Here is a 72,089-nt window from a genome sequence, read left to right on the forward strand (position 1 = left end):
TTTGATACAGGGTACAAATTGCAAATTCGATTTTATTATTACAGAAGAATATCGAGAATAGCAATTATATTTATGCTCTTAAAAGTCATTGTTAATGGCATAGTCCCCGTTGGAATTAGGGAAATGTTATTCATGCCAAAAATAAAGTAACGTGGACCAAAAGTTAGGAATTGAGAGTGAATAATTGGCTAGAGTCAGCAAAAATTAGATGTATTAAATGACTCCAGAATCGAAATATATGGTCAGAAATTAAACAGATATGCTAATCATGCATTTTTCATACATAAACAAAATCTCAAACAAACATGATATTAAATGTATTCCATCTAAGTGTGATATGATGTCTAGTCACTTATTGCTGGTGCTTTGAGAATGTCTCGGTTGAAGTTTTCTTACAGTCGTAATCGTAATTTGTTGTATAAGCTAATATCATTATCTCAGGTAGAAGTCATGTTATTATGAACAGCACAGCATACAAATGACCTGACAGTCAAACAAGCTCGACCCAACCGTGAAACTAATTGTCATGTCACACGTAAACGATACATTTTGAAGAAAACAAGATGGCTGTCATGTAATATTACCTCCATGGTTGGTCATTGTGGATTTAAACACGAAACGAATGAACATACAGTATTGTAGAAGGGTAATTATTCACTGGGTTTTAATTTTGCTTATTTCGCTGACTAAAAAATGCGCTAAATTAAAAACCAGTGAATATATATAATTTAGCATAGAACACATTATCTAAATGATACAACTGTGAATTTAAAACCCAATGAATATGCCTGAAATGGTAAATCAGCGAAATTTTAACCCAGTGAAAATTAGTCATTTTACAGTAAGCCCATTTGAAACAAGTCCTGTCCAAGATAACACATTTTCTAAAAAGCAAGATGGATGCCAGTCGGCCATCTTTGGTCTGATTATGGAACTAACTGACACGAACATGTATTCCTATATGTATGATGTAAAGTTTAGCGAACGAGGAGTCGCTGTGTCATCACACTCCAAACACTGGCGGCGCTCTCATTCCCGTTCATTCTGGCTTGGGCTTTCACCACTGCCACACCGTAGTTTGCTTATGTTCCGTAATTTGCGTAAATGGGTGGCGATTCACCACCACCTTTATAACTTTTTACGACATAAATATAGTGATGTTCATAAATATGGAATCATGCAACGAAAATCGTCTTTAGGTGTGTGCATTATCAGTTTTGTACGTGACCCATTTTCACCAAAGCGAAAGTATCCTTATGTTTATATGTTCGGCGAAAGGAAACCTCCTACTTTCCTGTCTGTCTTAGAAAAAAACTCCTTGCATTAATGTCGCGAACTCGTGAGATTCAGATGAAGGTGGAATGTGTGTGATAGCGGATATTCTAAGTTCTTACAGACAGCTGCTGGATAAAAACGTAATTATAGCGTTATAAGATTATAGATAAGATTTTGAATTTACGTTTTTAAAAAAACAAACTATCATAACAAAACAAATGAGTACAACTGTATAACATTATTAAATAATGCATTTATAAAGTAAATAATTATGTTATAATAATTATATTTGCTAAAAACACTGGAATTGCATTTTTAAATATCACAATTAGTATCATTTTCAAAAACGTATTTCATAACAGAAATATACAGTTCCTTTCATGTGATTTATTTGCGTAAATTGTCATAATGCCATAATTGCGTTTTTCAGTGACGCATAAAACACGTTGTATAAAGTTATTAAATTGAAGCCAAATACAAAAAAATACAAATTGTGTACTTGCGTAATTAAAAAAAAAAATCTTGATTTTCCAGCAACACCACTCGGACATATTTTCATTTAATTTCCCATTTCCAACACATATTAAAGATAAGAACATTTCTGTTTGAAGTTCGAAATTTCAGGTTTCAACTAGCTTGAAATAAAACGCCCATGAACGCAATAAAATCACGCGTTGAACACACTTCGCACAAAGATCGAGTTGCGTAACTGGTTGTAGTTTTACACAATTTTTGGGCCAGTTTATTTCTACAATATTTCTAGTTTCATTGATCATTAATTAGTAGAGAAATCACTGAAACGATTCATCATATCCGTAAAATACGTGTCGGCCGACGATCTGATTGTCTACGAACATTTCGAGTTTCGAACAAACTCCTGGCACTTGTGTGACATGCGTAAAATCGATGTTGATGCCGACCTGCAGCGTTAATGGACACAATGACTACATTTACAAAGAAATATTATTTCCGGGTTAACTTTAAAGAATTTGTGGGCAATATTTAGCTTCCTAGAACATTTCTATCACCATTGATTTTGTAGCGCTACAATTTTTTTAGCGCTCTCGAACCCAAGCTGAGGCATGTTTTACTTTATAAAACTCATACTATAAAAAGTAGCGTGTCTAATGAGTTTTATCGTGCACAAAAAATAGCGTACTCGATTTAATCTAGCAATTTTTTAAAGACTTGGACGACACCATGACAGTGAACCACTAAATAATAGAATTCTGATCTCAGAGTCAAAGGTACTCTCGATGTTCAATAACCGGTAAGTTGACAGATATCCCAGACTTGATAAAATTCACCCACTTGTTCTAAACTGGATATCACCTTTACTTTGTAAAACGTTAAGTATAATCTTTCAGTCTAGCGAAGATAATGCTGAACATCAAAGACAGTGAAAAATGTCGTTATAACTCCGACACGCCAAGTCACTAGTTTTGGTGACACAGACAAAGCTCTGTCATGGATCAGATCCTTTCTTAATGGGCGAAATCAGGAATTGAGGATCATCAACAGTTTTTTTTATCCTGGAAGGCAGTTCCACAAGGCACAATTTTAGGCCATGTTCTCTTCACATTGTTTGTTAATGATGTCCTAAAAAACATTTTCAAAAGCGTTATCGTAATAAGTATTTCATAACAGAAATATACAGTTCCTTTCATGTGATTTATTTGCGTAAATTGTCATAATGCCATAATTAAGTTTTTCAGTAATGCATAAAAAACGTTGTATAAAGTTATTAAAAAATAATAAACTAATATGTATAACGTACTTATTTCACAATATAAAATCGCCATTTGCATAAAAAATTACATTGTAATCGAGTTGGAACCGAATAGAAAAAAATACAAATTGTGTACTTGCATAATTTTAAAAAAAACAAAAAAATATTGATTTTCCAGCAACAGCACTCGGACATATTGTCATTTAATTTCCCTTTCCAACACATAATAAAGATAAAAACGTTCGAAATTTCAGGTTTCAACTAGCCTTTAAACTCAATAAAATCACGCGTTGAACACACTCCGCACAAAGATCGAGTTGCGTAACTGATTGTAGTTTTACACAATTTTTGGGCCAGTTTATTTCTACAATATTTCTAGTTTCATTGATCATTAATTAGTAGAGAAATCACTGAAACGATTCATCATATCCGTAAAATACGTGTCGGCCGACGATCTGATTGTCTGACGAACATTTCGAGTTTCGAACAAACTCCTGGCACTTGTGTGACATGCGTAAAATCGGTGTTGATGCCGACCTGCAGCGTCAATGGACACAATGACTACATTTACAAACAAATATTATCTCCGGGTTTAAAGAATAAGACTACTTTAATCTGTGGGCAATATTTAGCTTCCTAGAACATTTCTATCACCATCGATTTTGTAGCGCTATAATTTTTTTAGCGCTCTCGAATCCAAGCTGAGGCATGTTTTACTTTATAAAACTCATACTATAAAAAGTAGCGTGTCTAATGAGTTTTATCGTGCACAAAAAATAGCGTACTCGATTTAATCTAGCAATTTTTTAAAGACTTGGACGACACCATGACAGTGAACCACTAAATAATAGAATTCTGATCTCAGAGTCAAAGGTACTCTCGATGTTCAATAACCGGTAAGTTGACAGATCTCCCAGACTTGATAAAATTCACCCACTTGTTCTAAACTGGATATCACCTTTACTTTGTAAAACGTTAAGTATAATCTTTCAGTCTAGCGAAGATAATGCTGAACATCAAAGACAGTGAAAAATGTCGTTATAACTCCGATACGCCAAGTCACTAGTTTTGGTGACACAGACAAAGCTGTCATGGATCAGATCCTTTCTTAATGGGCGAAATCAGGAATTGAGGATCATCAACAGTTTTTTTTATCCTGGAAGGCAGTTCCACAAGGCACAATTTTAGGCCATGTTCTCTTCACATTGTTTGTTAATGATGTCCTAAAAACCATTTTCAAAAGTGTTATCGTAATAAGTATTTCATAACAGAAATATACAGTTCCTTTCATGTGATTTATTTGCGTAAATTGTCATAATGTCATAATTAAGTTTTTCAGTGATGCATAAAAAACGTTGTATAAAGTTATTAAAAAATAATAAACTAATATGTATAACGTACTTATTTCACAATATAAAATCGCCATTTGCATAAAAAATTACATTGTAATCGAGTTGGAACCGAATAGAAAAAAATACAAATTGTGTACTTGCATAATTTTAAAAAAAACAAAAAAATATTGATTTTCCAGCAACAGCACTCGGACATATTGTCATTTAATTTCCCTTTCCAACACATAATAAAGATAAAAACGTTCGAAATTTCAGGTTTCAACTAGCCTTTAAACTCAATAAAATCACGCGTTGAACACACTCCGCACAAAGATCGAGTTGCGTAACTGATTGTAGTTTTACACAATTTTTGGGCCAGTTTATTTCTACAATATTTCTAGTTTCATTGATCATTAATTAGTGGAGAAATCACTGAAACGATTCATCATATCCGTAAAATACGTGTCGGCCGACGATCTGATTGTCTACGAACATTTCGAGTTTCGAACAAACTCCTGGCACGTGTGTGACATGCGTAAAATCGATGTTGATGCCGACCTGCAGCGTTAATGAACACAATGACTACATTTACAAAGAAATATTATTTCCGGGTTAACTTTAAAGAATTTGTGGGCAATATTTAGCTTCCTAGAACATTTCTATCGCCATCGATTTTGTAGCGCTATAATTTTTTTAGCGCTCTCGAATCCAAGCTGAGGCATGTTTTACTTTATAAAACTCATACTATAAAAAGTAGCGTGTCTAATGAGTTTTATCGTGCACAAAAAATAGCGTACTCGATTTAATTTAGCCATTTTTTAAAGACTTGGACGACACCATGACAGTGAACCACTAAATGATAGAATTCTGATCTCAGAGTCAAAGGTACTCTGGATGCTCAATAACCGGTAAGTTGACAGATCTCCCAGACTTGATAAAATTCACCCACTTGTTCTAAACTGGATATCTCCTTTACTTTGTAAAACGTTAAGTAAAAATTTTCAGTCTAGCGAAGATAATTCTGAACATCCAAGACAGTGAAACATTCTGTTATAACTCCGATACGCCAAGTCACTAGTTTTGGTGACACAGACAAAGCTCTGTCATGGATCAGATCCTTTCTTAATGGGCGAAATCAGAAATTGAGGATCATCAACAGTTTTTTTTTATCCTGGAAGGCAGTTCCACAAGACACAATTTTAGGCCATGTTCTCTTCACATTGTTTGTTAATGATGTCATAAAAACAGTAATTTTGTATCGCGTTTTCCGATGATACAAAAACATATATTCAGCTCAATTTATGCATTAAGAATATGCAAATGTGTTCCCATTCTGAAACTTGTAAGGTTCTCCACTTTACAAATACAATGAGCGCACTGTATAAACAAAACTTATTCTATACCGAGAAACTGGGAAGGCTAAAACTGCAAACTCTGCATTATCAACGCAAACGTGCTAATTCAATTCAAACCAATAAAATGGAAAGAACGACAGACATGATCATATTAATCAGAATACTCGTTGTCTCGTTTGTCTGTTCAGTCTCGTGGTAAAACTACAGGGGACTACAGTCTAAAGTCGCAGAGAGATGGAGCTATTGGACAAAGAGCCAATTCTTCTCGGTCCGAATGACTTTTCATAATAACTTTTACAATTAATAACACCTTCTTGCAGTATTTCATGTGACGTATGACTAGATAGTCTGTGCCAGTCTCAACATTCCTATAGGGTAATTATTGTCTGGTAAATTATCATACGAATACAAAAAAATCAAACATTGCATATTTATAATTTTATTTTACATATTCTATGATTTAATTGTTCATTCATAACTGAAATGGTGTGATATTAAACAGTAAAGCGGCCAAATTATCTATGTAAATCTTATGTGATTACCCAGTCACGTGAACAAATGTGTGCGAGAGAGAAATTACATCAGCGAAATGTCACACCTTATAGATCGGGGGAATCGAAGCGACCAATTGTAAACTGAAAATATTTCTAGTACTAGTATTACCAAAGAGGGCGCACTTAAATACACATTGGCACAATAGATTATGTAAAAGCATGGACTTTGGTAAGGCTTGACTTTGGTTAAAGTATAGTGGTGAGTCGATGGTCAAATAAACGAATCTTGGCTGGAGATGATAATTCAGTTGCCAATTTATATTCGTTTGTCGGCTATCGCAATCAAGGTTTATGTATTTGTAGATCTTACACTGACAGAATAATGTGGTTGACTACCCGTCCACCCCTTCATACACATTGTTTTGTGTTTCGGCCACAAATTTGCATGTTAGCTGACAGGTGTACATGTGATAGTAAATGAAACCAAGATTTCTCTTCTTCATTACGCCGCCGGGAAGTCAGTGTGTGTGTGCAAGGACTTTTTCGTTTTGGATCCAAAGAATTCCCAGCGCTGAGCTGAGAAAATTGTGGCGTAAACCATGCATGTATGCACGTGCCACTGGTGCATATTTGGTCTACTTTTCCTGTTTTGTTCCGCGAATATTACGAACGATAAAAGGGACGTTGTCGACAGAAATGAATATGAAGAAGACAAACTGAATCATGGAAATAGAATTTTGACTGCCCTGGAACAATATAAAAAGGTAAATACAAATTAAATTATGTTCTGCTAAATATAAATGCCTTTTTATTTATTTTGTTTTTTACACTAAAAGAACTGTTATTTAATGCCACGGTAAACTTATTCGCAGATACCACATGAACCCAGAAGACTACGAAACGATTACCGCATGAACTCGACTAACCTTGTTAATGACAGACTGTCACTACAGTACACTTTAATCACTTCGTGGGGGTGTGGTGTCGGAGAATACAGCTGTCCCGGTACCAACGAATGTTTCTCGTGCCATAAACTATGTGACGGAGATTCGGATTGTCCAGACGCTTTCGATGAATCTTCAGCAATCTGCAATTTTGATGGTAAGACCACGAGTTTAATGATGTACGATACGCCAGATTTATTACGCATGTCATATATTCTATTTTCAAATGTATCGTCCTCTAAATGAAAATGACAATTCTGTGCGTGTTTAAGTTATTTTACAATCAACACGGCCGATTTAGTATCATCTTCAAAATGGTAGACTCGTTCAATTTGAAAAATCTTTGTACATTATTGCATGCCTAATGTGTACAGGGACATTGTCAACAGTTTGTCCCAATCACAGACTAGAGATAGGGTTCGGTATTATCCATGGAGTTTTCTTGATATTCTAAAGACAATGTGGGTAACCAATGGTTGTTTCTTTTTAAAAAAATAATGGCTCTAGATTTTCTCTCCACGTTGATCACACTAGGAATACAATAATTGACAGAATTACTTTACTCATTTTGTTATTTACCAAAACTTGTTTACGATCGGATGAAATATTCTTTCAGGAGAGTGAATCTAAATTTAAACGCCTATACACTAAGATAATGTCTTGTAATAATACATTCCCATATTACTGAATTGCAAGATCTGTTCGTTCAATCTCAACATAATATACAACTTCAAGCGCAACCTGCCGCAGAATTGAAGCTTTGAAAACTAGTGTAGAGAACAGATGCTAATCAGTTGGCGTTGTAAACATTTAAACAAATTGCATATTGTATTCTGGAATGTGCTGAAATGTATTGCATTTGCTTAAAACAGATTTGTTTTTAATTGCGTACCTTTCCTTCACGATGTGTTTAGTGACGCCGGTTGAATCGTAAATATTACCGGTACTAGTACGATTTCATATTTGTCGACGCCACAAGCGATTGCAGTGGTTCACTGAGCATTCGTCTTAGCACACCAATTCTATTTACTCGCCTACAATCCAAAGATAATGTATTTGCAGCAATACATTTTGGTTTGTACCTAAAATTGTCAGTGTGGCACTACTACTCAAAGGTTACTTTTTCCTTTCGGGTACGCCATCCGGCGATGAATTGATGGCACTTGCCAAATTTCTGTTAAAGTACTTTAACAAAATGTTTACAGCTTTCACAGTGTATAATGTAATTTGTATTTATACAATTAGCACATTGGCATTTTTTTCAACATTTTTCAGTATGTGGAAAAGAATATATTCAGTGTCCTACAGATGGCAGTTGTCAGAATTCATTCACCATCTGCAATGGCTATGAATATGAGTGCAGTGATAACTTCGATGAGTCTAGAGAAATATGTGGAGGTAAGCGTCTAACGATCTTATTTTAAAAGACAGTGATCGCTGTGCAGCGTCTGTTCAAATTTTATGTAAATGATACATTTTATACGCACCAAGTTCCCATATCAAACGCGGCGCGGCGCGACGAAAACCATAATTTAAGGCTCTATAGTTGTAAAACGATTATGACCCACATGCCATATTACTGAAGTAGTGTTTTTTTAGACAATGCTAAAGTCGTCGCATAACGTCTGGCTGAGTTTGGCAGCTATGAATGCACTTACCCTCCCCCTATTTACAGCAAGTCTGAATTCCCCGGAGTAATTTAAGCCTGGAAATAACCAGTCAGCTGGCGTACAAGTGATAATATGACAAATGCGATTATTTCACCGATATTATATGGGAGTAGCCATCTCGAACACTGCTTGAAACTACAAAATGTAAATAGTCAAGTTGAGAAACATTTTCCTACAAATCAGGGAGAAAATAACAAACTTTCACATACACAAGATCCGTTGGGGTAAAATTAAGCCGACCGCTAAAAGTCATTTGTCATTTTTCCTTGGATACGAAAGAAATAAAACACTTTCCCTAGTATATTTGAAAGCGAAATTGCCACTCAACTGCAAAACCGTCGCTGATTAGCTCCTCACTTGTGACGATCGTCCCCTACTGTTATATAGATTAGCCGTAAGTGGGCGTGATCACAAGACGGCGCCAGCGAGATTCGAAAGCCAACTGTTTAGCCAAAACTCAAGCAGTTAACCAATTCGCTAGCGAGTTTTGGCAAATGGGCTGCCCTAATACTTCTGAGACTTGCTGTAATTGGATATGTCAGTGCAGTCGCAACATGCAATGTTAAATTCTGAAACTTCCATGGCCATTTGTCGGGAACACGTGTTGTATTTCTGCTGTAAGTGTAACTGGTTACACAATGTGTTCTGAATAAACAAGAAATATACAAGAATGAAATAGTTCAATCTGTGTCTACCAAATGTTTCATTCTTTAAACTATCAAATTCGATACAACTCCAGAATGTGAATTTAATGTTTGTCTTAATAAAAATCTCTAAAAACAGTGCCGATGTGTTAGTACTGGATTATCAAAGCTTAACTAAATGTTGAATAAACCATCTGTCACTAACTGCTATCTGTGGTAAAGATCGCATTTGAAATTTACAAATTCAAAGGAGACAGGTGACGTTGAAGACAGTAAATATTTGCAATTCAGTGCGTAAAAGAAACAAGGACAAAGTTTTTATTCTAGAATATACATTGATATTTTGTAGTTGAATGTGGGCATAGTGAGTACAAATGTTCGGATGGCAGATGTATTCCAAGTCACTGGATTTGTGATGGTTTTGCGGACTGTAAAGATGATGGCGATGAAGCGGCTTCATTATGTTCAGGTAATAAGTTAGTTCAAAATGTAATTCGTCTAATACGTTGCGCAATATTGAACATAGATTTATGGCTGGTAGTGCATTAGTGTGCTTATAATTTATTTTACAGTCTGTTTCAATGCATTAGATTGATGAAACATAACAAATTATCCTCCGACTTGAAAGTGAAGCCTTTAACATCAACCAAGAAACGACCGTTCTTTAAAAAAAACGTCCATAAAATCAATTTGTAAAAATGGGGCGAAGCGCAATTCAATTTTAGCACTGTGGTTCGCATTTAGCCGCCAATATTGCAGGTTCTATTTTTGCGACGAGTTCCCGCCTTGACAAGCTTCTCAAAAGCTTACAAATTATACTCTTCTGACTACCAACAGGATGCACAATCGGTTTGCTACGATGTCCAGATGGAACGTGCATTCCAAATGATCAAGCATGCGATGGACTCCCAGGAGACTGTAGCTCGGGTTATGATGACTCAACAGAGCTGTGTAGTAAGTTAATTGTATCATTCTCGGTCATTTTACCTATATTATCGTGGAAGTTTTCCCACGACTTCGCTGTATGTGTAGATTTTTTTAAACTCAAGTTTCCTTCGGCACTTTCGTGCCACAATACAATGCTCAATACAATACATGAAAATGTTCTTCCTCAAAGTTAACCAATCTGGATCTGGATTTGGATCTGGATCTAGTCGCTACTGTATGACAGATACAAATATAAAAGTCGCTTTTTTATTCAAATAAGACAATGGGGGTGATGTAGATTTCATTTATTATTAGTTATTGCTGATCAGCTGGGGTACAACTTTGCTGGGCATTTGACTAGACTTAACAATCCTATGTGTGGAATACCTATTAGTTTCTAATTTGATAGCGCGACGTTGGCCCCCTTCTTGCAAATCATCACATCTGCCATTATTTCACAGGAAATGTTCCAACACCATGTGGGCCTGGTTTCCATACATGTTCTGATGGTTCATGCCTCAGTCTTAATCTGCGCTGTGACGGAATTCCTAACTGTTCAGATGGAAGTGATGAAAGCCCGATATTGTGCAACAAGGTACCATGTACGCAAAATGAATACGAATGTACAACAGGAGAATGTATAAGCCCATCACAATTCTGTGATGGTATTGTTGACTGTGCTAGTGGGGAAGACGAATTCAATTGTGGCTGCTCTGTAGGTACTGAATACACTTGTTCAGATGGTACATGTATTCCAATAGCATACCTGTGTGATAATATAGTGGACTGTGCTAGTGGGGAAGATGAATTCAATTGTGGCTGCTCAGTGGATACTGAATATACTTGTTCAGATGGTACATGTATTCCAATAGCATACCTGTGTGATAATATAGTGGACTGTGCTAGTGGGGAAGATGAAGATTCTATACGATGTCCACCCCAATGCATTGAATATGAATGTACAACAGGAGAATGTATAAGCCCATCACAATTCTGTGATGGTATTGTTGACTGTGCTAGTGGGGAAGACGAATTCAACTGTGGCTGCTCTGTGGATACTGAATACACTTGTTCAGATGGTACATGTATTCCAATAGCATACCTGTGTGATAATATAGTGGACTGTGCTAGTGGGGAAGATGAAGATTCTATACGATGTCCACCCCAATGCATTGAATATGAATGTACAACAGGAGAATGTATAAGCCCATCACAATTCTGTGATGGTATTGTTGACTGTGCTAGTGGGGAAGACGAATTCAATTGTGGCTGCTCTGTAGGTACTGAATACACTTGTTCAGATGGTACATGTATTCCAATAGCATACCTGTGTGATAATATAGTGGACTGTGCTAGTGGGGAAGATGAAGATTCTATACGATGTCCACCCCAATGCATTGAATATGAATGTACAACAGGAGAATGTATAAGCCCGTCACAATTCTGTGATGGTATTGTTAACTGTGCTAGTGGGGAAGACGAATTCAACTGTGGCTGCTCTGTGGATACTGAATACACTTGTTCAGATGGTACATGTATTCCAATAGCATACCTGTGTGATAATATAGTGGACTGTGCTAGTGGGGAAGATGAAGATTCTATACGATGTCCACCCCAATGCATTGAATATGAATGTACAACAGGAGAATGTATAAGCCCGTCACAATTCTGTGATGGTATTGTTAACTGTGCTAGTGGGGAAGACGAATTCAATTGTGGCTGCTCTGTAGGTACTGAATACACTTGTTCAGATGGTACATGTATTCCAATAGCATACCTGTGTGATAATATAGTGGACTGTGCTAGTGGGGAAGATGAATTCAATTGTGGCTGCTCAGTGGATACTGAATATACTTGTTCAGATGGTACATGTATTCCAATAGCATACCTGTGTGATAATATAGTGGACTGTGCTAGTGGGGAAGATGAAGATTCTATACGATGTCCACCCCAATGCATTGAATATGAATGTACAACAGGAGAATGTATAAGCCCATCACAATTCTGTGATGGTATTGTTGACTGTGCTAGTGGGGAAGACGAATTCAACTGTGGCTGCTCTGTGGATACTGAATACACTTGTTCAGATGGTACATGTATTCCAGTAGCATACCTGTGTGATAATATAGTGGACTGTGCTAGTGGGGAAGATGAATTCAATTGTGGCTGCTCAGTGGATACTGAATATACTTGTTCAGATGGTACATGTATTCCAATAGCATACCTGTGTGATAATATAGTGGACTGTGCTAGTGGGGAAGATGAAGATTCTATACGATGTCCACCCCAATGCATTGAATATGAATGTACAACAGGAGAATGTATAAGCCCATCACAATTCTGTGATGGTATTGTTGACTGTGCTAGTGGGGAAGACGAATTCAATTGTGGCTGCTCAGTGGATACTGAATACACTTGTTCAGATGGTACATGTATTCCAATAGCATACCTGTGTGATAATATAGTGGACTGTGCTAGTGGTGAAGATGAAGATTCTATACGATGTCCACCCCAATGCATTGAATATGAATGTACAACAGGAGAATGTATAAGCCCGTCACAATTCTGTGATGGTATTGTTAACTGTGCTAGTGGGGAAGACGAATTCAACTGTGGCTGCTCTGTGGATACTGAATACACTTGTTCAGATGGTACATGTATTCCAATAGCATACCTGTGTGATAATATAGTGGACTGTGCTAGTGGGGAAGATGAATTCAATTGTGGCTGCTCAGTGGATACTGAATATACTTGTTCAGATGGTACATGTATTCCAATAGCATACCTGTGTGATAATATAGTGGACTGTGCTAGTGGGGAAGATGAAGATTCTATACGATGTCCACCCCAATGCATTGAATATGAATGTACAACAGGAGAATGTATAAGCCCATCACAATTCTGTGATGGTATTGTTGACTGTGCTAGTGGGGAAGACGAATTCAATTGTGGCTGCTCTGTAGGTACTGAATACACTTGTTCAGATGGTACATGTATTCCAATAGCATACCTGTGTGATAATATAGTGGACTGTGCTAGTGGGGAAGATGAAGATTCTATACGATGTCCACCCCAATGCATTGAATATGAATGTACAACAGGAGAATGTATAAGCCCATCACAATTCTGTGATGGTATTGTTGACTGTGCTAGTGGGGAAGACGAATTCAATTGTGGCTGCTCTGTAGGTACTGAATACACTTGTTCAGATGGTACATGTATTCCAATAGCATACCTGTGTGATAATATAGTGGACTGTGCGAGTGGTGAAGATGAAGATTCTATACGATGTCCACCCCAATGCATTGAATATGAATGTACAACAGGAGAATGTATAAGCCCGTCACAATTCTGTGATGGTATTGTTGACTGTGCTAGTGGGGAAGACGAATTCAATTGTGGCTGCTCTGTAGGTACTGAATACACTTGTTCAGATGGTACATGTATTCCAATAGCATACCTGTGTGATAATATAGTGGACTGTGCTAGTGGTGAAGATGAAGATTCTATACGATGTCCACCCCAATGCATTGAATATGAATGTACAACAGGAGAATGTATAAGCCCGTCACAATTCTGTGATGGTATTGTTAACTGTGCTAGTGGGGAAGACGAATTCAACTGTGGCTGCTCTGTGGATACTGAATACACTTGTTCAGATGGTACATGTATTCCAATAGCATACCTGTGTGATAATATAGTGGACTGTGCTAGTGGGGAAGATGAATTCAATTGTGGCTGCTCAGTGGATACTGAATATACTTGTTCAGATGGTACATGTATTCCAATAGCATACCTGTGTGATAATATAGTGGACTGTGCTAGTGGGGAAGATGAAGATTCTATACGATGTCCACCCCAATGCATTGAATATGAATGTACAACAGGAGAATGTATAAGCCCATCACAATTCTGTGATGGTATTGTTGACTGTGCTAGTGGGGAAGACGAATTCAATTGTGGCTGCTCTGTAGGTACTGAATACACTTGTTCAGATGGTACATGTATTCCAATAGCATACCTGTGTGATAATATAGTGGACTGTGCTAGTGGGGAAGATGAAGATTCTATACGATGTCCACCCCAATGCATTGAATATGAATGTACAACAGGAGAATGTATAAGCCCATCACAATTCTGTGATGGTATTGTTGACTGTGCTAGTGGGGAAGACGAATTCAATTGTGGCTGCTCTGTAGGTACTGAATACACTTGTTCAGATGGTACATGTATTCCAATAGCATACCTGTGTGATAATATAGTGGACTGTGCGAGTGGTGAAGATGAAGATTCTATACGATGTCCACCCCAATGCATTGAATATGAATGTACAACAGGAGAATGTATAAGCCCGTCACAATTCTGTGATGGTATTGTTAACTGTGCTAGTGGGGAAGACGAATTCAACTGTGGCTGCTCTGTGGATACTGAATACACTTGTTCAGATGGTACATGTATTCCAATAGCATACCTGTGTGATAATATAGTGGACTGTGCTAGTGGGGAAGATGAATTCAATTGTGGCTGCTCAGTGGATACTGAATATACTTGTTCAGATGGTACATGTATTCCAATAGCATACCTGTGTGATAATATAGTGGACTGTGCTAGTGGGGAAGATGAAGATTCTATACGATGTCCACCCCAATGCATTGAATATGAATGTACAACAGGAGAATGTATAAGCCCATCACAATTCTGTGATGGTATTGTTGACTGTGCTAGTGGGGAAGACGAATTCAATTGTGGCTGCTCTGTAGGTACTGAATACACTTGTTCAGATGGTACATGTATTCCAATAGCATACCTGTGTGATAATATAGTGGACTGTGCTAGTGGTGAAGATGAAGATTCTATACGATGTCCACCCCAATGCATTGAATATGAATGTACAACAGGAGAATGTATAAGCCCGTCACAATTCTGTGATGGTATTGTTGACTGTGCTAGTGGGGAAGACGAATTCAATTGTGGCTGCTCAGTGGATACTGAATATACTTGTTCAGATGGTACATGTATTCCAATAGCATACCTGTGTGATAATATAGTGGACTGTGCTAGTGGGGAAGATGAATTCAATTGTGGCTGCTCAGTGGATACTGAATATACTTGTTCAGATGGTACATGTATTCCAATAGCATACCTGTGTGACAATATAGTGGACTGTGCTAGTGGGGAAGATGAAGATTCTATACGATGTCCACCCCAATGCATTGAATATGAATGTACAACAGGAGAATGTATAAGCCCGTCACAATTCTGTGATGGTATTGTTGACTGTGCTAGTGGGGAAGACGAATTCAATTGTGGCTGCTCAGTGGATACTGAATATACTTGTTCAGATGGTACATGTATTCCAATAGCATACCTGTGTGATAATATAGTGGACTGTGCTAGTGGGGAAGATGAAGATTCTATACAATGTCCACCCCAATGCATTGAATATGAATGTACAACAGGAGAATGTATAAGCCCATCACAATTCTGTGATGGTATTGTTGACTGTGCTAGTGGGGAAGACGAATTCAATTGTGGCTGCTCAGTGGATACTGAATATACTTGTTCAGATGGTACATGTATTCCAATAGCATACCTGTGTGATAATATAGTGGACTGTGCTAGTGGGGAAGATGAAGATTCTATACGATGTCCACCCCAATGCATTGAATATGAATGTACAACAGGAGAATGTATAAGCCCGTCACAATTCTGTGATGGTATTGTTGACTGTGCTAGTGGGGAAGACGAATTCAATTGTGGCTGCTCTGTAGGTACTGAATACACTTGTTCAGATGGTACATGTATTCCAATAGCATACCTGTGTGATAATATAGTGGACTGTGCTAGTGGTGAAGATGAAGATTCTATACGATGTCCACCCCAATGCATTGAATATGAATGTACAACAGGAGAATGTATAAGCCCATCACAATTCTGTGATGGTATTGTTGACTGTGCTAGTGGGGAAGACGAATTCAATTGTGGCTGCTCTGTAGGTACTGAATACACTTGTTCAGATGGTACATGTATTCCAATAGCATACCTGTGTGATAATATAGTTGACTGTGCTAGTGGTGAAGATGAAGATTCTATACGATGTCCACCCCAATGCATTGAATATGAATGTACAACAGGAGAATGTATAAGCCCATCACAATTCTGTGATGGTATTGTTGACTGTGCTAGTGGGGAAGACGAATTCAATTGTGGCTGCTCTGTAGGTACTGAATACACTTGTTCAGATGGTACATGTATTCCAATAGCATACCTGTGTGATAATATAGTGGACTGTGCTAGTGGGGAAGATGAATTCAATTGTGGCTGCTCAGTGGATACTGAATATACTTGTTCAGATGGTACATGTATTCCAATAGCATACCTGTGTGATAATATAGTGGACTGTGCTAGTGGGGAAGATGAAGATTCTATACGATGTCCACCCCAATGCATTGAATATGAATGTACAACAGGAGAATGTATAAGCCCATCACAATTCTGTGATGGTATTGTTGACTGTGCTAGTGGGGAAGACGAATTCAATTGTGGCTGCTCTGTAGGTACTGAATACACTTGTTCAGATGGTACATGTATTCCAATAGCATACCTGTGTGATAATATAGTTGACTGTGCTAGTGGTGAAGATGAAGATTCTATACGATGTCCACCCCAATGCATTGAATATGAATGTACAACAGGAGAATGTATAAGCCCATCACAATTCTGTGATGGTATTGTTGACTGTGCTAGTGGGGAAGACGAATTCAATTGTGGCTGCTCTGTAGGTACTGAATACACTTGTTCAGATGGTACATGTATTCCAATAGCATACCTGTGTGATAATATAGTGGACTGTGCTAGTGGGGAAGATGAATTCAATTGTGGCTGCTCAGTGGATACTGAATATACTTGTTCAGATGGTACATGTATTCCAATAGCATACCTGTGTGATAATATAGTTGACTGTGCTAGTGGTGAAGATGAAGATTCTATACGATGTCCACCCCAATGCATTGAATATGAATGTACAACAGGAGAATGTATAAGCCCATCACAATTCTGTGATGGTATTGTTGACTGTGCTAGTGGGGAAGACGAATTCAATTGTGGCTGCTCTGTAGGTACTGAATACACTTGTTCAGATGGTACATGTATTCCAATAGCATACCTGTGTGATAATATAGTGGACTGTGCTAGTGGGGAAGATGAAGATTCTATACGATGTCCACCCCAATGCATTGAATATGAATGTACAACAGGAGAATGTATAAGCCCATCACAATTCTGTGATGGTATTGTTGACTGTGCTAGTGGGGAAGATGAATTCAATTGTGGCTGCTCAGTGGATACTGAATATACTTGTTCAGATGGTACATGTATTCCAATAGCATACCTGTGTGATAATATAGTGGACTGTGCTAGTGGGGAAGATGAATTCAATTGTGGCTGCTCAGTGGATACTGAATATACTTGTTCAGATGGTACATGTATTCCAATAGCATACCTGTGTGACAATATAGTGGACTGTGCTAGTGGGGAAGATGAAGATTCTATACGATGTCCACCCCAATGCATTGAATATGAATGTACAACAGGAGAATGTATAAGCCCGTCACAATTCTGTGATGGTATTGTTGACTGTGCTAGTGGGGAAGACGAATTCAATTGTGGCTGCTCAGTGGATACTGAATATACTTGTTCAGATGGTACATGTATTCCAATAGCATACCTGTGTGATAATATAGTGGACTGTGCTAGTGGGGAAGATGAAGATTCTATACGATGTCCACCCCAATGCATTGAATATGAATGTACAACAGGAGAATGTATAAGCCCGTCTCAATTCTGTGATGGTATTGTTGACTGTGCTAGTGGGGAAGACGAATTCAATTGTGGCTGCTCTGTGGATACTGAATACACTTGTTCAGATGGTACATGTATTCCAATAGCATACCTGTGTGATAATATAGTGGACTGTGCTAGTGGGGAAGATGAAGATTCTATACGATGTCCACCCCAATGCATTGAATATGAATGTACAACAGGAGAATGTATAAGCCCGTCTCAATTCTGTGATGGTATTGTTGACTGTGCTAGTGGGGAAGACGAATTCAATTGTGGCTGCTCTGTGGATACTGAATATACTTGTTCAGATGGTACATGTATTCCAATAGCATACCTGTGTGATAATATAGTGGACTGTGCTAGTGGGGAAGATGAAGATTCTATACGATGTCCACCCCAATGCATTGAATATGAATGTACAACAGGAGAATGTATAAGCCCATCACAATTCTGTGATGGTATTGTTGACTGTGCTAGTGGGGAAGATGAATTCAATTGTGGCTGCTCAGTGGATACTGAATATACTTGTTCAGATGGTACATGTATTCCAATAGCATACCTGTGTGATAATATAGTGGACTGTGCTAGTGGGGAAGATGAATTCAATTGTGGCTGCTCAGTGGATACTGAATATACTTGTTCAGATGGTACATGTATTCCAATAGCATACCTGTGTGATAATATAGTGGACTGTGCTAGTGGGGAAGATGAAGATTCTATACGATGTCCACCCCAATGCATTGAATATGAATGTACAACAGGAGAATGTATAAGCCAGTCTCAATTCTGTGATGGTATTGTTGACTGTGCTAGTGGGGAAGATGAGCTTGATTGTGGCTGCTCAGATGAAACTGAATTTACTTGTCCAGATGGCAGTTGCATTCCGAGGGCTTACTTGTGTGATCAGATCATAGATTGTCGTGGTGGTATTGATGAAGATCCTATACGATGCAAGCTTCCTTGTCGTGAACATGAATGCAGAACAGGGGAATGTATTAGCCAATCACAATTCTGTGATAACATAGCTGACTGTGTTAGTGGTGAAGATGAATTCAATTGTGGCTGCTCTGTGGCTACTGAATTCACTTGTTCAGATGGTACATGTATTCCAATAGCATACCTGTGTGATAATATCGTAAATTGTCCCAGAGGTGAAGATGAAAGTGAAGAAAGATGTGGAACTCTCCCATCCTGCTTGCTCTATGAATGTTTGTCTGGGGAGTGTATTGGTGGATCGCAATTCTGTGATGGTAATAAAGACTGTACCAGTGGAGATGATGAAATTGATTGCCCAGTTGTTTGCAGAACAGATGAATTTACATGTCCTGATGGAAGCTGTATTCCTGTAGCTAATTTATGCGATCAAATCATAGATTGTCCCAGTGGAATAGATGAACATCCTGGTAGATGCACTGTACCCTGTCATGAATATGAATGCCATTCTGGTGAGTGTATTCATGAACGCCAACTATGTGATGGTGTGCTAGATTGTGTTAGTAGTGAAGACGAAATTGGATGCCCTGCAGTGTGCACAGTGCAAGAATTTACTTGTCCAGATGGTAGTTGCATCCCACTTTCCTATATTTGTGATCATATTATCGACTGTCCTAGTGGAGTTGATGAAGATTCTATACGATGTGAGCTTCCTTGTCGTGAACATGAATGCAGAACAGAGGAATGCATCAGCCAGTTTCAATTCTGTGATGGTATTGCAGACTGTGCCAGTGGTGAAGATGAGCTTGATTGTGGGTGCTCGGACGCAACTGAATTTACTTGTCCAGATGGTAGTTGCATTCCAATGTCTTACTTGTGTGATCAGATCATAGATTGTCGTGGTGGTGTTGATGAAGATCCAATACGATGCGAGCTTCCTTGTCGTCAACATGAATGCAGAACAGGGGAATGCATCAGCCAGTTTCATATCTGTGATGGTATTGCAGACTGTGCTAGTGGTGAAGATGAGCTTGATTGTGGGTGCTCGGAGGATACTGAATTCACTTGTTCAGATGGAAGTTGCATTCCATTGACATACCTATGTGATCATATAGTAGATTGTCCCAGAGGTGTTGATGAAGATCCTAGACGATGTGAGCTTCCTTGTCGTCAACATGAATGCAGAACTGGGGAATGCATTATTGAGTCTCAATTTTGTGATGGGGTCACAGACTGTGCTAGTGGGGAAGACGAGTTGAATTGCCCCACTATATGTTCAATAACTGAATTTACCTGTCCAGATGGCAGTTGTATTCCAATGGCATACGTTTGTGATAATATTGTGGACTGTCCAAGAGGTGCTGATGAAGACTACGAAAGGTGTGGTATATCTCCATGTTCCCAATATGAATGCGTTTCTAAAGAATGTATTAGTGGATCACAATTCTGTGATGGGGTCCAGGATTGCGCAACTGGTGAGGATGAGATTGACTGCCCAGTTGTTTGCACAAATGATGAATTCACCTGTCCTGATGGCAGTTGTATCCCCGTAGCCAACTTATGTGATCAGATAGTAGATTGTCCAAGTAGAGAAGATGAAGATCCTGCAAGATGTATTGTTCTTTGTCATGAATATGAATGCATCTCGGGTGAATGTATTCATGAACACCATGTATGTGATGGGGTAGTGGATTGTGCTAGTGGTGAAGATGAAATTGGATGCCCAGTGATTTGTACAGCAGATGAATTCACTTGTCCAGATGGTATCTGTATCCCATTGAAATACCTATGTGATCATGTAGTAGATTGTCGTGATGGTGTTGATGAAGATCCTGTACGATGTGAGCGTCCTTGTCGTCAACATGAATGCAGAACAGGTGAATGCATAAGCCAGTTTCAATTCTGTGATGGTATTGCAGACTGTGCCAGTGGTGAAGATGAGCTTGATTGTGGCTGCTTAGATGAAACTGAATTTACTTGTCCAGATGGCAGTTGCATTCCAAGGTCTTACTTGTGTGATCAGATCGTTGATTGTCGGGGTGGAGAAGACGAGACTCTTGAAAGATGTAGTGTTCCCCAATGTACAAGATACGAGTGTGAAACTGGGGAATGTATAAGTCGTTTTCAGTTTTGTAATGGCATTGACGATTGTGCTAATGGTGAAGATGAAAATGGATGTCCAACAAATTGCTTGGATACACAGTATACCTGCCCAGAACAGAAGTGCATTCCACTATCGTACATTTGTGATAATATTATAGACTGTGCCCAGGGAGAGGATGAGAGCAACTGCTGTTCATCCAATGAATTCACATGTAATGATGGCGTATGCATACCAACTGCGAGCATATGTGATGGAATAGAAAACTGTATTGCAGGCGAGGATGAAAGTGTACAACTGTGTCCACCAACCTGTCTGATATCTGAATACCAATGTCCTACTGGCGAGTGTATATCCAGATCAGCTGTCTGTGATGGTGTCAAAGACTGTTCAGATGGGGATGACGAAGATCTATTGCGATGTCAATGTAATACTTTTATCCTCCACATACAGCAGTTGGAACAGGAAAATCAAGAACGTGAGTTGCATATATATATATATATATAATTTCATGAAAAATGTCTGTGTAAAATAACAAACGTATCAGAAACATAATCTCTTTTCGTCGCCTTTGTTTATTTGTGAAAAGACACTACTCTATAAATATGTATCTAAACGAGCGTGCTTCAGTACTTTTTTTTTTCATACGTACAGTTGCTAATGAAAGAGATTTTCTGATTGCACAAATAGAAGACCTTGAAAGACATCTAGCTGCAGGTAAGTTTTGTTCCTACAATATATCAGATAAATGTTAGATGTGTATTTGCGCGTGTTGAAATATCAAATTTAATCCTGTGCAAGCGATGGCATCAAGAGTTTGATTTTTATAAATAATTATGCAAGATGTACTATGCAGTTAGCTTACTTGGCTTCATAATCGTCAAACCACTTTATTGCTCTTCAATTAGTGTGCTTTTGATGTGGAAGTACATGTTTTATTGGTATAACCTTTGATTATAGATTAGTATTACAGAAAACGTACATCAAAACATTGACTGGATTTAGTCGCTGATAAAATCAACCAAAGGCCATCGGACTTTTCACGACTTGTTTCCGCTACTAGTAATAGAGCTTGCTTTCAGCAACAGAAAAAAAAAAACTCGCTGAAATGTTACTTGTAACATTCAGGGAACCAGTGAAAAATTTTCAATCGGATCCATCTCTCCCAATACCAGTCACTTGGGGGGGGGGGGCTGAAAATTAAATACTAAATTAAAAAAAAAATCTTCCGCTATACGTACACAAGTAAATACACAAGTTATGAAACGTGGATCCTCGTAAATCGACACATTGTCGGTTTCAAATTTCTATTTCTTACCTTAAAATGCGAAACAAAAAGTTTAGAGGGGATCGGGTGTTACGTTAATAACCATTGTTCATAATCGCTAACTTGGTTTTATTCAAACTGCACAAATCCCGCGTTTTCAGACGATATCCGACGATTTCATGAACGAAAATGGCCAGCAGCCAGAATCAAGGGGAATTCTCAGAGTTCGCTCGAATTTTGTGTTGATTCTTAAACACCGTTTTAGGCGAAATAGTCTAGTGACATAGATATGATCTGGTCATACAAAATATTGATGGCGACGCCATGCAGACCAATGTTTGTTTTCGGGTTGATTTGTTGATTGTATGGTCATTTGCATACTATTAGAGCAGTTGATATATTTTAGCCCCCTCCCCATTTGTTGGCATTGTATTTACGAATCTTGTGATTAATTTAGACAATCTGTTGGTGTAGTGTTGTCCTTCGATACAACTCTCCTAATGTATTGTATGTATTGAAAATCATTGTAGCATTGTGTGAAATCGATAGATCGTGATTTACAAACATATGTGCACGTCGTTTAACCGTACGCCGTGTTCTTTTATTAAATAGATCGTCTATTCGGTCGCGATACCAAATACAGTGATGGAGTGCTGCATCACAACTATTCTGAGAGCGTTCGCACAAAACGTGTATCCGCCAATTCGGATAGAACAGAAAGAAATCCAGTACAAAGTGGAACAAGTGGGCGAGATGACAGAAAAATGAACGCCCCATTGCGCACAGCTTCGCCTGTGAACAGCAAAACTGGTGACGCGTATCGTGGAAATGCACGTGTATCAAGTAATCGACGCAGTGCTGAAGTAACAGGAATCCGGAAACCAGTTGGCCCTTGAACTATGACGTAGTTGAACTTAATTGGATCCCAAATAATTGTACCACACGCCTGTCCTTGGCGATATGCAGATTTATTCAGTTTTCATTTAGTGAGGAATGCTTACCCTTGTTGATTTTTATTTTTTTCAAATGTATCATTTAAAATTTATTTTATTAAATAACATATTACGCGAGATTTGTATTTTCGGATTGAGCAGACTGTGGTAACTCGTCGTTGCAATTCTAGTCTTCCCTTCAGTTGCCAATGCTATGAACTTGAACCATATTGTCTTTATTTAGAGCACGTTTTAATGCTATATACAAATTATATTTATATTATATTATATAATTCATGTCATAACTATATATTTATTTTATTTCTGTTAAAGTTGTAATTTCGCTCCGCGTTTTGGGGTACATCTTGTTTTGTATATAAGGGACTTTACGTCAAGCATCCTATGAAATGCTGCATGTAGTGCTTTTTGCATCTGAATTATTTGAGCGGAATAAATTTTATGCAGCATCATCCGTATTGTCATTCTATTTTCCAAAATTACTCCCTCACCTCTCCCTCTTATTGCTTGTACAGCAGCTACGTTGAGTGTTCTAGATTTTCCGGTCACTTGTCCCCTCCCCAATGTATATTTGATGGTAATCTTTAATCAGTTTTCTTGGATATGACAGTTGTGCCTGCTGGTTTTTCTTTCGCAATTCAAACTAGTTTGGGCCGAAAGCAAATTTTACTCAACAGAACATTGGAAACTGACTAAACTGTTTTTAAAATGTTTTAGTTGTATCAATGTAATTTTCATCCAACCGAACAAAATTGACATGCAGAAATAACTTCATGAAGTGACAATTTCAATTTTGCCCATTTTGTTCTAATTTTCACTGTCCTGGCTGCATGCACTAGACAACGCAATGCATTTTTACTCTGTTTGTAAATGTGTTACATCCATAACAAATCTACAAGACAATATCTGTTTAGAACGGCGAATTCACATTGACATTCAGCGCGTGGCATTTAACTTTACTTTCGGCATTATGGACTGCTGAAATTTACAGTCAAATGTACTAGTTCACTAAATACAACTTAGTAAATTAATGTACTTTATTAAGTTTTATAAGGCTAATCAGAAATCGTTTAAGCCTTCACGTAAAATGTTGTCCTTGTAGGTAGTCGAGTTCGGAGTGCGTACATTTTTCAAAAGGCCAGAGATCGTCGGGGTTTTTACAGCCGTTCTGAGAATTATTCGGACAGTCAGTTAGCAATACATGTTGGAACTTTGCAAAACACTTGGGTCTTTTCCAATCTAGACTTGATGGCGCCGTTGTATTGGCACGCCCACAATTGGAATCATTCAATTATCTTGCAAGATGTGGGTAAAACCACAGGGAGCCCAGGAACTGTAATACGAAGTCTCTATGAGCGGTGGGGGGGGGGGGGGTATCGGCTGGTATCTAGTGTAAGAAATAGACAGATGAAGGCTCCAGCCAGCTCACATTTTTTTAAACTCGAGAAAACTGACGAAAAGAATGAAAAATAAAATATAAAAAAAATACCAGGTTGAAGAATATTAGTTGCTTCTTCAAATTTCGCCAAAGCCCTACCTACATTTTACCGATATCTGCAGAATAAATCAAGAAAACTACAAAAAATTTACTCCATTTAGGAATTCCTAACGGTTAGCCCGAACGCACGACACCGTTGGAGGTGTGGTCTGTTCAGAATTTGTCAACAACCAATCACAAGACTGGTTATGAACCACATCGAGGTCACGACTCGGTTAGCCTTGCTCAACTGGTTCGTAACCAGTCTTGTGATTGGTTGTTGAAAAATTCTGAACAGACCACACCTCCAACGGTGTCGTGCGTTCGGACTAACCGTTAGGAATTCCTAAATGGAGTCGATTTGTGTAGTTTTCTTGATTTATTCTGCAGATATCGGTACAATGTAAGTAAGGTTTTGGCGAAATTCGAAGGGGCAACTAATATTCTTCAAGCTGGTATTTTTTTAGATTTTATTTTTTTCGTCTGTTTTTTCGAGTTTAAAAAATGTGATCTGGCTGGAGCCTTCATCCCTTGTCTATTTCTTACACTAGATACCAGCCGATACCCCCCCCCCCCCCGCCCGCTCATAGAGACTGCGTATTACAGTTGATTATAGTTCCTGGGCTCCCTGTGGTATTAATGAACTCGTCGTTGGCAGGAAGGCTCAAAGTAAAGTTTCTTAGCGGGACGCGCTGCAGTTTCGCGACAGTTTTGGGCCAAACAAAAGTTATTTTTACATTACTGGTGCTGTGAGTACGTCAGGAATACACAGACGGAAAACTCTATTATAATGGTTTGATGGATTTTGTCAAATCAAAAGTGCCTTCCTTGATCGAATCACTTTTTCAACTGCAGTTTGAAAATGACGGGGTATAACGACAGTTATGGCTAGTCCATTTTTGTGACAGGTACAACTGACTAAAATGAGCGAGGGGTTGACATTTTTCGACAGATTTAAAATTTCATACCGGTTTGGTCAGGGGACCTAGTTTACTGATTCGTATTCACTTTGTGGCCACTCGCCCAGTCAGTGTCGCCTACAATCTAGGTTTCTTTGAATATATTATTAAAATCGACGCGCGTTGACAACCCAGTTCGGGGCAATTTTAATTCAATTTTATTGTGCACAATTATTTCGCAGCTAAAATGCTGTGAATTCCTCTCGATAAAACATTTAAATGACTGCTGCCGAAAATGGTGCATCTAATCTTATTTCAAGACGAGTAATAACCTTTGAACTTGAAATAAACTACTTCCAACATTAATGAAGACTGGACTGGAGATTTGTGGATTCTATAAACATTAATCAGTGTAACATTGCGTCAAATTTGTTTTCAATCCATCTACAACCATATGCGTTTGCGAAATTTCTGCTCTGTTTAAAACCGCAATTTGCGTTTACTTTTCATTTTCGAAAAAAAAAAATTGCCAGACAAAATGGCTGCTAGTCGACCATAGTGAATATAATTGCGAAAAATTAACTTGCATATTCGTGAAATAATACTGCATCTGTGTGGAATCTGAACTTGGCCATCTTTGCGTATAACTTGCGAGTCAAATTACCATTTTAATGGCAAAGTTCGAAACAAATCTGAAAATTAATTGACGTGCCAACATGCGTTGCCAATATTCTATGTTCGGCCAGCACAACTTAGAGAGGATGCTCTACACATAAAATGTGGGTTTTAGGCCATTTTTTAATCAAATGTGGTCATCGGCCATTTTATATCCGAGACATGTGTATATTATCGTGTATTAACCATGTACCAGTTAGGGGGAAATAGGTCTATTAACTTGATAATTGCGACGGACGGAACTCTATTCATTAGGACCTGACTGAACAACACATTCAATGCCACAGTCGAACACTTGTAAGTATGACCCTACCTGCAACGTTTAAAGTATATCCATCTGATTCTTAAGTTTTAACTAATGAAATGACATGCGCAACGTTAATTCGTACTACTGTAAAACGGGTCACTGGCAGTAAATCTGGTGTGGTCAACGACCTGCTAAAAGCAAATTTTCTGAATTTAGATCCCCCGGAAATCATTTCTACACCAGATGCAAATGTGAGCAATGATTTTTGTTATTAATTTGTACCACATTGGAAACTGAAATGACCAATTTTAACTTTCGACGAAATGGCCATTCGACAAATACAGTATAGATAAGACAACGATCACAGGGTAGTTGTTGGCCGCTACATAGATGTGGCAATTAAAAATGGAGGTTGTCCGGGAGTAGTCAGTGGTGGCAAGAAGCAGAAAATGGTCAATTTGAAGTAATGTGATGTTTGCATTTACAGCAAGTCTCGGAAGTATTGGGGCAGCCAATTTGCAAACTCGCCAGCGAATTGGCTAACTGCTTTGGTTTTGACTAAACGGTTGAATTTCGAATCTCGCTGGCGCCGGCTAGTGATCGCGTCCACTCTTGGCGAGTCTATATTGCATTAGGGGACATAGAATGTTTTTACGCAGCCTGGTACATGTCTGGATTCCCCTGGAATGATTTGAGCCCCAAACTGGTCAGTCAGCTGGCGTACAAGCACAGGGAGCCCTTGAACTATGATCAACTGTAATACGCAGTCTCTATGGGGGGGGGGGTGGTATCGGCTAGTATCTAGTGTAAGAAAGACAAGACAAGAGATGAAGGCTCCAGCCAGCTCACATTTTTTAAACTCGAAAAAACTGGCGAAAAGAATGAAAAAAAATTTAAAAAAAAAATACCAGGTTGAAGAATATTAGTTGCTCCTTCAAATTTCGCCAAAGCCTTGCCGAGATACTAGCCGATAACCCCCCCCCCCCACTCATACAGTTGATCATAGTTCCTGGGCCTCCCTGTGATTCTATTCGTTCGATTCGGAAAGTGACTGAAACAGATTTTTGATTAGTCAAGTCGTTCGACCGCCATCTGTAAAACCTGGGACAGCTCGGTTGCACCACTTTCTGGGGCTCTTGGACTTCCGATTTGTGTGTATAGCATCTATTGCACATGTGTAATAGTATTTACTAAAAGACAAATGTTAGAGGTAATGTGACTTTGGCCGCCATTTTAAAATTTTGAAAAACGTTCAAGCATCAACGAGTTAATCATTGTCAACACAGGTGGCGCTATTCAGCACAGTTGGTTGGTTTGCGGCGATCTGCGTGTCAATGCGAGTTCATAGCCGCTTTTTCAAGGAATCCATGCAAAATGTTTTCGGATTTTTCATTTTCATTCCAGCGGTCATCTATTTTGTAGATCTATTTTCCAACTTCGTAATTACTAGAAAATGACCAATTACTCATAAATTGGCCCCCATCTAAATCCGCCAATGGGAGTTCATAGTCGTCACCGTTGTCGTCTACTTCAGATGCATGCGTACTGTCCAGTATTTTTTTGTACAAATAAATGTCTTTCCATGCATGTAGGATGCAGGGAAAATGTAAAACAGTAAATGCCACGAAGTCCACTACCATTTCCTGGAGTTTCAGCTGTTTTTGTGATCGAAGAAACGAAACTAAACGGGGTAATGAAAACGCGCATAATGAAAATTAAACTATAATCGGTGAAAATGGGTTTACAAAATATTTGCCGAAAATAACAATATTTAAGGCTAATTATGATCCCGATTATGAATAGCGAAATGGCGTCTTGAAAGCTGGCGCGTCCTGCCATGTTTTATTTTAAACTCGTAGTTGCTGTCGACATAGGAAGTAAAGTAAGCAAATAACACCGAATAAACGGCAAGGTAAAAACTGTCTAATTATAGTAAACGCGTACTGCGTGCGTGACTCGAACCGGCGCTCGCGTACGGCACCTAATCGCCTAGCTTCACGCCACTACACGTCTTCCCCTCGGCCACCGGGCATCCCCAATAAAGGATGCTTAAAGTGTAACTGAATTGGGCCAACTGACTTTTTTGTGTGCAAAATATATTTATAAACAACATTATGAAAAAAAATCAAGTGAAAATGGTATATAAATTGGGTAAACAATCAATGATATTCCAAAACCGGGCCACGCCCCCTCTCCCGTCACCTTAGAGTTTTTTCGGCATTACGAGTGTTGCCGAAATGGCGCCACCAACGGAACCATAAAGCAGGAGATTGCTAGCAGACAAGATTGTTAACCATTTTCCATACGCAAGCGTTAAGTAAACCAGCATACAGTACAGTTCTCGCGAAAGCTTTGGCCTTTGTGGCATCATTGTCGCCTACGCATGGCTTCATTGTCGCCCCAGCATCGCGTCATTGAAAATTGAAGCTGTGCTCGCCTCGCTTATTTTGTGGCATCATCGTGGCCTCATGTTCGCAGTCTCATGGCATCAACATGGCATCAGCTTCAAAGTATTGTGACATGAGTATGACCTCATTATTTTCACACAGTAAAGGAAAACACATGTAAAGAAGTTCGATATATAATCGATTTGAAATTCAGGGCGGTAAGGGGAATAAAATAATAAAATAAAATAATCAAGAGTAAAATGACATTTTACTAAAAAGATATCTTGTTGAATTATTTTAGTGTTGCGAGTATTGGGCACCAACAACTTTGTGAAGTAAATTACAATCGGCAAGGTGACGAGTGTCGTATTGGCTGCAAGGAAAATTGTGATAAATTTAAATCACACGATGCAATCGTCGTTCGGATACAACAAAATTTGCTATATACGAAATGAAACTGTTCTTGTTATAAAATTACCTTTTTTTCACTCATTTCATTTGCTGGTAAGAGAACCGATCCCATGCCCGGACTATTAATACATGCAAAACCCACGTACGCTGCCTGGTGCGACGGCGTTGTCGCCAGTCATCTTGATACAAAGTTCCAAAACAAGTGCGTACATTCCCACCTATGATTGGATGGTTGTGATGGAGTCGGTCTTTGATAAAATTTGACATCCAATTTTCAAAATTAAGTCACGATCAGCATGGACGTATTTGGTGACCAGCCGATGAACAATTTGAAAATTATGATTCACACGGAAGTCCTTCGATACTGAAAATCGTCGACCCCAGCCTAGTCTGGTTTATCTTATTTCCCAACTCACAAAACTGATTTGTATCTCAGCCCTGTTTTTTTTTCTTTTGAACTGAGGTCAAATCCCATCCGTTTGTCAAAACATGGAGTTCCATGGTCAAAATATGCCGATGTTTTTTCAGTGAATAATTGTGAAGCCTGTCACAGCGCAAAAAAAAACTTAGTGAATCGACGCCGGAGATTGGATGGTACGACGACCCTTCAATTTGCATCAAATATGCTTTGTCACAACACCATTGACTGGATGAGAGTCACCTGATCGGGGCACGACCTGGGTCACAGAACCATATTTGTCCGTATTATCGACAGAACTTTGCGAGAGAACCACACCCACATTTTCATCCATTTTTAGCGCGGAAGTTGCCAACAAATGTCGAAAAACTCATGAATTTTATGGATTCGAATAAAATAAAGCTAGCGATTGGCAAGACTGGTTAATAATATATCCCCCGATGCTCTTCGATTTTTTTTTATTTCAAGGTGAGAAATGGATAGTTGAAGTTCCATCGATTTCAAGGCGACTATTCCACTGCAATAACTCACAGTCACTTGGGGGCTGAAAATCAATAAATACTAATTTTCTTAAAAAAAATCATCCGCTATACGTATATAAATAAACAAGTTGTGAAACACGGCACCTAGTAAATCGACACCCTGTCGGTTTCAAATGTCGATTTCTTACCTTAAAATGCGAAACAAAAAGTGCAGAGGGGGTCAGGTGTTATGTTAATAACCATTGTTCATAATCGCTAACTTGGTTTTATTCAAAACTGTACAAATCGCGAGTTTTCTGGTGATATCCGACAATTTCATGATCGAAAATGGCCAGCAGCCAGAATCAAGGGGGATTCGCACAGAGTTCTGGGTAAATCAAGTGCGCATACTCATTTTCAGCCAATCAGGCGTGCCGTAACAGCGAGTATTTCCTTGATTTACCCAGAACTCTATGCGAATCCCCCTTGATTCTGGCTGCTGGCCATTTTCGTTCATGAAATCGTCGGATATCATCAGAAAACGCGGGATTTGTGCAGTTTTGAATAAAACCAAGTTAGCGATTATGAACAATGGTTATTAACGTAACATCTGATCCCCTCTAAAATTTTTGTTTCGCATTTTAAGGTAAGAAATCGACATTTGAAACCGACAGGGTGTCGATTTACTCGGTGCCGTGTTTCACAACTTGTTTATTTATATACGTATAGCGTATGATTTTTATTGAAAATTAGTATTTATTGATTTTCAGCCCCCAAGTGACTGTGCAATAACTCTACGCACTGTTGTAGTTTCGAGAGGTAAAAAAATATATAATAAATAGTACTTGTTTCATTATTTGGTTTTACAGCAAATTACGGAACATGATCCCGGTGAATTGCTATAAATAAATGCTGATTGTGTTGAATGGCGGACGTCGGGACCGTTTGGAGAAACCAACGGGGATCGATATTCCAAACAAATTATTGGGACACGGTCGGTGGACCTTTCAAACAAATGAAATTATTAACGAAAGACGAGATTTTTCTAGATATATACGAACATATATATACCAAATATATGCAAAATTGACAAATACACAAAGACGTGTAATATTATGCTTTTATGGTCCTTCGGGGGGGGGGGGGAAACAACAATAATTCGAATTTACGGCATTAGTGGACCAAAGCCGTCAAGAACACCAGGAAATATTGGAATGGACCTTCTCCTCATAACGTTATCTGCAGTGCCCGAATCATTTATCAGTACGTATCATTTACGCCCGAATCATTTATCAGTACAATTTCATTTGTTTCGATCTTGCAGTTGTAGGTATTCGCGTCCTACCGGACGCACACAAATTTACATTTTAGACTGCAGATTTTCTAACATTATTGATACATTGTTCAGGTGGAGTTTAATAAAAATAACAACGTTAAGATTTTCGGTCACGGTGTTCAAACTCTGTGCCTGTGCCTTAACCGGGTGCCTGAATCGTCATGGTCATTTTGGGGAGGTACACGATCACCCACATCGCGTATTTTCTCGCAGGTTCAAACCTGTATGGGCCACTTTGTCCCTGGCACTGTAAAACAAAATCGTGACATCTCTCGTTGTCATCATATTCCTCGATCTCATAACTCTCGTCAGACGATGATAAGATAGATTTCGTGTCGCTTTCCGAGCACTGCATGCGTATAGCGGCCATTGTGAAACGATGACAAGTTCCCCCCGTGACGTCACAAATCACCCTTGCATGCTAATTAGGTTCTCTAGCTGAAGCCTCGTTCTGAGTCGACCAAGAAATTGGACGTGGGCGTTTCCTTATCCAGAACATTATTATTGATCGTTTATTTAATTTATGTACATTTTTCACTTGTGTTTTTTTCATAATGTTGTTTATAAATAAATTTTGCACACAAAGAAAGTCAATTGTTTCAATTCAGTTACACTTTAATAACCGAGCTTATTACGTGCAGAGAACATGAAACCCCCGTCCACGCGATCCGCGCCACACAGCGTGGCCAGAATGCGGCAAAGGCCTTCAGATCTGGCTGTAGTAAGATGGTGAAAGTAATGGTACAGCATTGTAACAGTGAATAAGTACTGAGAAATAATTCTAAACTCATAGTTGCTGTCGACATAGGAAGTAAAGTAAGCAAATAACACCGAATAAACGGCAAGGTAAAGACTATGTCTAATTATAGTAAATAGTAAATAGTTTTATGTTCTCTGCACGTAATAAGCTGTTATTAAGCATCCTTTATTGGGGATGCCCGGTGGCCGAGGGGAAGACGTGTAGTGGCGTGAAGCTAGGCGATTAGGTGCCGTACGCGAGCGCCGGTTCGAGTCACGCACGCAGTACGTGTTTACTATAATTAGACATAGTCTTTACCTTGCAGTTTATTCGGTGTTATTTGCATGTTTTATTTTATACTGGCCTGTGGTGGAGCTACACCGACTAGCAAGCGCGCAGTCACTCTTGAGGACTCGTAGTTTACCGACATCGCAGGGGCGGATACAGGGTTTTTTATGGGGGTTCCAAACTTTAAAATTGCCAGACTAAGTTAATGATTTTTTTTATATTATACTAGTAGCTTTGCGGCGAGTGGCTTTCGTATCTGTAGGGTTTTGTGGGGAGTAGGGCTTTGTCTCGGTAACTGGTCATTTCATCCTTGTTGAGAATTAAAGTTTTACGTTTCTTTAACAACTGGCGCTATTCTGAGAATATCATCCTGGCAAAAGTTCCAAAATGAGACCCATGCTCTGATAATGCCTCTAGTTTCAAAGAGCAATAAACATTACCATTATGATCTTATTAGTGTTGCAAAGGATAGTTGAATATTGTTTATTGGAATTAATAATAATCCCCATAATCGTTTTCCAATATAGATAAATTGAAGTACGTAACAAACTGTATAACTCAGTCTCAACAATGAAATAAAGAAATTTATATATTTACATTATTACTAATGCTTTGATGCAGCAATACAACTAATTCAAATTGAAAGAAATTGCAATATAAAATATTCCATCAGTAATACTTCTCAAAGGCGTATTTGGCGGTCAGTGTTATTTACGAAAATATGTTTATAATTTTATAAACTTGCTTGGCAATACCCACCCCAATTAGATATGTGTACATATTTTAATAAAGATATACTAACAAAAATGAAATATTTCATATTTTATTATATAACCTGCGCAAAAGTAATCAATATTTGTCCTTGCTAGAATACAGGAATCCTGATAAAGTTCAGAACTGTTGATTTAGCAATATTAGGTATTGTCAACTTCCTGTGAATTTGATTACTTAAAGTTTTTTGGTTCATGCGCTGCAAATTACAGACCCCAAGAAACCCCTCTAGATCCGTCACTGTATCCTTTGCATAATTAAAATTATTTCATTCCAAAAATGTGAGATTATTTTATATGGGATTACAGTTGACATAAAACTACTATTTAGTTATCTCAATTGTATTATTCCGCCATTTCTCTGATCATAATTAGCCATATTTAATATGTAGTTAGTTTCGCTAATTACAGATAATTAAAAAATTGTAATCGGCGAAACAAGGGTAAGACCCAATATTCACAACTGTAGGACGAAACTTGACCAGTATATTCCCTTTTCAGTCGTATCTATAACTACATAAAACATTTACCGAAAATAACAGGACTTCAATTAGTAACAGATTCCTGATTATCTATAATCAGCAAAACAAACCTTTCACTAATTAAAGTTCCGATATTTTCAGCAAATGTTTTATGTAGTTATATATACAACTGAAAAGGGAATATACTGGTTAAGTTTCGGCCGACAGTGTTTGAACCCAGTTTTCTACCTTTTAGGGGACATGCCAAGTTTAAGTAGCCAGGGCTACAGCCATTCCAATCTGGACACCGTATTCACAGATTGCCCTTAAATATTGGCAATATACTAGGCACATAATGCCAGTCTTGCAACCAGTTTTTAAGCAATGATGTACCACTAAACAATTAAAGTCAACTTGGTTGTCACTTTGGATTATAAAGGACTGACCTACAATGACTCGCAGGATAGAAATGATGAATCATAGCCTCAATTGCAAGTTGATTAATTTTATTGAAATGAATGCAGTTGTCAAACAATGTACGGGTTTGCACATACCATATCTATTCAGATACAGGAAATGTGTAATTATATAACTATTTTAAATAATCAAGAGAATACTGGTTACATGTCACATTGAAAGAAAGCAAATTATAGCTAACCAACAGCTCAATGTATGTGTTGTGTCCTCTGTCAACATCACCATAGAGTGTTGGCAGAAGACAAAATACACCACGAGTTGCAGGCTAATTGCCATATAACAGTTCTCAAATCAGAAAGTATGTTTAACACAGTGGTGCTAAACAGTCACTCATGATACTGTTCAGTGTAGACTGGTCTCACTCATGATACTGTTTGGTTCAGACAGGTCTCACTCCTGGTCACGTTGAAAATTTTTTGTGCATGATAAACTAATAAAATATCAGTAGTAATAATATATATTATGTACAAAAAGAGCAACAGAGTGCATCAAGTGAAACTATCTACTCTCATTCTGATCTATTTTAAAGATCGTTGATTCAGTGTCCTTTCTTGGTGGCTTAATTGGCTTTGCAGCTGTTATCATCTGCCGGGCGTAAGGGTTATTATGTAGATTAGCTGAACGTAACGCTTCTTCCAACCTGTGCCTTGGATCACTGACAACCTGCAAATATTCAAAAATATCAATGTTACTGATTGAGTATCCCCACAGCAGCAAATATAAATGAAGAATTTTGTCTCCACTTAGAACAAGAATTCTTTGAATACATTTGATATGTTAAAAATTATTAGCTAATTAAAATTATATTAATTGAAGGTGAAATGCTAAATTGCACTTCATATACTCCATCTCATTGTAATAGATTGCAGAAAATATAATAGCTCACCTGATCTGTTGTAAATCCTTGGATTTCAAATAAAGGTTTCTGAATGATAACATCTTCATCTGTTCCAATTCCCAGTTTAGCTTTAGAAGACTGAAATAAATATGCTATAGTTAATTATGTTGGCAGGACAATAGACCTACGGACGAATGGACAGGCTGACCAATGGACAAACAGACTGGTATACATATTTAAGCGAATAGTCATAATAAGTGTCATCTGTTACATCTCATTCAGAAGGACTACCTATGATTCAGTTTTAAAACTACTTACCTCAGTCGCTTGCATCATTCTAACAGGGTCGTAATCTATATTCACTTTAACCTGCCAAGTAAACAGAATTACACATGTTACGGCCTATCATGCACACATGGGATGTTACCTGTGCATCCTGCAATGTTAACAGCATGCTACGATCAAGTCTTTCTTCAGATGCAATCGGTTTCACATAAAAAAAAAAAACAGTGCTCCCAACATCATAACAAGGAAACAAATCAGTTGTGTCCGGAACGGCATTCACAGCATATTATTTGGATATTTGTCAATAAAAAATACACTTTTTTTAAATTCAACTATATTCTTGGATGACAACCAAAGAGAGATATCATTTTGACATCACAGAAGCACTTTTTTCATTCCAGGGCATGGCATACAAGAAAGGTTTAATGTTTTTCCAGTATTACGTGACAATAAAACAGTGTAAGTAATTGAGAGTTCCATGGTACATACTAACCTGGTCTCTTAAAGCCTGTAGTCTCTGTTCTTTTTCTATTTCAGCCTCAGCCTGTCTCTCCAGCTGCTCAAGTCTTTCTTGCCTTTTCTCATTCAGTATCTGTACCCTGAACTCCACCCTTCAAAATCAAAACATAGTTGAACTCTGGTGACCTTGCCCTTAGTTATATAATATAATTCCCTTTATCATAGTTTGTTTCAATATAAATATGTATTGTCATAATTAATTTTGAATACTGTAAAAACACTCATAAGAGCCACTTTGTAACACTTTCATTTCTGGGTGGTGCTTATTTGAGGTAACATTTTGACAACTTTGTAGCCAGTGGCTCTTAAACCAGGGTGATCAAACTTTTTCATTGTGAAATGGGGAAGAGATAGGCAAACACACAACCAAAACAGACAAATAATTATTAATGATGTATCATTGCAATTAATTTATTCTGTAAAAATACTGTTATGGGAATAACAAATGTCAAATAAATAAGAACGGCTGCTCGCTGACCGTGCTGCTTAGCGTACATGACGATTCGACGTTCAAGTTTCACCGACAATGTGTAGCGATGCCTGAAGTCGGATTTGGTAGCACTCTCGGGGTCTGACCAACACTTGTACTTCCGTTGTACAATTGTTTACCAAGTCTGGTACGGCAAACTCCAATTTTTTTCTTGAAAACTGGGAATAACTTGCGTGGCTGTGGCTGGCGTGGTGGTTGATTTGGTGACGATATAAAATAGTTCGACAGAATTTATCTGACCAGCAGCGACAGGAGCATGGAACGAATGAAAAAATTATGCCCAATCATTTGTATTTATGGCAAAAACAATAAAGAAAAACACGTTTTTCTATAGATTTTTACAGCTTGGGTACTTGGGCATTGTTTTAATTGCGCTAGACGTCTGAAAGTATCGCTTTGGTTTATATATTTCCTGTTTCATAATCAAGCCAGCTTATAATATGTTAATGATATTCACGTACTTCACTGTCCAGGCACACGGGGTCAAACTATAGCCCCACCCCTATATAACCAAATACGAAACGATACCGAGAAAGTAATAACATGTATTAAAAATAATTTCCTGTGACCAATCGGAGAGACTAAATCATTTACGAAAGCCCAGGCCTGTTACAAGGCATTTTCTAATTGGTACAAGTCCAGATTATTTTCAATTCTTATAAATAGCTAATTTAAATATTTGGGTCAGGCGGGTCACGTCGACTTCGCTTTGCTGTAAGACAAGTTGATCGCGCAAGTTTGTGGAACTAATCCATTCGACTTCAATTTCGATTATTTTCGGCAAGAGAGTCCTCTCCAAACCACCGTCCCTCAAACTAATGCCAGTTATTTTGTCACTTCCCTGAACATTTTGTCTCGAATCACCCCAAAACGAACGTCTCAAATGAAATGCCAAAAATAACCCAAAATCACGATCAGCGAGAGTGGGCTGCGTAATTATTACATTCTCACAGTCACGATCCCTCAAACGTTGCCAGGACCGGATTAACACCTCTGCCCCCCCCCCCCCCCACGCTAACCAATTTTCCCCCACGCTAAGGAAAAAATCTTTTGTTTTCTATTGACTTCCTGTTCCGGTCCGTCTGTGAGAAAGTATTTTCGATACCTCCGATTTTCCAATAAAGGCGTTCTAAAATCGTGACGTTTTTTACTTGGTTATAAAGACAACATTGGCAATGAATATCTCAACGTGTCCTTCGGTGTTTCGGCAAAAAACATAGTTACTACTAAATAGTTTGTGAATTGGTCGATTGTGTGTCAGAAATTTAAAATAGACAAGTTGACAGTCACATTCAAGCTCTCAGTGTATTTCTTTCGTCTGTCATTCTTCCGTTCTCAATTATACTGGACATCAGGCAAGCTATGGGGATAATCTTTATTTGTCTCACACCTTCTGTGGGGCAATAAACAATGCAGGGTGGAAGTGAGGCACGACAAGCTTGTGTCTGCCTGATTGTAAACAATCGGGCGGCTGGCGCTTATTTCTGGTTTCTTATTGACAAAACCACTCAACTCTTGGTGGCTCTTAATGGAGGGTCAAATGTAACAAAAATTCACTGAGTGGCTCTTAATTGAGGGTGGCGCTTATTTGCGGATTTTTACGGTACAAACAAGTTTTGGGGTTGAACTAACAGTGGGGAATCAGTCTACCGAATGTCCTTAAAAGATGTAAATATCTTACAAAAACATTGGTGCCTAATTTGTTTAATTATTTTAAGGGACATAATTTCCAGCTTTATTCAAAGTAATTCAGATATTTTAGTATGAAAAAAAGTGCTGCATTTAGACGTGAATAGATTCATAAAACATGCAAGATAACAGAAAATCTTAGCTGCCTTTTGTACAGGTGTCTGTCAAAAATTAATGATTCACTGAGACAAATATGAACTGCCTCATTGTGTGACTACTGTATTATATGAAAAGTAAAAAAAAAACACCCTCTATGAATAGCTATCATGTTGCAAGCTCTGCTTTGTATGCAAATCAAATTAAATAGTTAGTTGGTGTCCAGTGGAGAGAGAAGTCAACAGTACTGTTGCCTCCTGAGAATCTACATCTTCAAACACTGCAAGCTTTGTTTTTGAAGTGAGTTTTTAAACTAGTATTATGTTCTAATAGCTGAAACATATTCCTGTGAGTTTTCATTTGTAAAATGAACTGTTTGTCAAATACAGAATACATATATTTCAGAACAATTTTCTTTTCAAAATGTGGATGAAACGTTTTGCTTTTTATGTATTGTTTTTGATTTGATAACTTTGAACTAAACAGCTTTTCTATTAGCTTCAGATCTTGATCAAAGTTTGGCACCCAGTTCGTAGGAGTGGTTATATTGATTTTAAGAAAAGATTTTATTGGTAGGTTTGCAAATGTGTATCAGACTGTGCAATCTCTCCATGAGTTGGTTTTGAAACCCAATATAGTATTCCCATGGGATTTGGGGGATACATTACCAAATAAATCATTTGCTTCATTGAACACATACAACAATGCATATTTCCACTAAGATCAGTGACCTTTCATGTGTATCACCAGTGATCAGTCAAGTAGAAACAGTCAAAATATTTTATCAGATTTTCTCAATTTTTGCATGATATTTTCATACAGGACATCTGTTGTTCAAACTCAGGGAAGAATTTATACTGATGAATAAGGTGACCAAGTTTGGAATAGAATTAGTAAAGTTATTATGCACACAATAACAATTATTAACGACAACAACGACAACGCCGTACAAAATGTTTCCCTTAATATACCTTTCCTTTCCATCTTTGATGGTACGGGCAAGGTAAAAAACAAAATAAATTATACACTCAACACACCATGACCTCTGCAAGGTTTATAGTTTCAATGTTGGCAATTTACATACAGTTACCATAAAAAATGGTTCATTGTTCTTCATTTGCATATCTAAGAATATGAAACAAGCCATGCATGGCACAGTCCCCGAATTTAAGATATATAGTTTTGTTTATAGTAATATAGCTGGAACATAAACATGTCAGGAAAATGATTGACATTTGTATCTGATCATCAAACAAGTATTGAGAGATATTGTTCTGGAACAGCATTAAATAAAACAAAATCAGCCATTTTGAATACATGTATAATCAGTCGAAGCATTTAAGAGATATGGCTCTGGAAGCCCATTCATTAAAACAAAATGGCCACTAGTCAGCTATTCTGAATCCGATCTGAAAAATAAAATGACGTGCATCAGGAACCCGTAATGTCTAATGTATGTACCAAGTTTGAACAAAATCCATCCAGAAATGCTTGATATTTGATGATTTTTAGCACAAAAATGGCCACCATTCGTCCATCCAATATATTTGTATATCTAAGACATGATGTATAATGAATATTTAAAATTTGAACATATGGCACTAGAACCACATTCATTAAAACAAAATGGCCGCCAGTCGGCCATTTTGAATCCTATCTGAAAAACAAAACGATGTGCATTAAGGTCCTATAATTTTCAATGAATATACCAAGTTTGAACAAAATCCATCAGTAAACAGCCCAAAAATGCTTGATTTTGATGACTTTTTTAGCACAAAAATGGCGTCCATTCGGCCATCTTCATCAGACCAAGAAACTAATTGATGTGCATATGTATGTGTAAAGTTTGGTTGTGATTGGTCCAGGCATTTCTAAGATACAGGTCCGGTCAAATCATAAGTCCTCGTTTTCGGACTGCGTCTGAACGGGGACTAAAAATGAAAGTGGGTTGCACAAAATGTTTCCAGCGCCCGTGCAAAGCGCATTATTTTGGTTTCATAATTCTTCAAATAATTTTGTTGATGCAAATATTATTACACCAGTCTAAGTATTTATTATCAACTCTGTTTATGTATAGCAATTAATCCAATGTCAACAAAATCATTACGATGAGTTACGAAAACAACATGAGCTCTTATAAAATAATTACAAATGTTGTCGCTTCTAGTGACATTCAGATTTACTGAATACAATGGCAAATTACTCCTACCGGTTCTTATCATATTCTGCTTGTTCAGCCAATTTTATTTGCAGCTCTTGTAGTCTTTTACGATCTCTCTCTTGCCTTTCTTCTCTTTCAGCATTCAATTTAGACTGGTACACTCCAATCTACAACAAATATTATAGAAATTAGACTTTTTACCACTATTTACCCACCACTATTCATTTGTAAATATTTGTTCACATAGTTATATGTACTGTACGTGTATATTAATTTGCATGTCAATAACATTTTCACCACTATTGTCTACTTTTGTCACCTTCCACAAAATAGTTATGTGTAGTCTTTGCATATCACCAACCCCTCCACCACCATTGACAACTATTGTCACCTTCCACAAAATATGTACTGTATGTGACTATTAATTAGGTAATTTGCATATTAATAACTTTTCACCACCACAGTCCCTCAACATGGGTCCTACTAATTAATGCGTGGACACGCGTGGGACTGTCTGGGCAGTGGCAGCAATCCTTGATATTACATTGACTGTATGTTTGTTTATGCTCAAAATTTAAAACAGTCGCGAATTCTAGCAGCTATATCCACACTTTTTATGATCGATGCCTGTGGACACTTCGGCGAGTCAAGTCCGCCATTTTGTTTACTAATGTTAGATAGAATTCAACAATAGGACAATATCATTTGATCAATAGGGGTGACAATGCTACGTATATGTGCAATGAAATTGATATCCTAAGGATATTGTAATATCTTTGAATTTTCTGTTTGTATCGAGAATGCGTAGTTAAGAGTATCTCGTGTATGGTATTTCTCTTTTCATTTGTACAGTACAGAGTATGATAAATCTCGTGTGTAGTACAGAGAGGGTCGGTAAGCAGTATTTTCGTAGGCTATAAATCAATTGTTTTTATTTTCGTAATAATGTAGTTTAAATAAAGAAAAAAACGTATCCACAAACATTATACAATACAAGGATTGTTGCCATGCACGTCACTTATTTCCCCCCATTGGCTCCTGAGCCTGTCCGAACAGTCCCGTGCATGTCCACACATTAATGATTAGGATCAATCAACACTGAGGGACTGTGGATGTACTATAGGTGCATATTATTAGTTAACTTACATATCATCAACCCTGACAACTTTTGAAACCTGCTACAGTCATTGTGCAGCAGATGAATTACGTGATAACATAACACATTTTACATGCATTGCATAGAACCTATACTGAACAAGTTGTAGCCATCATAATGATCAGCTCTGATAAACATCATCATAGTCTGAATTTAGACAAAACTGGAAATTCTGTCCAATGCTGTTCCATTCTGTTCTGTCCAAGCAATACAGAACTATAGCTAGAAATGTTGAGAGTTTCATACACGCTTTGGTCAAATTCTAGGGATTTTTAACAAAATTAATTATTTGTGTGAACAAATGTGTGATGGTTGCCCTGTAATGGTTAATCTTTTTGATTCATGAAATTGATTGTTACCGGTACCCTTATTGTGTCAGAATTGTCGTACTATATTCAAAATTAATTAACATCAATTGAATTTATTTTTTCAATGTCTAGTCAAAACTTATGTATAGTAAAACTGTGTAGAGACATTTCTCTTACAGATGGATAACATTTTCCACACCTTTCTTTTTTCTTCTTGTCTCTTTTTTTTGTCCTTTTCATTTTGTATCTTCTTTTCATGATTTAGTTCCTGTTGTCTCCTGGCTTCTATTTCTGCTTGCAGCTTCATCTCCTCCATTTTCTCTTCCCTCCATAGTTTAACCTGACAAAAACATACCAAGTGAGTGTGGTTTCTTTATGAATTTATCACATCTCACTGTTGTTACATAGGCTGTGATTGGTTGAGACTCAGTCACATGACATTGAATAAAACTGGATATTACACGGTATATTGCCTGCCAAGTTGATATTACATGGTATATCACATGCATGATGTCACTGAAACTATTGCGCAAACAAGTTGTCGTTCGATGCACTACTGCTGTCCCGGCCGTTGTTGCTTTCGGGGTTGTCTTCAAAGTTTTGAAGGAACTCTAGCCATCCGAATGGATATTGAGCAAGATACAAGATATATTGCATACTAATATAATTGTATATATAGTGTTGTTATTTTGTGGGAGAGTGGGTGTGAGAGGTGTATGTTAGGTGTAGTTGTGCATGGTGGATGTCTGTTCGATGTGATAAAATAAATAACACATGGTGATTTGGGCAATATCACAATTACTTGTCTGCCCCCGAGCTGTTAGTCATGACCGGAATATTAAATTAACTATAAAAACTGAATATCACTGAAAGTCACTCTCTCACACATACCTTTTCATACAATTGATCACATATTTCTTTTTGTCTTTGTCTGTTAATGGCAGCAATTCTTTCAAGTTCAATAGCTAAAAAAGCATCAGCGAAAACAGCATGAGCTTTGTTTAACAACTCTTTCCTGGACTTGATCCATGAGTTTATCAAGACTTTCCTATGTTCATGGTAGTATTTGTGTCCTGAATACCATTCTTCATGTGCAACCTAAGGACCAACAAATTTTTAACATCGATACACCATATTTGGGTACACAACAATCAGACAATTTTTGGGTTATCGCAAACCCTTCATCATAACATATAGATTAGAGGAAAGTTCAATGAATTTTCATAGTTGCCTAATACTATGTGTATATACTGTTAATAAAAATGTATTTGTTGTTGTTGAAAATTGCGTGTGTGTTGAATTCCAGAGGTTTTAATACATGCCTCCCAAAGGCTACGTACACCACCACTAAATAAAAATGCCCTAACGCGGCAATGACTGACAATTAAAGTGTAGCACTGTGACGTACTATCGTCTGATTAATCCATGACAACATTACGTCTCTTCACCTCCAGTGAATATGAGGAAAATACTTTCTAATCCTAACTCTAACTCACACCCTCCAGCCATATATGTATAAGCCCCTCGAGATTACTACTAGTATAGGTGTCCTCAAGAAGAATATATACAACAAGTCATTGAAAATGACACAGTCCCCGTTAAGTTCTCTTTGTGCTTGTCATATTAAAGCGGAGGGGTTGTCGCAAGCGTGTCCTTGAAACTTGAGTTCTAAATGGCGTATACAACAGATTGTTTATTTACATCAAAACACGCGTTTCGTGTCATAGTAATATGGCCAAAATAAAAACAGCCGTTATTCAGCCATCATTGATCTGATTATGAAACACACTGATATGTATGATGTATGTGCCAAATACGAATGAAAATGGTACATAAATTGTGGAAATATAGTAGTAAGGCCAAAAAGTCAGATGGCTGTCAATTGGCCATCCTTTGAAACAAATTGTCATGGACATGCATCCTAACATGTATAAAGTACATGTATGTGCCAAATTTGAATGAAAACTGACAGAGCACGTCCAAGATACCGCATAAAAAAACAAAAACAAGATGGCTGCCAGTCGACCACCTTTGATCCAATTGCGAAATAAATCGTCATGGACATGTATCCTAACATGTATAATCTATATACCAAGTTTGAATGAAAACTGACAAAGCATGTTCAAAAAACAAGATGGCTGCCAGTCGGCCATTTTGAATCGAATCGCTAAATCACTACATGTGCATATGTCCCACATGAAGTACTAGGCACATGCAAAGAATGAACGGAATCGGTCCAAGGGATTCTGAGATATGACTCTGGGCGGATGGACGGACGAACGGACGGACGCACGGAGACCGAATTGTAAGTCCCCGTTTTCGGACTTCATCCGAACGGGGACTAATTAATTGCCAATGGCAAGAATTTGTAGGTTTGGAGTTAGGATTAGGGGTGGGGGTACAATGAAGTTTTTCCGATATGAGTAATTTCAAATCATAAATTAGTCTGAGGAAAAGGTCATATTCTAAAAATGTGTCATTACTAACACAAACGTACTAACAGTTGGTAAGTGGCAAAAATAAGCATTATTAGCAATATGATTATCTTACTAATTACTGATGGGTAAAGCTCATTAGCATATCATCTACAACTATCACCAAACCTGTCTCACTCACCACTTCAGCTCTTGATTTATGGGGTAGCTGTCGTTTCATTCTGTCAATATACAACATTCTTCTATTAGTCATCTCATGGGGGTACTGGTCTATGATTACTTGAAACCAATAATGGTCACTGTCAGTCCAACCCCCACTCTCAGATCTGCAGGTGGAAATACAAAAATAGAATTATGTTAAATACATTGACCAAGATTATAGATACTAGTATACTGATATATAAAAATAATCATATAATACAATGATACATGACCCAAACAACACATGTTTTTCCTGCTGGTGCTGGTATTGTCCGCAGTCTATAAACTCCCCCTAAAAAGGGTGTAGCACTTTCCCATAATTCATGGTATGACTGACAGCAAATCAGCATAAATTGTGGGACACAGATGAATGGGACCAATCATGTCAAGTGGCACATGTGAATATAGCCAATCACACCGTGAGGACAGATAAATGGCACCAATCATGTCAAGTGGCACATGTGAAGATAGCCAATCACACCGTGAGGACAGATGAATGGGACCAATCATGTCAAGTGGCACATAGGAATGTAGCCAATCACGCCTTGAGGACAGATGAGTGGGACCAATCATGTCAAGTGGCACATAGGAATGTAGCCAATCACGCCTTGAGGACAGATGAGTGGGGCGAATCATGCTGTGAGGCATAGATGAATGGGACCAATCACGCCTTGAGGACAAATAAATGGGGCCAATCACGCCTTGAGGACAGATGAGTGGGGCCAATCACGCTGTGCGACATAGATGAGTGGGGCCAATCACGTTGTGAAGCATAGATGAATGGGCCCAATCACGCTGTGAGGCATAGATGAATGGAGCCAATCACGCCTTGAGAACAGATGAGTGGGGCCAATCACACTGTTAGGCATAGATGAATGGGGCCAATCACGCCTTGAGAACAGATGAGTGGGGCCAATCACGCTGTGAGGCAGAGATGAGTGGGGCAATTCATGCTGTGAGGCATAGATGAGTGGGGCCAATCACGCTGTGAGGCATAGATGAATGGGGCCAATCACGCCTTGAGGACAGATGAGTGGGGCCAATCACGCTGTGAGGCATAGATGAATGGGGCCAATCACGCCTTGAGGACAGATGAGTGGGGCCAATCACGCCTTGAGGACAGATGAGTGGAGCCAATCACGCCTTGAGGACAGATGAGTGGAGCCAATCACGCTGTGCGGCATAGATGAGTGGGGCCAATCACGTTGTGAGGCATAGATGAATGGGCCCAATCACGCTGTGAGGCATAGATGATTGGGGCCAATCACGCTGTTAGGCATAGATGAATGGGGCCAATCACGCTGTGAGGCATAGATGAGTGGGGCCAATCACGCTGTGAGGCACAGATGAATAGGGCCAATCATGTTGTGAGGCATAGATGAGTGGGGCCAATCATGCTGTGAGGCATAGATGAATGGGGCCAATCACGCCTTGAGGACAGATGAGTGGGGCCAATCACGCTGTGAGGCATAGATGAATGGGGCCAATCACGCTGTGAGGCATAGATGAGTGGGGCCAATCACGCTGTGAGGCATAGATGAGTGGGGCCAATCACGCTGTGAGGCATAAATGAATGGGGCCAATCACGCCTTGAGGACGGAAGAGTGGGGCCAATCACGCTGTGAGGCATAGATGAATGGGGCCAATCACGCCTTGAGGACAGATGAGTGGGGCCAATCACGCTGTTAGGCATAGATGAATGGGGCCAATCGCGCTGTGAGGCATAGATGAGTGGGGCCAATCACACTGTGAGGCGATCCGCTCTGCTATCTGAAAATCTGAAAAATTTTTTTGCCCACCGATGCCATAGCAACAGCCAAAATGTATCTCCTCCTACAAATTTAAGATAAAACACTTCAGACATAGCTCTAACTACTCAGCTTGAGTTCTGGCACAAAGTTACTATTTGAATTTTTTATATCATTTTTCATTACCGAGAAATTTGACCCCAAAGTGGGGGTAACTTTTCACCAGCAACGGCTTTCAACTCCTCTGTGATTTTTTTGTCTCGACTGATTTTGTTCATACTTCACAGGCAATCTGATTAAAATCTAATGTAGTGTACGGGCTGTAATTATTTTGGCTATAAACTTGTTTTAATTTTATTTTGTATTACTTTTCTTATTAATGCCCTTTTATTTTATTATTTTACTTTGATTTTGATTTTTTTAATTCCGCCCTACCTACATCTGATCCGACGCCTATGTAAGTCCCGTTCAAATCTCGCGTAAGTAACAGCCAATCACAGTCCACCTTTTATACAGGCTGTCGGTTGCTTACTTTTCAGTGTATACGGGCAATCTTTCTGTACATTTATATTTTGCCCACTTGAATAAACCATTAATAGAAAATTGCTATATATTTTTATTTGCAAAAAAAATTCCACAGCATTTTACAATTTTTGTCATTTCATTGAATATTTTTTTCACTTCCAACAAATGTGTACACTTCCAGATACATCTTTGCCAGCCAAGGTTCGTTCATTCAGTCATCGCTTCAATTTTACATCACTGAGCATAATTATCTAGAATGGAAGCAAAAAAGGTAAATCGTAATGATTAGAACACTGTAAACAGCTATAGTAAACAATGCAAACTGATTTTAAATTGTATAGCGGTCACCGGCCCACGGCATCGACGCACTGGCAGAAAATTGGAGCAAAAAAATATTTCCTGATCAATTGCGATGTGTTCCAAATAAAAAATATTTTATTCCAGTCCAAATCAGCTCATTTACTTTAATAAAGTGTTATTGTATAATGTACAAAATGTTGATACAATTTGATGAATATTTACAGCTACGGCTTCAATATCGTAGACGATTTTGGCCCGATCGTCAACAAAACATCACCCGTCTCCAGGGCAGGCGACTGGAAAAAGACACTGGTGTTCGGTCGAACCGGTGGAAACAAAATCGTCACTCCCAGAATAACTATGCAAAATAACGATCTAAAGTCGAACCATTCGAGCCACAATATTAACATAAAAATGACTTTCGTTGCATTTGACAATGATAAACTTACCGAAAAGCCGTGTTTTTCTCGGTCGGTATAATCCGCCATTTTATTTGAGTGTGTTTGCCATCAGACTCTGCCCGGTGACGCCATCATGTGCGCTATAGAAGGAGGTCTGTGATTCGTTGACTAAAATCGTCGATAGTGGGTCTCGTTGAAATCTCGTTACATAGGCATCGGTTCAGATGTAGGTAGGGCGGAATTAAAAAAAATCACAAAATCAAAGTAAAATAATAAAATAAAAGGGCATTAATAACAAAAGTAATAAAAAATAAAATTAAAATAAGTTTATAGCCAAAATAATTAAAGCCCGTACACTACATCAGATTTTAATCAGATTGACTTCACAGGTAGGTTGTACCGTCACTAATTGGAAAAAAATCCTGGCCCACCACTGCCATTGCAACATCCAAAAACAGATTTTTGAATACTTTCGCCCCAAATGTATTACCTCCTACCAGGAGGAGATCACTGGCGCCGAAATTGTTACACTGTATCAACATAATCCCAGTGCAACTTTGAACTTTGAAAGAACTATAAATGCTGTCTTCATTCTAGAAAATAGTATCGCAAAAAAGTTGGAAATAATAAATGTAACAGCAGAATGTGTCCTCGTAACAGACTTCTAAAGACTGAATGGCTTTTGCGAACTTTGTATAGTGCTCATTCAGTTGTAAACCGACGTTAGCCTCACGTTTATGTCGCACCATGGAAACAACCATAAACATGTTGCTTGTTTTTGAGCGGAGCGGATCGCCAACTAGACTACCGGCTTGTTATGTTTTGCTAGTCACTATTACACGTGCATGCTTTTCTAACATTTGACAAAACATGCAAAATGAATTTGTAAGAGAAATAAATCATGCAGTAATATACACAAACCAAAACTGAAACCAAATCTATCTTGTTGCATTTAGTAATTTTATTCAAGAGCCATAAGACAAAGGAATGACTAATAATGCCCATTAAAAAGTGACACCATAAATGGAGAGATGATGGTAAATTCATACCTTAGTATATCTTGATGTCTGTGATCCCATTCTTTCAATTTCTCTCTAAACCTATCATCCAGAAATATAAATTCCTGGAGGACAGACTCCTTGAGGCAAGGATCCGGACACTCAAGATCTTCAGCTTCTTCTGGGATTCCATCGTTGACCCATTTCTCATGCACAGTAAATAAGTCTTGTAATGCTGTATTGTCAAGATCACTTTGTAATCTTAATTCCTCGTCAGATAGTCGATCCAGTAAAATCTCTTCCTGATTCTTCACTGATTCAACAGTGTCTTGTACTCTCTCATAATCAGAGTAGATCTCCCTTCCACCTTCCTCAAGCTCAGCTTTATGCTCCTGCAGCCAAACTCCAAGGTCCTCCTTAAGGTTTAGAATGGGATCAATCGTGGCAGCTCGAAACTTCTTCTCGTCCATGGCCAGCTGCATTTGCAGTTCTTCTGCTTCAAGCATTAATGTAGATATGGAAGACTCTTCCAGTGTTCCATCCTGCATGAATACTTGAAGTTCATTGTTGGCTCGCTGTAAAGCATGATTGAGTCGTGATTGTTCTTGCTGCCACACTAACTTGTGCTGATTTAGAAGATGATGCTCCTTACTCTGTTTTGAAACTTTAGCTAATCTCTCCATTTTCATCAATGATTCATTAGCTGCAAATTTCTTTTCAAAAGTGATGGCTTTGAGTTTCTCGTAATCAAGCTGTTTGTACCTGCTGCTACCAATTCCCTCTGTCATTCTGACCATCAGTTTATCTAATATTTGAAAAAAACAGGAGGCAAAATACCACAGCACAAACATACCAGCAAATAAAAATAAACCAATTAGAAGAAGTATCCCAGAAACAATAACCAAATCAAAATAACAGCCCACAGAAAAAGAGAATGAAAGAGAGAGGAGAAAAAAAGAGAGAAGAAGATAAAAAAAAAGTTAGTAACTATACTCAATATTTAAAATTTGACACTGGTAACAAGAGTAACAGTGTAGGAATTCTAGTTGAAGAATTCAAAGTTCATGAGCAATGAGAAAATCATGCCAAAAATGATTTTGATAGCCAACGTGGGAGTTCAAAGTTTTGACTGATTATATTGTTAAATATTGAAAAATTTATGTAAAAAAGTGTTCTTTTTGAGACATATTTATGAGTTCAGCAAACTGTTGAAAGTAGCTATAGATATGATCATAACAAGTGACGAAATTCATGAAGAATGCAGAAGCAAATTGATTTTTCACTCCAGTATGATTGCTCAAAACTTTTATCAGTGACAATTTAAGTTACTTAATTACCAGTACTGGTAGCATGCATTTCAACAAATGTGTGTGCATGCACAGTTTGAAATGAAACAATTTTGAATGCAATAACATTACACCGTACTCACTCCTGCAAGAAACTAGTAGTTTCAAACTGGTTTATGGGTTGAATTGTTTCAGTAAAAGCTTGTATGCTTTTGGAAAATGATACTCTGAATCACTATAACTTTTTGTAGGCAAATAAAATCATGGAAAATGAATAGAGGTACAATTTCTATGAATGACAGCAACATATTCTAATTTATTCTGTACATTATTAATTTTATTTGTCTATATGTACAGTGAAGTTCACAAAGACATGGACTCAATTTGGTGCATGGTCAATTTATACTCAATTGAAATTCAGAGTTGTGGTGCACACGTGTGGGATATGATCCCAACTGACACTGTCTTTTCCCTGCCCTTTTTAAGCATGCTTAAGATACTAATGATATCTTTCAAATTGTTTTACATAAAGCCAGGGAAAACTGTAGTATGTATCATACATCAACTTACCCTGCTCAGAAGTTCTTGCAATCTCACGTGGCCCCCCACGATGCAAACTAAGAAACGTTCTGTAGTCTCTACCAGTCATCTTGATAAGTGCTTTTTCAATAAAACTTAGTAGTTCCGGTGTAGAACATCATGTACTACATAACATCTTCATTATACCTGTGATGTAGTTTTCTGAAATATGAACATTTATATAAATACGTGTACATGTTTATATGTGTTTGCAAATTTTGTGTCAAAAGTATTAACAAGCGACCTCACAGTCATCTCAAAATACATGTACCTCCAGTATCTTTGTAGAGTGTCTTTCTAAAAACAAATTTTTGTACGATGAGTTATTATTCCCACAATGTTCTTACTGTATCACAACTAATAGTAGTTTGCATGGTTGTTGCTATGGCAATTATTATTGTTATTATCTGGTTACAAATCTGACAAAGGTCCACCCATACATGGAGTATCCACATACCAAATACTAAAAGCAATTGAGCTGGTAATTTTCAAAAAGTAGAAAAAGTCAAAAATAGAATTATTGATGGACAATCATCTATATAAAAAGCTCCACTCTAAAAAACATGCTAACATGTCAATGCCATATTCTCAGTTCAGGTTTTCGTGACATCACATGTCAATTATAAACAACGTAAGATGCAGATAGACTATCATTATATGAAGAGTATTCAGTATGTTAAAATATATATGATAAGTATATGTTAAATAAATATATGTGTTGTTCATATGAAATCAGTTTAAATCATGTCTGAAAAATGGTTAAGAACACTTAAAGGGGAGCAGAAGTCTGGCTTTTGACACTCTGTACATGAAATTTGAGATCTATGAATGAATTCTGTCGATAAAAAAAACTTGTATGTGCTTCAACTTTTCAAATTTTCAGTTAACAAGGGTCTTCATAGTAGCACTTCTATGAGATTGACGTACTAGAATGAATGGGTTCAATTATCAGTGTTCACTGATGACATCATTGAACTGGACCTCTAGAGGCGAAATTACGCCAGGCAAAGCGGACGTTTTCGTCTGCTTCACAGCCCGTTTTATACCTGATATTTAGGGCATTTCGCAGCACATGCAAGTTGTTTTTATCGACAGAATTCATTCATAGATCTCAAATTTCATGTACAGAGTGTCAAAAGCCAAACTTCTGCTCCCCTTTAAATATAAAACCAACATGTCAGCCAGTTTGAATCAAATCACCAAAGCAAATTCTTGTACATCAGTAACACCTCATTTGTGATGTAACTGGGCCCGACATGCCTGAGAAATTGTTTATGAATCCTTTTTGGGGGGTTTCGGAAGACACAAATTTTTTTTTGGAACATTGAAATTTCATGGCCGCAGAGTTTCTCACAAACAAGTGGCAATGACAAGTCAGGAAATAATTTAAAGTGCCTGTGAAATGCCCACCAACACATTTCCTGTTTTGGATTTGTGTTCCACTGAAATTTATTGATTTTTTTTTTTTGAAAATGATAACTTGTGTAGTAACCACAACCACCTATCCTGAAGCAGTTGACTGTTTGATTGCTTTCTAACTCAAAGTAAAAGTGCGCCACCAAATGCCAAAATATGAGAAGACGCCAAACTCTCGAGCTATACTTTTATAATACTGCATCATTCAATGATACTATTAACAAAATATATTTTTCAGTCAGTGCTTTTTTTTGTGTTGTTGGCAGATGCAGTAATGCGTATAGTATTAGAGTGAGAATTTATGCGTTTCCAAAGGATTTGAAAGTGTGACAGTGGACGAAAGCCGTAAAATCAATGAAAAAATGTTGGGGTGGACATTCTCCTTACACTGTCAGATGCAGTGTCCATTTTACCGCAGACTCTTTTGCTGAACAACTGTCCTCATTTAAAAAAAGAATAACCTGGCACAGTACTAACAGTTTTTTAACGAAGGATTTCAGAAGAGAGAGAAACGTCATGTAAGTGTTCAAAATAATTCTGAATAACGTTTTGTAGAGATCATGTTTGTATTATGTGAAAAGTTGCAATAATGTAATGCAAAAACCTGAGCGTCAGTCAAAAGGGAATTTAGACAGCATTTACACATTGGTAATTGTTTTCAATTTTGCTGACTAAAAGTTTCTGAATTGTTTCTGTCATGTTTTCTTGCAACTTGATCTGCATATTAAAATTAAGTGGGCTGTCAATATTTTGTAATTTTTAATGTCATGTCAAGATTACATGTATGACAATCACGGTAACTCAAATTGCATTCTGAATTTTTGTTTTGTTTCCCCCTTAATTATTTTTGTTATCCAATCAAACGCCCCCATTCACACACTTGTCGTGACCTGATGCATTTACCAATTTCAATAGAATGTCAATTCACTCGCACATGGCTATCGTTTAGCAACTGTGATTATTTAAGGTAGAGATGCAGGTTGGGAGACTATATTTCTAATTGCCTCTAATTACTGTAATTACATGAGTAAAATATACTTTTTACCAATCAAGTTATATATCATTTGAAAGAGTTTTATTTAAACTTTTGAGTTTTATGGTTTACAATAATGTACTATGATACCATATTAAGTGGCGTTGATTTTGGATTAAAATCATGCATTTTAGGTGAAAGTGCACTTAAAACTATTTAACTTTTGAATGCATACCCTGATTTTAATTTAAGAACACTTATTTAAAACTTCTGTTTACTAGGAACATAATGGCTTATTTATTAGTGCTTCCATTTAACAGTTTTTACACAGTGCTCTTTAAAACATTCACATTTTATAAATCGTCCACAGTTAACAGAGCCGCTAATTGGCAGCTCTATTGTTTCTATTCCAGTAAAGACAGTGAAACCATACGAAGCCATTTACTTAGGATAGACCTGAATAATGACCCCTGAAAATTTCATCGAAAACAAATGAACCGTCTAGAAGTTAAATAGTTTTAAAGTTGAAATTTGGAGTAAAAAATGAAACTGACATAATCGCCATTTTGTAAAAAAAAGTTTTAAAACGAATCATTTGCTTCATATGTGTAACAGAAACTCCTAGAAATACAGCATACACCGTAATTTGCCGATGTTAAATCGTCAGGTAAAAAAATTAAATAAAAACATTTACAATTCGAGGGAAACGGACAAAAAATCGTCCGCGAAGTCTCAACCTAGCGTGAAAACTGTCATGGCGTCGTGTTATCAATTCCACTGAGGGAGGGACACAATGAATTACGTAAAGCCGATGAGATATTCATACAGTTATATAAACATAGCGATCGCCATTGAGTGGGTTGAGTTTAAATTTACCTTCCCTCAAACCTTTAAAAAATACTTTGTATGACGCATTTTTCGGTAGTTTCCAGGGTATTTTTTTTATTTTTAATTAACCGAGCATTTTATGTTTGTGTATTTTGGCACTGAAAAGTTAGTTATCGATGACAGCAACAGCAGTGTTGTTTGTCAATTGCATCACAATTCTATCAGCATGATAATCATTACATCGAAACGAAAAATGTTTACTTCAGTTTTAAAATGCCGTTGGAGTAAAAATTTGTGGAAACATTTTTTAATTTCACCCACAATGCAAAAAAGCTTGAAATCTATGCACCAAGAAAACAAGAAAAATTGTGGCCTTGTTTTGCGCGAAAATTAAATCGCCCTATCGCCGCTACCTCCTACATGAAAATAAATGAAAAACCAATTTATTTAAGGGTGAAAAGTTTACTTATCAGTTACATGTGTAAGTTTTGTTTCATTCCGCTTGCATGCTGGAAGCGTCTCGTCTTGTCTGTTTTTTGTAGTTTGCTAGTTGATCGCGCTTGAGGTAAGTAAACAGAGAACCAGGACAGGAAGTCGCACACCGGCTGCTCCGTAACTGGGGCCAGCAATCATTTTCATATAACATCAACAGTGTCTTGTCAATCAAAGAGCAACGCAAACAAACTTTCGGGACTTTTAATCACATACGCATGCCTCGGTTTCCTATATTTTAAAATTGATTTTTGAGTATGTTCCAACAATGACAATGCTCCGAAATTTTAACACTATCTAGCCAAGACTGTCTGGGTGAGAAAAAGCAAAAAAAAAAAAAATTCACGAAAAATGCCCACGAACCTGCATCTCTACCTTAAATATAATAAATCACCAACTCATATCATTTTCTATTAATTCTGTATGTCATTGATCACTATAGTTCAATGTTTAGAATATTACAATATTTTCTCTTACTATCATATTGTAATTTTGAATCTTTTTTTTACTTAGATGATCATACAGTAACCTGACAATTTACGAGAAGACATGCCAGACGTTAAACTCGATTTTGACAAACTTGGAAAACATTGACATAGAGATCGTGAAGAGCTCCATGGCAATAAATGTTGGCACTTCAACCGACTTCATCCACCACCATTGTGATTGTGATTGTACTGGATGCCATTGGTCGCGGTGGCCAGCTACGCCAAAAGAGAAATATTTCGTATCTAACTAAACTTATATGATACACTTAATAATATGTGTTCTTTATGGTCCACTTTTCTTCGAGAAACAAATACATTAGTGTCAATTTAGCCAAAGATGAGAAAATTAAATAAGAAATGTGCCTTATATAAATTAAAAATTTATTTGGCTCAAATTAAATACTGGCATAGACTATATAGTCTGCCTGATAAGGCCACACCGACATAATTGTATGGATGACATCCACGCGCGCATTAGTTTTCGCCTTTTCTCAAAAAAAAAAAAAAAAAAAAAAAAAAAAAAAAAAAAAAAAAAAAAATCTCCGACGACAAGTCTCTACAGATCAGTTTTCTGTCCGGAACTTGCCGACTCATATTGTCGCAAAGCGCCGGCTTGTCGTAAAACTCTTTTTGGACTATCTAAAAACGTGCCAATTTTGTCGTAAATGATCTTCTGCACATGCGTATTGCGTTGCCGGGAATACGTGAGCATAACAGTTCAGAGGAAAAACTGAGGGATTGTTGTAGACTGGTACGCAATTGACGTCGGCCAGGGAGATATGACGTTTACACAGCTATACGAGAGATTGGTTAAAGCTAACCCATACTGTGTAGAGAGGAGCAAGCAAGGACATTTCTGTATCATTGCAATGTTTTGTTAGTTATTGTCATAAAGTAGTGATACAAATGTATGTACATTCTGCCTTGACTTGTACTGAAAATGATGTCCATGTTGTACCTTGCATGCAGTGTTTTTGTCTGAAGGTACTTCATCATGACTACATGTACTAGAGCTTGTCTGAAATGGTTATACCTGTGACAGTAATACAGTACGAGATGTGTATATCAACATGTGCCTCCTACAAATAAAGACTTTTTGTTGTTTTTTGGTACATTGTGTTCTGTGGTCCAATTTGTAATAGCAGCTCTGTAGTCCTGTGGTTTAAGCAGGATTTTTTTTTTTTGGTAGATTTTTTTTTTTCACCCTCTCGCATTAGTTTTGGGGTTTCCAGAGGATGTCATCCATAAAATTAAATCAGTGTGACCTATTCACATTTTAAAATTAGCCCTGGATGAAATGATAAAAATTAATTCAAACTGGGTAAGGAATATTAATGCTACACTGGGACATGATCTAATTAAAATACAAAATGATCACAATATGAAAAATTGGAATCAAATACTAAAAAAAGTAAAACTCAGACTATCTGAGATTTATATTCAAAGATGGAGAGAAGAACTAAATTTCAGTGAAACCAATGAAAATAGGGGAACAAAACTGAGAACATACAAACTATTCAAAGTAAGTTATAATATGGAAAATTATTTGCAAAACATTTCAAATTTCAGCCTCAGGAAAATGCTTTCAAAATTTCGTCTGAGTGACCACAACTTAGAAATAGAATTAGGTAGAAGAACAAAGCCCAAAATAGAATTAGAAAATAGACACTGTCATAAATGTAACACTAAAGCATTCGGAGATGAAAAACATTTCCTGCTATTTTGTACTGGCTATATAGAACAAAGAAAAAAACTGTTTGATGAGTGTGCAATAAATATTTACACAATGGATGTAAATTCCATATTTAAAAAGATTATGGAGAATAATATAGCCTTAGCAAAATACTTAAAGAGCACAATTTTTAAAACCACAGAAAGTAATTAATTTATTTTTTCTTTTATTTTACTAACATTTTATTTTTATCTTTTATGTATTGTATGTTACCATACAAAAACCCTCTGAAGGTTTTTAGTAGTGTAATAAATAAAGTTAAAGTTATATATATACATATTGGCAATAAACGCTGACCAGCAACTTCCCCTGCATACTTCACCAGGGGTATTTGTGTATGCAAATTAGAAGCTAATGAGAGGCCTTGTTTTAAAATACTTAAAAATAAAATTGGTGTAGATTGAGTTTGAAACCCATTTTTTCACTTTAAAAAATGAGTTTGTACTTGGAAACATAAAAAATAATAATATTGAGAAAGTAGCAGACATTTCACAGGCACTTTAAAATAAATGGTACAATTTATTTTGATTTCAACCTTCCATTGTATCCTGAGAAGCGGTTTTTGGAACATTTTTATTATTTCCATGCAAAATTTCAACACTAAACAGATATCTAAGCCGTGTAATAAATAAATATAAGTAAGCAATTTTTTTATTTATTCTGCTAGCCATACAGTACTTAGATGACCAGCCTCTTGCGCACTGTTTGAACCACAGCCACTTGAGGGCTGAAAATTAATAAATACAATTTTTTTTTTTTTTTTAATTAGTATTTATTAATTTTCAGCCCCCAAGTGACTGTGGTTTGAACTGGAGCGCAGTCAGCTGGCCAGGTGGAAGGTACCCAGAAACCTCGCTAGCTCTCTGGAATTGGGTTAACGTCTCAAGCACATACACTCGAATCGTTGCGTCCGACTGTAGAGTAAAAATGTACTACTCTATTTATATAAGCACGGTAGTATAGTACAGCACATTATTTATTTTGACTGTCATTGAGTCAAACCACAAGGATTCGAGAGCCCGTCGTCTCAAGTCAAGTTCGGCCGTTGTACGGTAAATATAATGAATAATTCAGGCTGTGCTTCAATCGTTCGATGGAATAATATGATTCAGTTTACCCGTCTCACCTGTCATGTCCTATGAATGATCAGATACACCATATATGCCCACTCTTTCAAACCAAAACAAACCCATGCAAAAGTTGATAGGTTGCTACACAAAACACGCCATTTTGAATACTTTTCGATTAGCATGATGGGATTAATGTTAACACGCCCTCTACGTCCATAGCTTATTTTGCTTCATTCAAGTACCACAGCAGTCAGCACGCGTTGGCAAAGCATCCATCACTTCTCGGTTGACTTCGGAACACACTCGAGAATGGTCTGGCGAATCGCTGTACAACTACACGTCATCACTAATTGGCTATCTCAATAATATGATTGGTAGTCAGACTGCCATATGATTGGTGGTCAGTTTATTGAATATACCACTCCAGACTGTCATATGATTGGTGGTCAGTGTATTAATAGATCAATTCAGACTGTCGTATGATTGGTGGTCAGTGTATTGAATATACCACTCCAGACTGTCGTATGATTGGTGGTCAGTGTATTGAATAGATCACTTCAGACTGTCATGTGATTGGTGGTCAGTGTATTGAATAGACCACTTCAGACTGTCGTATGATTGGTGGTCAGTGTATTGAATATACCACTCCAGACTGTCGTATGATTGGTGGTCAGTGTATTGAATAGATCACTTCAGACTGTCATATGATTGGTGGTCAGTTTATTGAATAGACCACTTCAGACTGTTGTATGATTGGTGGTCAGTGTATTGAATAGACCACTTTAGGCTGTCGTATGATTGGTGGTCAGTGTATTGAATATACCACTCCAGACTGTCGTATGATTGGTGGTCAGTGTATTGAATAGATCACTTCAGACTGTCGTATGATTGGTGGTCAGTGTATTGAATAGACCAATTCAGACTGTCATATGTTTGGTAGTCAGTGAATTGAATAGACCACTCCAGACTGTCCTATGATTGGTGGTCAGTGTATTGAATAGACCACTTTAGACTGTCCTATGATTGGTGGTCAGTGTATTGAATAAACCACTTCAGACTGTCATATGATTGGTGGTCAGTTTATTGAATAGACCACTTCAGACTGCCGTATGATTGGTGGACAGTGTATTGAATAGACCACTTCAGACTGTCATATAATTGGTGGTCAGTTTATTGAATAGACCACTTCAGACTGTTGTATGATTGGCGGTCGGTGTATTGAATAGACCACTTTAGACTGTCATATGATTGCTGGTCAGTTTAGTGAATAGACCACTTCAGACTGTCGTATGATTGGTGGTCAGTGTATTGAATAGACCACTCCAGACTGTCGTATGATTGGTGGTCAGTGTATTGAATATACCACTCCAGACTGTCGTATGATTGGTGGTCAGTGTATTGAATAGATCACTTTAGACTGTCATATGATTGCTGGTCAGTTTAGTGAATAGACCACTTCAGACTGTCGTATGATTGGTGGTCAGTGTATTGAATATACCACTCCAGACTGTCGTATGATTGGTGGTCAGTGTATTGAATATACCACTCCAGACTGTCGTATGATTGGTGGTCAGTGTATTGAATAGATCACTTCAGACTGTCGTATGATTGGTGGTCAGTGTATTGAATAGACCAATTCAGACTGTCATATGTTTGGTAGTCAGTGAATTGAATAGACCACTCCAGACTGTCATATGATTGGTGGTCAGTGTATTGAATAGACCACTTTAGACTGTCGTATGATTGGTGGTCAGTGTATTGAATAGATCACTTCAGACTGCCATGTGATTTGTGGTCAGTTTAGTGAATAGACCACTTTAGACTGTCGTATGATTGGTGGACAGTGTATTGAATAGACCACTTCAGACTGTCATATGATTGGTGGTCAGTTTATTGAATAGACCACTTCAGACTGTCGTATGATTGGTGGACAGTGTATTGAATAGACCACTTCAGACTGTCATATAATTGGTGGTCAGTTTATTGAATAGACCACTTCAGACTGTTGTATGATTGGCGGTCAGTGTATTGAATAGACCACTTCAGACTGTTGTATGATTGGCGGTCAGTGTATTGAATAGACCACTTTAGACTGTCATATGATTGCTGGTCAGTGTATTGAATAGACCACTCCAGACTGCCATACGATTGCTAGTCAGTTTATTGAATAGACCACTTCAGACTGTTGTATGATTGGCGGTCAGTGTATTGAATAGACCACTTTAGACTGTCATATGATTGCTGGTCAGTGTATTGAATAGACCACTTCAGACTGTCATATGATTGCTGGTCAGTGTATTGAATAGACCCATTGAGACTGATATGATTGAAGGTCAGTGTATTGAATAGACCACTTCAAACTGCCATATGATTGGTGGTCAGTGTATTGAATAGACTCATTGAGACTGATATGATTGAAGGTCAGTGTATTGAATAGACCACTTCAGACTGCCATATGATTGGAGGTCAGTGTATTGAATAGACCACTCCAGACTGCCATACGATTGCTGGTCAGTGTATTGAATAGACCACTTCAGACTGTCATATGATTGGTGGTCAGTGTATTGAATAGACCACTTCAGACTGTAGTACGATTGAAATCAATGTTATTTATTTATAAAAATACACATATGAATTACAAACTAATTAATAAAAATACACAATACAGCCCACTATTGTAATGTGGATATAACACTGCTCAAACATTGAGGTAGACAAAGTGATCAGAAAAGAAATCGTTTTCTGTCCACTGAAAGAAGACTAACATGTAATTATCTTTATACTACACCATACACACAGAAAGAAGAAGAATTACATTGTTTTGATACTGTCAAACATGTTTGTTTTTCCAGAATGTTATTTTAGTTAAAGGGCGGTAGTCGTCATGCCGCACATGCACGAGATATCGGTCTTGCATATACAAATTGAGAGGTTACCAAGCTTTAATAAGGTATTTTTTTGGTCTGTGGAAGGTACTGAAGGAATCTCCGGTGTTAATTAGTGCATTAAGTGGCCCCCAGGGCAAAACTCATACTTGTAATTTCAGTAGAAGAGCGCATTGGATTATGGGAAGATCAATGTCGCACATGCGCAGTGTGACAACTATCGCTCTTTGACTAATCTGTTTTACACTGCACTTTGGGTTTTATTTTTCATCACAAAATATATCAAATCTTTAAAAATCATACTGGAAAAATATGTGGTTTTACAAATAACATAAATAAGACTACTATTTACATATTTTATTTAATTTAACATACTAGTATTTCTTGAAATTTACAGAATTTGAGTATATTTATTAAGTAAATCTCACTTTGATAATTAAATTAGTTGATTGATCCCCATCTATTATAAATGGTTAAGTAAAGAGATGAAGAATAAGAGACCTACTTAGTAACAGTAGCTATGCAAAACATCTACCATAATGAGATACATATTGTCTATTGATAATATTGTCAATTTCTTGCAATTGGCTCGTAATTCAATTAAATATGTCTCATAGTATACCAATTATTTAATAGTGATAAGAAGCAATTTATGTTGTTGTTTTTTTCAACAGGCATATTCCCTATCAGGAAATACATGTTTTTAGATCAGTACAGAGCTACAACATGTATATCAACTATATACAGAGCAAGTAGAAATGCCAGTACGGTAGATCTATCATTTACTCAAATCATCCCACAGCACAAGTCCCACAATGTTTTTGCTTGATTTATCAAAACCATAACCACAGAAGGATGCACACACTATTAGAGTCTGTATGAAAATGTATCTTTTCTATGTCTGATTTCTGCTAGCGTATCTGTACGCATCTTTTCAACTTCGCCTGTGTCTGACCTTATTGCCAATGTGTTCTGTATGGTTTCATTTGCTGTTCGTAAGAAGGGATTGTAAGTCTTCTCATCGCCAATTGTTGAAGGACACTATGAATCAGAGAGACATTATTAGAGATGTTCCAGAAACCAATATCTCAAAATAAAATACTAGCCAGATTTGAGAAAGGCAAGAATACTTGTCACATTTTCTATGTATACTCGGAAAAACCATATTGGTTTACTAAATTATCTATTTGACAGATTTTGGAGATCATATTACTATCATAATGGTTCTCATTATCAGCAGTTGAATATTTCATTCTGTGCACTTATTTCTGAAAATTGCATTTGCTAGTTGAAAATTGAACATGGTTCACTTGGCTACCAGTCAGCCATTTTGAATCCAATCTGAAAAACAAAATGACATGCATCAAAGCACTTACTGTCATCAATCTCTCTTTCCTCCTTTCTTCCACCCATTTTAGCTTATTCTGAAATAGAAAATGTATTTATAACATGAAATACTGTGTTTGAAATCTGGGCACATATCAGCTGTCTACATTATTGGTACATAGGTGACAAGTATGTGTCATATATAACAACTGGTATGACAATTTATTGTACACATAATAAAGTGTTTACTGGGTTTGCTATATTAGCAATGACATACTGTAAAATTCTTTCTTTTAGCTGGAATTAATTTTCGCTGAAAAGAGTTTTTGGGTGTTTTGTATGGAATTTATTTTCACTGATTTTTGATGAGTTGAATGTGAAATATAGGAAACAAAGTATATTCGCTGGATTTTATTTTCACTGAATCATCCCTTCAGCGTAAATAGCGGAAATTAATTCCAAGTGAAAATAAAGTATTCTACAGTACATGTGTTTATATTTTACTGATCCATAAAATAAATGCAATTTTTCATTTTTGTGCAATATATTTGTAACTAATCAGAACAAGTGTACTGACAGCAAAACACTCTAACCTGTAAAGCTTGGTTATCAGGATCAATACTGATAGCAAATCTCAAATCATCTCTTGCATACTCATGTCCTGCAATAATATAAATGAAATCAAAGAAATCTTAGAAAGAATTTAACTCCTGTGTGTTGAAAAAATTAGAAATAGACAGGAAATATTTAAAATTAAAAAATATTCAAGATTAGGTGATTAAAGTGGGGGTGTCGTCACCTGCGCATGTGTCAGATGGTCATAGGGTGTCATTATTTACAAACAAATATCTACCCATGAGCCTTTGCGTTCTTAGCAAGTTGTTATCGTCGACCCGCCCGCTTTAAACAAATTGATGTAATACTTCACTGAGATACAACCTAATCTAGAGTATTGAAGTTCACAATACTAACAGAACACTCTGTTTAAATGTCAAAACTTTTATGCAAATTGGGTAATTAATATGCACAGATATCAATAAAAATCTAACCAGGCATGTGCAATATCTCAGTGAAACTATGTACCAAGATTCATTGAAATCTGATGAATGGTTCTTGCGATGTCAGTGGTAAAAGCATACACTATAGGGCTCCCTCACCAATGATAGATCCCAGCACAGACTACCACACAATACTATACTGCAACAAATTTTATGTACAAAGTTTAGGCAGAATTTTTCTACCATGAATGCTATTTTTCATTAATAATTGTCTTCAAACAAGGTGTGGTGGTCATCGTACAAAGTGGTTACAACTTTGTATTATATAGTTCATTCTGCAAGATGTGCTTGCTGTAGATGCTAGGGTTTGGATTGGAGCTTGCCGTCAAGTCTACAATTCTCCAGTTTAACTACTGTATGGCAAATAACACACATGACCAGCCGATATTAGCAAGGTCAATACAGGGAATATTCAATATATTCCTTATAAAGTCATCTTGTTTATTTTTGCATCTCGTATATTCCTGACCAGTAAAATACGGATAATGCTCTTTTTTGAGGACTATTCAGTTTCCTGGTTGGTCCTTGACATATTATTTACTAGCGGTAGTATTTGGCTTGAATCCTTGAAATGGTTTCATTGAGACGACATAGTATGTTTGTTGAATTTATTTGGTTTCTATCGTGGTATAATTTGATATGTTGACTCCAATTAGTATTGATATCTTCACTCCAATTGGTGGACCAATCACATCTTCCATATTCTCAACCAAGAGTGCTGTGCCACATATTTTCACTTTATCTGATATTTGGGATATCAAAATGACATTGCTTTTGTCAATATAGGTCTTCATCCAGGTTCTTAAGTTTATTATTCAGAACACCAATGTTTATATTCAGATTGACATTGTATCTTCTATGTGTAATTTATATTTGCATTATGTGTCATTCACCAGGGTGGTATACTCCTCAGTACATGAATTTACAGTATCTTCATCTGCAAGGTTATTGGTTCCAACATGAATAACAATAATCTGGATTTTGTCAGCAATTGATGTTGAATGTCTTATCAGTGGTTTGATATATGTGATCTTGTACATGGCTTTTACTATCAATATTTTTCAATATTGAATCTGATGATGAGAGTTTGAAATCCTCTTTTGGTGTTTCTATTTTTCATACGTGTAGTGTAGTTGTCTTCATCATCTTTATCTGAACTATCTTTGCTGTTGCCTACTAGTGGTAAAGGATTTGATGAGTGGAAATGTTGTAATGTTGGTACCTCAATCTCAGGAATACTTTTCTGTAATTCCATCATTCTCTTTTGCAGAGTTTTTTCATCTTTTGTTCCTTCTTTAACATTTTATCATTCATCACTACACATTTCTTTATATGTGAGTGTAAATAATAAAAAACCATTGGTGATTAGGTTGAGTAGATGTTTCACTTCACTCTGTTAGTATTGAGTTTAGATTCCGGTTTAGATTTTCCCTTACATTAAATCGTGATAATTTTGACAACAGAAGCCTGCAGCTTACTATAAGTATAGTACTTGAAAACCAAGTAACTCACAATGTGAGGATAAGAAAAAGCAGGTAACCAGCCAATATCAGATGATCATTAACCAACAACAATAGCACAAGGATCTGAGCCTCCAATCAATGACAATTTTACATCGTAACACAACATAATCACGATAATGCAATGACAAGTGAATACTTTTTTTGAGCTAAAGCTAGACATTTTTAAAATCTTGAAACCACCCAAAAAATGACGGCATTGTGGGATACTACAGACATACATGTGCATGCAGATGACATAAAGTGCCCCCAATATGGCTGACTTCTCATTTCCTAATGTCACATGAGGGCTCTTTATGCTCTTGATAACTGTACTTGAACTTAAATCCTACAAATGGATTTTGATCATCAGCAGAACCAGTAAATATTCATAGAATTATGAAAGTAGTTTGACACTATATAACATTCTAATGTAGTAGCTTTCAATATGTTCCTTATGGAGTGATTGAAACATATGAAGTTTATACACGAGCAGCAATTATGTTATGATATGATCTTCACTTTTAATAATGATGGAATACAATTTACCTGGCCAGATGACAACATGATCTTCTAATTCTGATACACTGTCAAGGGATCTTAGCATAGTGAGTGGGCTGCCTTCAAACATTCTACCTGAAATCAATATGTATAAATAACAACTACTGTAAAATGACTAATTTTCACTGGGTTTAAATTTCACTGATTTAACATTTCAGGCATATTCTGTGGGTTTTAAATTCACGGTTTCGTCATTTAGATAATGTGTTCTATGCTAAATTTTACATATTCACTGTGTTTTAATTTAGCTGATTTTCCCAGTCAGCGAAATAAGCCAAATTAAAACACAGTGAATAATTAACCCCTTTACAGTATAAATATCTTCATCTAGTCATTTCATTAAATGTTTGTTTTGACAGTTCCCAATATTGAATGATTGGCCTTAACAAAGCGGACTCTCAAAGTCGTAATTGCTATGCAATAACCCCTGTTTGCACACTCACCCATGGTATTCCTATTTGTTTTCAGCTCCAGTAAACAACTACTATGCTACCAATGATCATCAATTCAAGGGAAGGATGGGTATACTGTGCATGTTAGAAAAAAATACATACCGGCAAAAAAAAATACATACCGGCACCACCAATGAATAAAACATCTCCAGAAAATAGACAATCTGGAGCTGTGAATGATGCACCATCTAATAAGTAAACTGTGTGACCTAAGACAAGAACATAGTGAAAACACTGAAACCTTGCCCTGGGGGAAATTATACATTGCAAAACAACCAAGCAAGTGCATGATTAGTATATGAGTGAAACAAGAAAACATTTTAATTTAAACAGTTTTATATATTATAAACTTATCTTACCAATAGTGTGACCAGGAGTACATTTTGCAGTAAAAGTGAGGTTTCCAATCTGGAGCTTTTCATCGTGTGACACAGGACTAGAAAGAAAGACAGAGGTCTATTTTGAAACAATACAAATAAACAAAAAACTACTCATTTTAGCAAAATAACTGAAGCTCTTATTTATAAAAGACAAAGTTGGCAGCAAAATACCAGACTGTGAATATTTAGCAATTTATTAAGTTTTGTGAAGTTAGTTTTCTTACAATACATGAACTAGAAATATCTGTATGTATACAAAATAAGAATTTATTTTTATTCAGTAGCTATGCCTTAGGTTTTGGACTGTTTCACCGACCACTGGTAGCATAGTGGTTGTTGCATCAGACTCATGATCGGTAGACCCTAGTTCAAATCCTATCTTAGGCTGAAGGATCGACCCCTACCCTGGGCAAGTATGCCACAGACTCAATGGGAAGGCCAATTTTAATGGCCGAGATTCATTCACTAATGAATGCGACTTAGGGGGAACCTTGGTTAAGGTCCGCAGGTACTTGTGTTCGACTGATCCTGATTGACGCCAGGATAGCGCATTAAATTGCCATTTGATAGAGAGATGGCCTGCACAGCCCTGTCATGTGTGTAGTCCCAGAACATGAATATGGCTTCTGTGGCAAAAATGCACTATATGTCAGCACTTGCAACTTGCACATACAAAAAAAATGTCAGGAGAGACAACAGTGAAAATTCAATGTCCAGAACTGTCGCCAGGCACAAAAACATTTAAAAAAAAAAAGGTTTGAACTGTTTCAGAATCAACAGTTCCTTATTTTCTGTTTACATTTCATTCATTGACAGAAACGAGTTGAGTGAAATCAACTTGTTATGATCTAGAATGTATGAACCAATTCAGAGCCAGTCAAATCTTTACCTTAAAACAAATCAAAATATGAAATGGGAAACCAACTGTAAAATGAAAATCGTGATGATAGTGAATGATGAAGGGTAAAATTTGACCAAATTTACTAAATCAAAATTTGTTTAATGGATTTTGATCCTAATTTTCAAGATTTTCTTTAATATTTTTAAGAGGAAAACAGAAAAGTAACATACTTTGTCATCCCTGGAATAGAATCAACAGGATTACCATAAACTGGAATATTTCTAAATATTGATTTCAATGTTGAATTTCCACCACTATGGTCCCTGTAAAGAAATAATAACATTATAGTAAATATTCCACAAACATTCCACTCTCAGTATAATAATACCCACAATTCCATTTTAACTGATGGGTCATTACTGCCCTCAGGTGGCAAGTAATTTATAAATCTACTCACCAATGTTTATGGGTTGTTAATATTGCTTGCAGGGTTACATTTTCTCTTTGTAAACAATGCTGCAATAAAGTAAAAAGATATTACTGGTTTGCTATATTTCAAATATGACATACATAAAATAAAACAATACAATGTATTGGTTGAATACTGGAATTCAGAAGAAAGTGAAATTTTTGTGTGTGGATATAGGCACACAATATACTGCACTGTTCACATCAAATAATTTGTGTAGGGTCTAAAGTACAATCATGACTATATATGAATATATTACATGGTAAACATAATGGAACCTATAAGAGAGCAGAAAGAAAATTACTCTTTTCTTTGTTTATATTCACTGTACAGTTCTTGCCGAGAATTTCATAGCAAGTTATCATGCAGACAGACAAATTTGAAATTCTGCTGAGGTATTCATGAAACTAAAACCCAGTGAAAAATGTGCATACCTGGACAGCTTCCGGATCAGAGGGATCAATGACCACAGCAACCTTATCAGCAGTGTCAACAATAACATAGGAATAGTTGTCATCTAGCATAGCAACGGGACATATCCGTAAACCATTGAATTCCTGCGGGGTGACCACAGAGTGACCCTGGGGAAATTTTTCTCGTGCTTTGGATAAGTTTTTCAAGTGATAAAAATAACCCAGTCTTGTTCTGGTATACAAGAAATACCTGGAAATATTAAAAGTTTCGAACATTAAAGATTCATTGTCATAATCAACCCAGTCCATGGAAGGGAGATCTATAAGTTAATTCCTGGCTACATGTTAACTGATAGCAGATTTATTTTAGATTTACAGCTAAATAAATTACAAGTAATGAACTATTATAAAACAAATTCTGTGTGGGTAGTTGCCGGTAGGCCATTTTTTTCTTATCATAGAGTGAAAATGACATCTAAGTTGCTTTCTCATAACCATGATACATTAACTTAATACTTAAGAACTAGTAATTCACTAAAGTAAATTTCTTGAAGGCATGAATATTATTTACAGGAATTTATAAAAACAGATATTATTCATGCAAATCAGTAGGTCACTTTCATTTCTCCAAAATTATCAAAGCCACACAGGGGTGCAACGCCCTCATGCCATGGCCATGCACCCTCTTACCCTGGGAAGCAGATCCTCTGGCAACCATAAAATTCTGATTGACCAGGGATCACATGTGGCCAACTCTGACCTGCCTGATAGTAATGTTAGCCCCAAGGAAGCCATAGAATGCTCCATTTCAACTTAGAACTCCACACACTGGTAGAGAGAACCCTATCTGCCCTACTTGGTTGCGCCTCTGAATTGCAGTGCTCCCTTTCGCAGTTTTTTTACTGGAAAAAATCTTGACTATCAACCATTTTCCTCCAATTTTTATTCAAAAATAAACATTTGCTGTGTCATAAGTGTCAATTTGTAATGGTTATTGCCGAAATGTAGACATTGAAAGCATAGCTTATATTGTTCAGCCTCTGATGTTGTACATTACATCACTTGCAAATGAAAAAAGATGGTCAAGAGGCTGCACCCAAATTCAATTTTGTCAAGCCAGCCTTTAGGATTACGGAACCATGGCAAAATGTCAAATATGTTGCCATTTTGAGAGGCTAAACTTCTCTGAATATAGCATATCACTCATAAGCTCTGTAATCATCAGGTTGTCGCTTTATAAATTCAAATCAGAAATCTTTGTACGGATGGAGACTTTATTTACCAAACTCACAACAATGTGCTCAGACAAACTCAATACATTACACTGACAGTCCCCGATTATATCCAGTCATTTCCCATAATAGTGTGCATCGTGTCTTACAATTTTCTACAAGCCACACAACATGACTGTCTTCAACAAAAGGATCGACTACTCAATCTTTAGTTTTCACATCACATTTTTATGTGATATTGGCCTTGCACGTGGCCACTTAAGCCCATGCTATTATGTCTTAAAACAATATTTCGGTAAGATATGGTCAACTTTATGTGGTTATATTTAAACAAGAAATGTTTAAAATCTCAGCATCGCCACTTCAACATACGACCACCTAGAGACTTCGTTGGTTGCTTATAAACATTTTTAATATATTTTGTTATCTTTTGTAAAATGTTCACAAAATATTTCTTCTTTATTAATTGATTATTTTTTATTTGACTAAAATACGACTGAATCCACCATCAAATAATTACTCCGCGAGTCAAAATCATTTACATAATTAAACAACAGGAGAAGGAAAAATTTTTAATACAATTTTCAATTTCATTTTGTAAGGTAACGAAGACGATTGTAAAATGTACACGAATTATTCAGTACCTGCAATTGGCTATGCCATGGGAAGAAATATACAGAGGGAAATATATCAAGCGTTGTCCCTAATACTGTCGAGACCTGATTTTGTTTTGATTAAGACGTGATTCACACAAGAGATATTTTGTAGTACATGTATCCGGTAATAAATCTCTCTTTCTGTCAATGTCAATTATTGCACAAGCATCGCGTACTTAAATACACCATCTTTAAACGCGGACTCAATATCCTTACCCGATTCTGAAGAGCACGCCACCCGGTTTGGTGGCCATTGGGGTTTTCTTGGCGATGAATCGTCGGCAAACAAGAAGAACACCAACACCCATGAAAATGAAAGCAGCCAATGACAACATCCTTTTTCTGCTCGAGGTCATCTGAAGTCTTCCGGTTTAAACTATTAGTGTAGCGCCACCAACGCCACACAGTAGCTAAAGAGGGTCGAGGGTCACAACAACCTGTTGTCGAAATCTTTGCTGGTTCCGGCCTTAAGTGTCATGGCTGGTTCCCAGCGCCTTGTGCAAAAATGAACATTTTCATATCTTCGATAATCAATTCGTATGTTGTAATTTAAATGGAGGTGTCGCCACTAAGCAACGACAACAACGCATTTAGGCTCTCTCCCCGGCCCCCGTAGGCCGCTAGTATAATAATTAACAGACAGGGAGTAAGTTTTCTGTTTTTAGCCTGAGGTCCTCGGAATGCCAAACATGTTAGTATACATTCTTCAAAATCTGGCTCACTCATATAAAGTGTTTCTCGGTTATTTTACCTAATGAAACAGGTATCGTTTATGTCAATACAATTCTTTGTAACTTGAATGTCAATAAAATGCTTTGTAACTTGAACATCATCAGAGATTCTTTTTATTTTACTTGTTTTTAACTTTATCTAAGATATGACAAATTGTATAGTTCTGACAATTTTAGGATGCATTTCAAGATGTAATCATATTTCATGTTCACCATGCTTTACTTTTATGGATACATGTCATCAAGATACCGAATATGTAAAACAAAATGGGGGTCACCGGACAATTTTTCGAGATACGAAAGTAAAAAAAATGTCTTAAAATGGTCAAAACTACCATTTTTACACTGGTTTCTATGGCGAGGTTATTTCTTAATATCTCGAACTTTTGTTCAGTGACACGGGATGAGGGGTCATACATTATTATTGACAAGAATCATAATATTCTGAAAACTTTGAAATGACCACTTTTCTTTATATACAATCGAAATGTATCTCCCATGATGCATTGCGTATAATGTGCAGTAACATGCCCAGAAGTGAAACATTTGAATTCGGTTCGAACTGCCTTAACTGTTTGTTTGTTTGTTTTTACTGTAGTTATACAACGAAGAGCCATTTGTTTTACTGTATAAATTGTAATGCTAGTTCGATTACCTGAAATTATTAACAAGAGTACCCCCCCCCCCCCGCCGCGATTTTATTATTTGTTTGGTGCCCACTGTAAGACTGCTACTAAGAACTCTAACATTATATACGGGCTCTTGTTCCTTGTTTACATTGGAAATAGCTTTACATTGGACAAGTAAGAGTGGGTGGGTTATATCGTATTAACAGTACCCACGTATTAGGGTATTACGATGGCCGATATGGCTCTTTTTAGTCAAACAAATTCAAATATTAAATTCACACCAAATAAACCATGACAGACTGTTTCCAGCCCGGTTCCCATTCAGTTCCCGTGCATACTGAATTATTTGTACATTGAAACACCCAATAGGACAGCAGTATTAAACCATGGACTGTATCTTCTGTATACATCAGTGACATATAAGTTCACGATGTATAGAAGATAATATTTGGTAATCGTAGTCCTAAATAACTATTACAGTAAAAATAGCTAGACGTTTCGAGCAATGGCTCTTTATGGATAGCATAGAAGAAAGTGTTATAACGTACAGGTAGAACATAGGAACGTAAGAACGCGCATGAACTATAAGTTAGAATCACAAAAAATTCCACAATAGAACAAATAACGCGCCTTAGGTAGTGAGCTCAACAAATGAGTTGAACTGTTTGTTAATACCATGGGGTTCTTTAGATCCATGGCGGAATATAGTTTCCTCCTCGACACGCCTGAGCTGATTTTCGTTGCCATTGACAACACATACACCAGAAATAGACATATATGTAAATATTATCTTCTATACATCATATTTATCAGTCCGAGCAGCGTTTATTTATTTATAAGTTCACGATGACCGTTTAGAACGCGCCCATCTCTAAAAGTGACAGTAAAATCACCCTTCCACCCCTTCATTAAAAGTACTATCCCCCAATAGAAAGCAAAATGGCGGTGACAGTCACGGGCAGCGCTGTACATTTTCTCTTCTTATATGGCATGTTTTCAACATTTTTTAGTTTTTCAACGACAGAACTAGGTAAGTGATCGATATATCTACATATTTTTCTGATTTGTGACGGTTATATGTTCGTAGAATTAAAAGCTGCGGTGTTGTTTTCACCTGCCAATTTTACGACTGTGTTGTGATAGCTCTAGGTATGTACCTACTACCTGTATGTAGTACGGCCCACTAACAGTGACAGTACAGTACGATGGCGAATCATAGGCGCGTTGACGGCAGTGTTGTTTTCCAAGGTTGTGCTGCGGTACACACAAATAGAAACGGGAAGACGTTGTCATTTTCATCTTAGTTTCGGTTTGATAACATTTTATTTTAAATCAGTAGATTTTTACAGAAAATATTCTTGTCCATATCCTTGTGGAAAATTGGCTGAATCATGACGTGATATGACAATACAATATAATACAATGACAATGTACC

At 37.2% G+C, this 72,089-nt stretch overlaps 4 protein-coding genes and 1 long non-coding RNA gene across 6 annotated transcripts in view; 2 read left to right on the plus strand and 3 right to left on the minus strand.

Moving 5' to 3' along the window:
• The first annotated feature begins 6,682 nt into the window (after positions 1–6,682).
• LOC102806517 (uncharacterized) lies at positions 6,683–23,914 on the plus strand. Its single transcript, XM_085501772.1, has 8 exons — positions 6,683–6,948; positions 7,057–7,285; positions 8,404–8,526; positions 9,792–9,911; positions 10,280–10,396; positions 10,831–21,723; positions 21,900–21,962; positions 23,125–23,914. Exons 1-8 carry the CDS (start codon positions 6,784–6,786, stop codon positions 23,406–23,408), a joined length of 11,994 nt encoding a protein of 3,997 aa, XP_085357898.1. The 5' UTR covers positions 6,683–6,783; the 3' UTR covers positions 23,409–23,914.
• A 10,606-nt stretch (positions 23,915–34,520) lies between these two features.
• Positions 34,521–57,676, minus strand: LOC100370068 (coiled-coil domain-containing protein 148-like). The gene is made up of 11 exons (XM_085501077.1): positions 57,579–57,676; positions 50,515–50,685; positions 48,710–49,463; positions 44,667–44,811; positions 42,942–43,148; positions 42,250–42,390; positions 40,635–40,753; positions 36,125–36,242; positions 35,665–35,715; positions 35,395–35,484; positions 34,521–35,171 (listed from the first exon to the last, which is right to left on the minus strand). Exons 2-11 carry the CDS (start codon positions 50,591–50,593, stop codon positions 35,007–35,009), a joined length of 1,869 nt encoding a protein of 622 aa, XP_085357203.1. The 5' UTR covers positions 50,594–50,685; positions 57,579–57,676; the 3' UTR covers positions 34,521–35,006.
• On the minus strand, positions 47,033–47,845 carry LOC146740238 (uncharacterized). Its single transcript, XR_014929892.1, has 2 exons — positions 47,709–47,845; positions 47,033–47,210 (listed from the first exon to the last, which is right to left on the minus strand). It is a non-coding gene; the product is annotated as an uncharacterized LOC146740238 (long non-coding RNA).
• Positions 57,677–60,111: 2,435 nt separating the features above from the next.
• On the minus strand, positions 60,112–69,636 carry LOC102804446 (putative thioesterase PNKD). Its single transcript, XM_006816186.2, has 10 exons — positions 69,511–69,636; positions 67,428–67,656; positions 66,982–67,040; positions 66,755–66,847; positions 65,663–65,739; positions 65,426–65,512; positions 64,840–64,926; positions 62,327–62,394; positions 61,784–61,831; positions 60,112–61,448 (listed from the first exon to the last, which is right to left on the minus strand). The coding sequence occupies exons 1-10, from the start codon at positions 69,627–69,629 to the stop codon at positions 61,275–61,277; spliced, it is 1,041 nt and encodes a 346-aa protein (XP_006816249.1). The 5' UTR covers positions 69,630–69,636; the 3' UTR covers positions 60,112–61,274.
• Positions 69,637–71,577: 1,941 nt separating this feature from the next.
• Positions 71,578–72,089, plus strand: part of LOC102807785 (plexin domain-containing protein 2-like) — an 80,387-nt gene continuing 79,875 nt past the window's right edge. For both annotated transcript variants that reach the window (XM_085501078.1, XM_085501079.1), the window contains exon 1: positions 71,578–71,684. In XM_085501078.1, the coding sequence (XP_085357204.1) occupies positions 71,594–71,684 (91 nt within the window). In that variant the 5' untranslated portion in view covers positions 71,578–71,593. The remainder of the gene's footprint in view (positions 71,685–72,089) is intronic.

This window comes from Saccoglossus kowalevskii, chromosome 7, assembly GCF_978046115.1.
Source record: "Saccoglossus kowalevskii chromosome 7, keSacKowa6.1, whole genome shotgun sequence".
NCBI classification, from domain to species: Eukaryota; Metazoa; Hemichordata; class Enteropneusta; family Harrimaniidae; genus Saccoglossus; species Saccoglossus kowalevskii.

What these genes read in the sequence shown, in the direction of transcription:
- LOC102804446 (XM_006816186.2), bottom strand. Translation starts at nt 69,629, where the DNA reads ATGTTGTCATTGGCTGCTTTCATTTTCATGGGTGTTGGTGTTCTTCTT. An exon ending in TCATGTTGTCATCTGGCCAG is followed by an intron (nt 62,395 to 64,839) that starts GTAAATTGTATT and finishes ATATTATTGCAG; the next exon opens with GACATGAGTATGCAAGAGAT. An exon ending in CTGATAACCAAGCTTTACAG is followed by an intron (nt 61,832 to 62,326) that starts GTTAGAGTGTTT and finishes TTTCTATTTCAG; the next exon opens with AATAAGCTAAAATGGGTGGA.
- LOC102806517 (XM_085501772.1), top strand. Translation starts at nt 6,784, where the DNA reads ATGCATGTATGCACGTGCCACTGGTGCATATTTGGTCTACTTTTCCTG. An exon ending in AGCGGCTTCATTATGTTCAG is followed by an intron (nt 9,912 to 10,279) that starts GTAATAAGTTAG and finishes GACTACCAACAG; the next exon opens with GATGCACAATCGGTTTGCTA. An exon ending in TGAAAGACATCTAGCTGCAG is followed by an intron (nt 21,963 to 23,124) that starts GTAAGTTTTGTT and finishes TTTATTAAATAG; the next exon opens with ATCGTCTATTCGGTCGCGAT.
- LOC100370068 (XM_085501077.1), bottom strand. Translation starts at nt 50,593, where the DNA reads ATGACTGGTAGAGACTACAGAACGTTTCTTAGTTTGCATCGTGGGGGG. An exon ending in GACAAGAAGAAAAAAGAAAG is followed by an intron (nt 40,754 to 42,249) that starts GTGTGGAAAATG and finishes TATTTGTTGTAG; the next exon opens with ATTGGAGTGTACCAGTCTAA. An exon ending in TACAGGCTTTAAGAGACCAG is followed by an intron (nt 35,716 to 36,124) that starts GTTAGTATGTAC and finishes TTTACTTGGCAG; the next exon opens with GTTAAAGTGAATATAGATTA.